This window comes from Triticum dicoccoides, chromosome 5A (assembly GCF_002162155.2).
Source record: "Triticum dicoccoides isolate Atlit2015 ecotype Zavitan chromosome 5A, WEW_v2.0, whole genome shotgun sequence".
NCBI lineage: Eukaryota > Viridiplantae > Streptophyta > Magnoliopsida > Poales > Poaceae > Triticum > Triticum dicoccoides.
Window position 1 is genome coordinate 476,196,909 of NC_041388.1, and position 72,089 is coordinate 476,268,997.

Below are 72,089 nucleotides of genomic sequence, written 5' to 3' on the forward strand. Positions count from 1 at the left end.
TAATAAGGATCAGGTAGGAAGAAGTTATGAAGCCAATCAAATCATACAGTTACATTGTGAAGACAAAAGATATAGCAAGCATGTAATGGCTTCACAATGAGTAACAATAAGTAAAAGGAAGTGAAGATGAAACCAGTGACTCGTTGAAGACAATGATGTGTTGGACCAGTTCCAGTTGCTGTGACAACTGTACGTCTGGTTGGAGCGGCTAGGTATTTAAACCTTAGGACACACAGTCCCGGACACCCAGTCCTGAACACGCAGCTCAGGACACCAAGTCCTCACTGTATTCTCCTTGAGCTAAGGTCACACAGTCCTCGCCCAATCACTCTGGTAAGTCTTCAAGGTAGACTCCCAAACCTTCACAGACTTTGTTCACTGGCAATCCACAATGTCTCTTGGATGCTCTGAACGCGACGCCTAACCGTCTAGAGGATGCACAGTCCTCAAGTGTAATAAGTCTTCAGATCACACAGACAAGAAGACTTAAGTGATGCCCAATTTACTCTGGCTCTGGGTGGTTAGGGCTTTCTCCTCGCTAGGAATTTTCTCTCAAAGGCTTTGAGGTGGGTTGCTCTCAAACGACAAAAGCCGTGCACTGAAATCTGAGCAGCCAACCATTTATGGTTGTAGGGGGTGGGCTATTTATAGCCACTTGGCAACCCGACCTGATTTGTCCGAAATGACCCTGGGTCACTAAGGAACTGACACGTGTCTCAACGGTCAGATTTCAAACTCTCATGGCAACTTTACTTGGGCTACAAGCAAAGCTGACTTGTCCGGCTCTGGACAAGATTCGCTCTCATTGTCTTCACTCGAAGACATGGGTTTTTGGTTTAGGCATCACTTCAGTCATTCTGATTGGTTCTCCTGGACCCCACTTAACGGTATGGTGGTTCCTATGACTCAACACAAAAGAAAAAGAACTACAAAAGATCTAAGTCTTCGAGCTCCATTGGCTTCATAACGTGTCTTCTTTTGTCATAGTCTTCAATGTGAATATCTTCATATACCACCTTTGACTTCAATGTCTTCATACATTTTTAGGGGTCATCTCTGGTAGTAAAACCGAATCAATGAGGGACTTCTACCTGTGTTATCCTGCAATTCTCACAAACACATTAGTCCCTCAACTAGGTTTGTCATCAATACTCCAAAACCAACTAGGGGTGGCACTAGATGCACTTACACCACTCGAGACATAATCGGGAATGGACCAATAAATCTGGGGGCCAGCTTTCCACGAGTCTGAAGTCTCCTGACTCCTTTCATAGGAGTGACTCGGAGGTATACGTGTTCTCCGGGTTCAAAACTGACCTGCCGCTGCTTTGCATCATAATAACTCTTCTGTCGAGATTTGGCCAATTGCAGTCTGTCTCTGATTTCCTTAACTTGTTTCTCATCTTCCATCATGAGATATGTTCCGAAGATACGGCTATCTCCAGTTTGAGACCAATTTAAAGGAGTGCGGCACTTACGGCCATACAGAGCTTCATATGGGGACATCTTTAGACTGGTCTGGAAACTATTGTTATAAGAAAACTTGGCATAAGGCAAGCAATCTTCCCTTTTAGCTCCCTTGGCTAGCACACAGGTCCACAACATATCTTCGAGTATTTGATTAACCCGCTCTGGTTGTCCATGTGTCTGAGGATGATAGGCAGTACTATATTTCAGCGCTGTCCCTAAGGCTTGATGGAGACGGGACCAAAAAGCGGAGGTAAACAAGGAACCTCGGTCGGAAGTGATAGTTCGGGGTACTCCATGCAGACTGACTATTCGAGATACATACAGCTGTGCGAGTTGATTTGCTCTGTATCTAGTGCTGATTGGGATGAAGTGAGCAACCTTTGTTAGGGTGTCTACTATAACCCAGATTGCATCTTTGCCTCGCTGAGTCTTAGGCAATCCTGTAATGAAATCCATACAAACGTCAACCCATTTCCATTGTGAAACTGGCAGCGGTTGGAGGAGTCCGGCTGGCTTCTGATGCTCTACCTTCACCTTGTTGCATATGTCGGAACGGGCCACAAAATAGGCAATGTCTTTCGTCATCCCATCCCACCAGAATATTTTTCTAAGGTCCTCGTACATTTTCGTACCTCCCGGGTGAATGGAATATGAGGATTCATGTGCTTCTGACAGGATTTTCTTCTTCAAGTACGGTTGATTGGGTACAAAAATTCGTCCATTGAATCGGAGGGCCGAATTTGTCCTTTGAGAAATTAGGGGCCTGCTTTGCCATCTGGCCCTTGGCACGTCTTTGTAGCTTGGCGTCAGCTGGCTGGGCCTTGTGGATCTCCACCTCAAGTGTGGGGGTAACTTCCAAAATATTAGCGAGGCCAGCATCCACGATGACCAAGTTGAGCTGAGCAATCTCCTCTTGAAGTTCGGGAGGCAATGATTTCAATATGGCATTTAAGCTGACGGGCTTTCGACTGAGCGCATCGGCAAGGACGTTGGCCTTGCCTCGATGGTAATTTATTCCAAGGTAATAAACCTTGAGCAACTCTAGCCATCTTCGCTGACGGAGATTTAAATCTGGCTGAGTGAAGATGTACTTGAGACTTTTGTGGTCGGTAAAAATTTGGCACCTTTTTCCAATGAGGTAGTGTCTCCAAATTTTTAATGCATGAACCACCGCAGCCAATTACGAATCACGAGTAGGATAATTTCCCTCATGGGGTCATAGCTGTCACGATGCATATGCTACTACCTTGCTGTCTTGCATAAGCACGCAACCAATACCTTGCCTGGAGGCATTGCAGTACACATCAAAGCTGCGATAAATGTCTGGAAGAGTCAATATAGGTGCGGTTGTCAGACGTATCTTCGGCTCATTAAAACTCTTCTCACAATCCTCCGTCCACTTAAACTTCTTATCCTTTTTGAGAAGCTCCGTCGTGGGTTTAGCAATTTTGGAAAACCCTTCAATAAAATGACGATAATATCCAGCTAAACTGAGGAAACTCCGGATCTGCGTCACAGTCATGGGTGGTACCCAATCGAGCACATCCTTTACTTTGCTCGGGTCCACGGCTATACCTTCGACGGATAGTACATGTCCGACAAACCCAACTTTCTTGAGCCAAAATTCGCATTTACTGAACTTGGCGTATAGCTGATGGTCGCGGAGCCATTGTAGCACTGCTCGGAAGTGATCCTTGTGCTCTTCTTCACCCTTGGAGTAAATGAGGATGTCATCGATGAAGACTACCACGAATTTTTCAAGGAAGTCCATGAATACTTTGTTCATCACATGCATGAAGAAAGCAGGGACATTGGTGAGACCAAAGGACATCACGGTATATTCGTAAAGACCGTACCGAGTAGTGAATGCGGTCTTAGGAATATCCTCCTTTTTAATCTTGAGCTGATGATATCCGATCCATAAATCGATTTTAGAGAATACTTTAGCCCCACTGAGCTGATCAAACAGATCATCAATCCTTGGCAGCGGATATTTATTCTTGATAGTTACCTTATTCAGCTGGCGATAATCTACGCACATACGGAGACTACCATCCTTTTTGTCCACGAAAATAGCAGGTGATCCCCATGGTGAAGAGCTGGGACGAATATAACCTTTCTGGAGTAATTCGTCAAGCTGTTTCTTTAGCTCCACTAATTTTGATGAGGGCATCCGGTAATACTTCTTGTATAGCGGTGCCGTTCCGGGCACAAGATCTATTGCAAATTCCAGCTCTCGATCTGGTGGCATGCCTGGCAGTTCTTCCGGAAATACATCAGGGTACTCACTGACCACAGGAATAAATTCCAATTCAGCCACAACGGTGCAAACTAATTCTGGCTTGGGTATATTCTTGCGAGCATAGAATTTGGTAAGCTGCCCATTTAGACTGGTCAAAGTGACTTCTCGGGTTGCGCAGTTTATGCAAACTTGATATTGGGTCAACCAATTCATACCCAATATAATATCCAACTTTCCAAACTCAATGATTATCAGAGATGTTGGGAAGTAGACTCCGTTGATATTGATCTCCAGATCATGGCAGACCAGATTGCTCTTGATTATAGATCCCGGGGTTTGTACCAGCATATTTTTTCCCAAAATCGTGCAAGGAAAAATTGTTTTGGGCAGCAAAACCCCGAGAAATAAAAGAATGGGAAGCCCCAGAGTCAAATAAAATTACGGCAGGTATGTCATTAACAGAAAACATACCAATGACGACTTCTGGATTCTCTTGGGCTTCATCGGCGGAGATATGATGCACGTGCCCAGTGAAGTTTTGCTGGGTTGGCCATGACTCCATAAAGTTGACTTGTGGTCTGCTTAGGGCATTTGTCTTGTTGTTCTTGGGGCACTGTCTGGCATAATGTCCATTCTGCCTGCAATTGAAGCAAGAATTATTGCGCTGACGCTCCTCATGTGTTGGGTTGGTCACAATATTCTTAACTTGAGTGGTGGTCTTGTTAACATTCTGCTGCCAATTTGGCATGTATTCCACCTGAGTCTGTTGCCAGGTACAAGCCTTTTGCACTGGTTTCCCATCCTTCTTTGGCTCAAACTTACGCTTGTTGTCGTTGTTAACAGGCCTATTATCTTCTATAAGCTTGTGCTCCCGTTCAGCAATGAAGGCCTTGTTCACCAGAATTTGGAAATCTAGGAAATCAAGCATACTGAGAGTACACCGGAGTTGTGGATTTAGACCTCCAAGAAATCTGTCAATCTTCCTTTCTTCGGTGGCCACGTCATAAAGAGAGTAATGGGCCAGATGATTGATTTTTTGCAGATATTCGGCCACAGACTGATTTCCTTGGGCGAGCGCGAGAAATTCACGCTGCTTAGTCTTCATAACTCTAGTAGGGATATGATATTTTCGGAACTGATCCTTAAACTTTTCCCAGGTGATTTCCTCATCAACCGGCCACATGGCCTTTGTATTTTCCCACCATATGGCAGCTGCGCCCTCAAGATAATGAGTGCAAAGGGAACTTTATCATTTCCTTCAGAACGAGCAATCTCAAGCTTTTTCTCCACTGTGCGCAACCAATCGTCTGCATCCAATGGGTCAACAATCTGACTGAAGCTGGGTGGATTGGTCCTCTGAAAATCTGACAGCTTTGAGTGATGACCATTCTGATTTCCATTCTGTCCAACCATAGCTTGCACACTTCTCAATATTTCAATCAGATCATTGTTCCTTTTTTTCTTCAAACATACGCAGAATTTGCTCGGTGGAGGGAGGATTAGGCGGTGGAGCTGGTGGCGGAACATACGGCTCGGGAGAATGTCCTGCCTGTCGTGCGGAATGACGAACAGGAGTTCCCTCACGAACATTGCTACTACTTCCTCCACGCGTCATCCTATTGTGGATTTTTCCCAAGACACCGCAATCGAGATGAGAAACACCCAAGAATAAAATTGGGGAAAAGCCAGCGAAAAATCCCGGAAGAAAACAGAAGAGTGAAGAAAATACGGTGAATAAAGTCTCAACATAATTATACATAGACTCATACATGAAAGATAAACAACATGACTGGTTCAGCCACTCTCATACATGCAACGAAACATCATGACTCGTACGACTACATCCATACATCATCCACACAACTGCGAATACTCAAAGATACTACTGCTCTGCTGGTGCTGCGGCGTCCTCCCCTAAAGCGGTCTTAGATCCTGAACTGATGTGGTTAACAGAAACCTCCGGGTTAAAGGTAACATGACGGTGCCGCCTCGAGGGCTCTCCCTCAGGGGAAGGGGTAGGATGAAGCATCGGTGCTACAGGAGTAGTGAGAAGTGAGATCCACTCGGCAGGAGTATTGAGAGGGTTCACGGCCAAGACGCCCATGCTACTCAGAGGAGTAACCAATCAAATAGGGGAGCAAGAGCTGACTGGAACATAAGGGGTAAATCCCAGGGAAGATGGGGTAGTGGCGGATCTAGAGGTAACTAAAGTAGCGGCTAAAGCAGTACAGGCACGAGTCAGCTCTCGAGCCAGCTCGTGGATCATGAGATTGCTAGCGGTGGCATAACAAGCAAGGTGGCTAGCAATACTATCAGACTCTAGATCAATGAGAGGGAAACGGACACGACCGTTGTCGTGCAGAGATGGGTAGTAATAGAAACCTGGGTGGTTCTGCATTCGGACCTCGTTGTAGCGGAGCTCGACAAGGACCTCGAATGCAGCAAACTGGACAGCTTGAGAAGCGGTGGAGGCGTAACCGCTCCGAGAAGTATGAGTGTAAGAGCTAGAATCGGAACTAGTGCGCATAGTGACCACTGCGTGATACTCATACACTGAATCAGCTAGATGCTCCCGGTACACACGATAGACTGGGTCGTCTCGGAGAGGGTACAGCCGACACCACATGTTGCGAAGGAGGTGTGGTGACGTGTACGGCATCAGCTGCAAGTGGCACGGATACGGCACCGGAGCAATCTACACCCACAACCATTAGCAGGTTAGCAAAAAATATATAAACTGAATGCATGCAACTCAACAATCAGCACAAATTACTACCGGCACTCAACTTAAACTCGTATCTAACGTCCAGTTAACACATCGCAGTCTAGCGTGGCCTATAGTCAGCGCGACTCTGATACCAAGCGTTGTGGCACCCCGAGTTAGAGCGACCAGTTTACCATGCATTGCCAGCCCAGAGACCATGTCTTCTGGCAACACACAACATCTTGGTATAGAAAACAACCGCTTTATTGATGCTAGCGGAACAGAGTTTATATTACAACAGTGTTCGAGGCCAAGCGGCACACCCGGTGCGGGTGAACAATATGTACATTATTTAGTGAACATAAAGGGGCCTCGATCAGGACAACTACGTGGCAGTGGAATAACGTCGTGGCGGAAGCTCCTTATCACAGGGATACCGATGTGGACACGATCTAGGCTCGAACATCGCTCCTCTCCAACGGTACTTTCCTGAAATCTGGCATGACACGCCAGGTCAGTACATTGAATGTACTTGCAAGCGCACAACAGGCACAATCATAATGGCAAACAAAATCATGATATTTAACCAATTATTAATAATGCAACACTAAAAGTCAAACATGCTGTGATCATGCTCGAACATCCCTCGGGACAACTTACCTACCGTGATCATCCTCGGATCACAAACAAACCACCAACATGGTCTTTAACAAGAATAACGCGTGATCCTTACGGCGATCACAACCACGACCAATATCTGGTCCCTAATGCCTGGATGGCCTTTCTGCCATACTCAACAATGCAAAGTTCATAGCTTAGTGTGCAATTTTTATTAAATGTTGACTCATGGTGGGACCTACTACGAGGTGTCCGTGACCATGGACTCGCCTATCGATAGATTATACACTCTGCAGAGGTAGCACACTGTACCCACACCACGGAACCCATGGCCTCGCACTCGCATTCGGGTGGACCAACGACATTCTGATAAAACCCTTCCATTGACATGCACTCTCCCGGCCACTCCGACCCAATCCCCAATGGGCTAATCCTGCGTGGCCCCGTGTCTACCAAAGACACACCGGCCACCGTCGTGGCCAAAACAATCCCACTCGGGGACCCGGTACCATAATCTCAACAATGGGCACACAAGGTTATGTGTGCTTACTGAGCCAGGGTAAGCACGACGTAACCTTCCCTAGTTGGAGGCACTGACCAGAGGCAATGTCAATGGACCGAATCAAGGCCTTCCCAAAAAGGCAAATGTGGTTGCACTGGGAAAGAAACTCGATTCAGCGGCACCATGACCCAGTCAACGGTATATCCAAGTTGAGTTATATTCAGGTTCAACTTAAAATGAAAATGACCGGTGTCATAGCATGCCATGAAATGCAAAACTACACATGCATCACTTAATAATAAAAATGACCGATGTCATCCATATACACACCAAGCATAAACATCAACAACTCATATTACTTTGTTGCTCAATATAACGCACATATTAACCAAAATATTTTGCAACAAGTTTTATTAATTTCTCACGCAAGAACGTAACTCCGATAAGTTTCTCATATGAATAACAAAAGATTTCACTACAACCAAATCTTAATTTCTTTACCAACTAAGTGAGGTTCAAACATTCAGTAAGGCAAGTAAAATGACTAAACAAGTACTTAACAGAATAATTTCTAGAAAATGTTTATCAATTTAATTTATGCAAGAACATAACTTTAAATAATTACTAACATGCATAGCAAAAATTATTTCTACCATCACCATGAATAAATCCTAGTTTTGCTTCACCAACTAAGCTAGTTTCCACATTTTGTTAATCAAGCATATTAACTAGCAAACACTTAAGAGAATATAAATAACACAATAATTTTAAATGCATGGATAAATCATTTCATTCAAGTAAGAAAATCATAAATATTGAAAGGACATCATGAAAATGTTGCTATGGCTTGCTTTAGTGCAGATGACGTTCACAAGCCTTCTGGTGATCCTCAAGACAAGCCTCACCCTCTAAAAATAAATTTAAACACAAAAAGCAAATATCAAGAGCACTTTTGAAAATCACCAGAAATTCTAAACAGCTCAAGAAAATCTCATCTTTGGTGAGCTGCTAGATTTCTTTTCAAAGAACAAAATGCAAAAATAATTAACTCTTTTGGACTTATGGTTGAAAAGTTATAACTATTTGAAGCTCTCTGGAATTTAAGTGATTTTGAATTTAAATAAACAGCTGAGGGGGGGGGGTGACGTCGAAAGCGTAAAACCTCAGGGAGCCACCACTCGTACTGCTTTGCGCGCGTATAGAGTGGCTGACTAGCGGGCCCCGCTAGCCAGGTGGGGGAAGGGGGAGAAGGAAATAGAGAAGGCCACGGCTTCGCCGGAGCTGTCACCGGCGACGAGGGCTTCTGGGCCAAAACGAGAGGGAGGGATTTAGAGGGGGGACGGTGGCACACCTGCCCGTACCCGTAGCGTGGCTAGGGGTGGTCGGACAGCGTCGGAATCAAGCTCGCAAGCGGAGGCAGCACACGGTGGTTGCCGGAGTTGAGGAAGACGACGAACGGAGGCCACTCCAGGGGCTCCAAGCAGGTGAGACGGCCTCACCGGAGAGAGGCGGAAGCCCTGGAGGGGTTGCCCTGGCCTAGGAGGGGCTAGAGCTACCGCGGCGATTCCAAAGATTATTTTTGGGATGGATCAGAAAAGAAATGATGATTTAGGAGGGAAGTGAAGCACTTGGGTGAAAGCCAAGGATGCCCAAGTGTTTAAGTCCATATGAAAAGATTCAAAAACTCCAAGTTTTAGAAAGATTTCGAATGAAGATCAAGCAAATAAGAGAGGGCAAAAACCAGGCTATCACACGCATGTCAGTGGTTAATTAAACTAACTAAATTTAGTTAACCCTAACCTAGGTTAATTAGCAGGGCTGGGCCCCACCTGTCATTTACCCAGGGGGGGGGGGGGCAAACTGGGGTCAACCCGGGTCAAACTCGCCGGAGTTGACCCGGTGCTCGTCGCCGGCAAGGCCAGGGACGGCGGAGAGGTGCGGTTTCCTCCTCCGGTGACCAAATGGACGGCGGAGGGCATCTACATGATGTGGGGAGTGAGCCGTGTTGATTGGTGGTGGCGGTGGAGCTCGAGGTCGCTGGAAACAATGCCGTCGACGACCTTGGCGGATGCTGGAGCTCGGGTGAGCTCGGGCCCGTTGCTAGGGGGCACGGCGAGGTGCGTGGAGTGGTGCTACGGGCTCCTGGGGATGCGGTGAGTGACGTGGCGTGCTTGGTTTTGAGCCAACGTGGATGTGGCCACGACGGTGACAAGCTGAGGCGGCAGTGGGTGTGGGCAAGCTTCATGCGATTGCTACGGTGCTCGAGAGTGAGAACGGGAAGGGGGAGGAGGTAGCTGGGCTCACGGCGGTCAAGACAGTACAGGCGGCGAGGTTGGGGAGGAACCGGAGTGGTCAAGGTGTCGAGTGGGATCTCTGGCGACGATCGGTGAAGACGAGGCTCTTGCGGTGGCTCCAGGGCAGGCGAGCGCTTGGGGCTCGGTCTGCCTGGACAGGGTAGGGCGACGAGAAGGCGACGGTGGGCGCGTCTACATCGGCAGTGCGGCCGCAGCTGCGTCGGCCATTGTGGGAGAGGGTGAGGGAGAGGTGCAGGGGGGCGAATGGGGTGTCGGTGAGGTCGGGGCAGCACCGAGGAGGCATTTCGAGGAATCGCTGCGCTCTCCAGGCGATGCAAACGAGCAGGGAGCTGCGTGGCGAGCTCGGCGGCGTCGCGGTGTCCCTCCTCTGCCTACTGGCAGAGGTAGGTGATGACTGGCACGGGCGAGATGGGATGGGCCAGACAGGTAAGTGGCCTCTGGCCTTTTCTCTCTCTCTCTATCTCTTTTCTATTTATTCTAGTTTTCTATTTTCTGCAATGTTTTTGGCTTTATTAAAAATACTAAAACGTTTCCAAAAATCCTGAAAATAATTGTTGGCTCTGTTAGGTTTATTCCTAACAGCCCTCAGTTAAGTTTAGAATTAATTGAGCAATTAAAATAATATATAGCATTTAAATGCCCAATTGCAAATAGCATATGATTTAATTCAGTGACCTTAGGTGTCCTAGAAAAATGTGAACAAATTTAGGTAGAGTTTCCAAACCAAGACAAAATTGATGGACAATTTTGAAGGGCATTTCAGGTTCATTGAGAAAATTATTTTGTAATCCTAGTTGGTTTAGGTGGTGCTAGGGGTAGGGGGTTAGTTCATCCCCATTTCAGGTTTCTGGGAAAATTTAGACATGATGCATCACTCTAATGCAACACTGACTAGGGTTGTGACAACTCACCCCCACTCAAAAGAATCTCGTCCCAAGATTTAGGTTCCGTCGGGAAGAAAGTGGGGTACTGAAGTCAAAGACGATCCTCCCTTTCCCAAGTGGCTTCTTTCTCGGAATGGTGTGACCATTGACCCTTGAGAAACTTGATGTTATGGCGTCGAGTGGTACGCTCGGCTTGATCAAGGATACGAATAGGATATTCCTGGTATGTGAGATTATCTTGGAGATCAAGCATTTCATGGTCCACTCCACGGATAGGATCCGAGAAGCAACGCCTGAGTTGAGAAACGTGGAAGACATCATGAACTTTGGAAAGATGCGGAGGTAGTCCCAATTGGTAGGTAACTTCTCCTCGTTTGGCAAGAATGCCGAAGGGACCAACGTAACGAGGAGCCAATTTGCCTTTGGTACCAAATCGATGGGTTCCCTTCAGTGGAGTAACCCGAAGGTAAGCCTTCTCGTCGACTTCAAAACTCGTGGCCTTATGTTTTCAATCATATTGGCTCTTTTGATGGGATTGGGCTGTTTTCAACTTTTCACGAACAATGCGAACTGCTCTTCTGCTTCCTAGATCATATCCGGGCCAAAGAATTGTCTTTCCCCGGTTTCTGACCAGTTAAGAGGCGTTCAACACCTTCGTCCATAGAGAACTTCAAAAGGAGCTTTGCCCAAGCTAGATTGATAGGTATTGTTATAAGCAAATTCGGCAAATGGAATTTCTCCCAATCCATTCCGAATGAGATAACAGAAGCTCGGAGCATATCTTCTAGAATTTGATTGATGCGCTCTACTTGACCACTTGATTGTGGGTGGAAGGGGGTGCTAAAGGAGAGACGAGTCCCCATAGCATTTTGGAAACTTTCCCGAAATCGAGAGGTGAAGAGATTTCCACGGTCTGAGTTAATCTCCAATGGAACACCATGAAGAGACACTATCCGGGAGATGTACAAGTCAGCTAGCTAGCGGTTATACTCTCACGAATAGGTAGGAAATGGGCTACTTTGGAAAGACGATCGATGACAACGAAAATAGCATTATTCCCTTTCTTGGTCGTGGGAGACCCGGTGATGAAGTCCATACCGATTTTATCCCATTTCCATTCAGGAATAGCTAAAGGTTGAAGGGTGCCAGTAGGCCGTTGATGCTCTGCTTTAACACGACGACAGACGTCACAATTTGCAATATATTGAGCGATTCCTCTCTTCATCCTAGTCAACCAAAATCTCTGGCGTAGGTCTTGATACATTTTAGTACTACCGGGATGAATGGTGAGAGGGGATTCATGAGATTCCTTAAGGATCAGCCGCCTCGGGTTTCGCGCCTTGGGAACCACTAAGATGGTTCCAAAGAACACAACACCTTGATCATCAATGGAGAAACAATTCGCGACTCCTTTCTTGATGTTTCTCTTGATACGAGAAATTCCCGAGTCAACCTTCTGTGCTTTGATGATCTGATCTGTAAGGGTAGGTTTCGCCACCAATGTAGATAGGAATCCTTGAGGAACAATGTGAAGGATAAGCTTCCGAAATTCCTCGTGGGGAAGTGGTTGACTTTGTTGTAACATCGGGTTCTTACAATAGGATTTATGACTTAGTGCATCAGCCATAACATTGGCTTTTCCCAAGGTGTAAGTTATCCCTAAGTCGTAATCTGATATCAACTCGACCCAATGTCTTTGCCCGAGATTCAAATCCGGTTGGGTGAAGATGTATTTCAGACTTTGGTGATCAGTGTAAATCTCGCAACGATTACCGAGAAGGTAATGTCGCCATGTTTTGAGTGCATGGACTATAGCTGCAAGCTCTAGATAATGTGTGGGATAGTTATCCTCATGTGGACGCAACTGTCAAGAAGCGTAGGCAATCATATGATGATCTTGCGTAGGTATGCAACCTAGTCCTTGTCGCGAGGCGTCGCAATAGATAACAAAGTCCTTAGAAAAATCTGGCGGTACGAGTATGGGAGCAGATGTCAGGCGTCTTTTCAGTTCATGAAAGCTGAACTCGCACTATGGGGTCCACTTGAACTTTTTATCTTTCTTGAGGAGTTCGGTTAGAGGTTTAGCAACCTTGGAGAAATTCTCGACGAAGCGGCGACGGTAGCTCGCTAAGCCAAGGAAACTCCGAACTTGCTTGATCGTTTCAGGTGGAGTCCAATCAAGGACAACTTTAACTCGCTCGGGATTGACAGCAATACCCTTACCAGACATTACATGGCCTAGATAGGTCACTTCTGGCAACCAGAATTCACACTTGGAGAATTTGGCATAAAGGCGATGCTCTCGAAGTTTCGTCAATACCGGCCTTAGATGCTCGGCATGATCTTCCTTGTTCTTGGAGTAGATGAGTATATCATCCAAATATACAACTACGAATTTATCCAAGTACTCCATGAAGATCGAATTCATCAAACGAGAGAAGGTGGCTGGAGCATTGGTTAAACTGAAGGACATGACGGTGTACTCGTATTGGCCATAATGAGTAACAAAGGCCGTTTTGGGAATGTCCCCGTTCTTGATTTTGATTTGATGGTAGCCCAACCTCAAATCTATTTTGGAGAAGACTGAGGATCCAGCGAGACGATCATGCAGGTCGTTGACCCTGGGGAGCGAATACTTCTTCTTTATGGTAACCAAGTTGACGGGTCGATAATCTACAACCATCCGATCCGTACCATCCTTCTTCTTGACGAAGAGGATGGAGCAACCCATGGACAAGAACTAGGACGGATGAAACCCTTTTTCAAGGACTCATCGAGTTGTTTCTTAAGCTTAGCTAGTTCTAGGGGTGCCATCTTAGAGGGTCTTCTAGAGATTGGAACGGTTCCTGGTACAAGGTCTATCACGAACTTGACATCCCTGTCAGGTGGAACACTTGGCAATTCTTTTGGAAAGACATTTGGGAAGTCACGGACTACCGGAATATCTTCAAGGTCTGGAAGAGGGTTGGCATTTAGGGAGTAGAGCTGACGCTTGGCCACTCAGGTTAAGACATTGATTGTCTTACCTGATGGTGAGTAAGTTGAACAGTTCTAGTGGCACAATCAATCTTAGCATAATGGGCTGACATACAGTCCATACCTAAGATGATATTTATGTCCGAGGACTTGAGAGCTATTAAGGATGCAAGGAAGACAAGTCTATCGACAAGAATTTCATTCCCATGGCTTACTTTAGAAGTTTGCCATTTGGGACCCGGAGTTTGAATTACCATGGAAGTGGGCATGTCACAAAATGTGGTGTTATGCAATTGAGCATAGCTCTCAGATATGAATGAATGAGATGCTCCAGTATCGAAAAGAACAGATGTCGGATGGCACTTAACAAGGAGCGTACCAAGGACGACGTTTGGATCATCATGAGCCTCCTCTGCTGAGACATAGTTAACATGGCCACGTGAAGTGGTGACTGGTTTGGCATAAAGCACCTTTCCCGCTGGCTTACCATGGCCAACGGACTTTCCAGGCTGGCTGGGGTTGTTGTTCTGAGGACACTCTCAAATGTAGTGACCCGACTCTCCACACTTGAACCATGTCACCGTGTTGGTGCACGGAGTAGCATTGGTGACTGGTCCACAATAAGCCTTAGGCGGTGCATACTGATGGGTTGGGTGAGGTGCCTCATAGGATGGCCTCGGAGTGAACCTGGGTGGCAGAGCTGTGTTGGGAATCCACACCCGGCGCTTCTGAGAACCAAAGCCGGATGAAGAACCAAAATCACAGGAATGCTTATGTGTAGCTTCATAGTCAGTCTGACCGGTTTCAGCACTGATGGCTTTGTCGACAAGCTTCTGGAAGGAGGTGCACTCGTGCAAACGGAGGTCATGGTGAAGCTCGAGGCTAAGTCCCTTCCGGAACCTCGCCTACTTCTTGGCGTCAGTGGACACTTCCTCAAGTGCATAGCGTGCCAAGTTTCCAAACTCACGGCTGTAGGCATCCACGGTCAGTCTGCCTTGGGTGAAGTTGCAGAATTCCTCTCTCTTATGATCCATAAGACCCACCGGAATGTGGTGTTCATGGAAAGCCGCGTTGAATTCTGCCCAAGTGGTAACCTGGTCGGCTGGGCGCATAGCCTCATAGTTTTCCCACCAAAAGCTAGCAGGGCCCTCAAGGCGATAAGCAGCGTAAGTGACTTTGTCAGCTTTGGCTATGCGTGAAGAACGTAGCTTATGGGTAATGCTACGAAGCCAATCATCCGCATCGAGAGGCTTGACAGAATGATGGAAAGTTGGTGGGGTCAGCTTGTTGAAATCATTGAGAGACACGAAGTCGTTCCTCTGGTGACGTGTAGTATTCTACTCGATGCATTCTAACAACCGGTTGGTCTCGCGTTTATTCCTTTCTGCCTCCAACATGACTTCAGCCAAGGAAGGTGGATGGGGCAGATTCCCATCCCTAGCTCCACTGGCTTCACCCTGCTCCTGAATAGCAGGGGTGCTTCGGGTGTTCACAATCCTAGGAAAACAAAACAACGGTTTAGACAAGGATGGCAAAACTCTGGCACAGGAATGCAGAATGTAATGGATGACACGGAATGCAGAGATGTTCATTTGTACAACATGGTAATACAGAAACTGCCATATATACACCATCGGTCATACACACCATACATAGTTTAGTACAAGCCCAAGCTGAAGTACAACTACGGTGAAGGAACAATACATCTCATCAGAGGCATTCCAAGCTCCTATACATTATTCATCTACGCCCCCAGAATTCGGTACACACTAAGTTATATTCCACCAGACGCGCAGGACTGTGGAAATTCAACTGTTACAATACTAGTGAAGCTACTACCAACTCAGACGTCTCCGTAGTAATCTTCATAGAGATTGCCACCATGTCCTGAGAGTTGAACATGATCATCTGCAAACAGTCGGTCCTGTGGAGCTTGTGGTCCATAAGGACTCGGATGTGGCCTGGGTCCAATGAACGGTGGCAGACGGGATCCACGGGGAGGGGTGATGTCTCCTACATCATGCCAGTCCATACGATCCGGCAGACCAGACCGTACGGGGTACAAATCCGTCATGTCCATATACCCAGCCTGCACGGCAGGTGCAAACCGTGTCAGGGTGGCCCAGTGGTCAGCTCGAGTGTTGAAGAGCTCCAATCGCAAGGCACGATTCTCATGGTCCTTGTCCTCAAGCATCTCTGTGGTGGTGCGGAGTAGCGAATCCTCATGGGAGGAGTCAATGTAGAGAGTCTGGTAGTAACCTTCTGCCCCAGGGAGTGATGTTGGCATATAGCGGAACTCAGTGTTCCGAAGCAAGGCAAGTCTAGCTCACATGATAGTCATCATCGAGTAAGCAGCATCCTGCATGGACATCTTGGTGGTAACCCCAAGTCCATATGAACAATGGAGGGGTTCAGTAGCTCCAGGATAGGAAGGGTATATCCCGACTATGCAAAGGTATTGGCTCTGATTGAAATCTCGATATTGCTCCTCAACGGTATACTCATGATACCATCGATATCCAGTCTCGATCATCATGCGGACTAGCATGGCCCTGTGACCAGGTACGTCAAGGCACTGAGTCAAACGAACTACTTGATTCTGGGTGCGGGTCGCCATCTGAAAGCACAAAAAAATGCAAAGGCATTAAAATTTTCTAGGAGAAATCGGACAGCACAACGGCTGTAAATGCTCAGAAAAAGATTCGAGACATTCACAACAGTTGGCAAAGCCACTCAACAACATCATATCAAGGTTCTGGTTCAACTGATAACATACTAAAAGTAGTAGAAACTGAACTGAGGCCTGGAACCAACAATCCTAAGATTCTATGGATTAGTAACACGTGAACCTGATAGAAAGATGAGATCCTAGTCCTTAATCCCCGTGGAAAGAATGGACTGACTCAGATTAGAATGTCATGAGGTAAAGGAGTAAAAGAGCCTTACGTTCCCTCCCACAATCAATTCCCCTACATGTAAGTGCATCTAGTGCCCCTTAGTGATTTTGGTGTATTGAAGACTTATTGGTTAAGGGACTAATGCGCTTGTGAGTATACACAGGTCTATAAGTCTATGAGGAGTTTGATATTTATAGAGAAAGTCGACCCCTAAAAATGAAGTTCTTCGACTGAAGATTTTGGATTTCTGAAGACTTTCTGAAGACTTTGAAAGTGAAGAAATTGGTGTGACCTTGAAGACTTGGTATTCATTCGAGGAACATGAAGTGTGAAGACTTTTGTTTTCGTAGTTTCACTTTCCCTTTCTTGAGTCATAGGAAACATCATACTATTAAAGGGGGTCGAGGAAATACTAAGGAAAAATTTCCATGTGAAGCTCAACTCAAAATCCTACACCTACCAATCCCTTCGAGTGAAACCATTGGAAATCTCATATAGTTCAGTCATATTCTTTAGTGACAGAGACGAAGTTCTTCTGGTCTCTGAGGAATTTGTTCTGACTGAGGAGTTAGGAATTCGCCAGTGCGGATTGCCTACACAGTGAGGAACATGATAACCCTGAGGATTTTGCTACTCAAAATTCCGACCATTGTTGTGCTATGCGCCAGCTGTCCCAAAATATCTATCCACCTAACAGTCATATCATTGAAGGGCATTTGTGTCTTATCATGTCAGGCTGCTCCCTAGGCTATAAATAGCCTCCCCCTACAACCGCTAGCTGGTTGGCTACTACAAGAGAAACTAACACTTGTCATTTGAGAGAAACCCATCCTCCGAGGACTTTGAGTGAAAATCATCAAGTGAGGAAAAACCAAAACCCAAACACCTACAAACCCCAAGTGATTGAGCATCACTTAAGAGATTGATCCTGCGTGGATCCGACGCTTGTCACCTTTGAAGACTGTGCTTCTTCCAGACGGTTAGGCGACATGGTCTAGAGCATCCAAGAGGAATTGTGGATCGCCAGGTGACCAAGTTTGTGAAGGTTCGGGAGTCACCTGAAGACTTACCACGAGTGATTGGACGAGGTCTGTGTGACCTTAGTTCAAGGAGAATATGGTGAGGACTGGGTGTCCTGAGCTGCGTGTTCAGGTTGGTGTCCGCGACTGTGTGTCCTCGAGTTTAAATACTCAGCCGCTCCAACCAGACGTACATCTGAGACAGAAGTTGGAACTGGTCTACCAAATCATTGTCTTCACCAACCTTACTGGTTCTATTTCCTCAACTCTTTCATTTCCTCATAACTGTATTGTGTGCTTGTTCATATCTGTGTTTGAATACTTTAACTGAAGACTTTCTCAATTTCCTCAGTTCAATTTTTTCAGTCTGTTTGTCTTCATCATGTGTTATCCTATGCTTACCCTACCTTTACTCTGTGCCTATCTTCATTTCATCATGATGACCATGCTTGTATTCTGTTATGTTTACTTTTGAGTACTTATTCCGCTTCTAGTAGTTCTTCGCTAAGGAATTTCCTCACCGGCAAATTCCTCAGTGAAGAATTTCATAAAAATCTCCTATTCACCCCCCCTCTAGTCGATATAACGCACTTTCAATTGGTATCAGAGCAAGGTACTCCCTTGTTATGTGTGATTTTGGTTTAACCGCCTGGAGTTTTAGTTATGTCGACCGCAGGTATGAAGAAAGTGACATGCCCCACCTTTGACGGTCACGAGTATCCCAAGTGGAAGGCCATGATGAAGAAGTGCCTCATGGCGATGAACAGCGAGCCTTGGACCATCACTGAAATTGGTCTGACCGATCTGTGCAAGATGGCGGAAGCTGATGACATTCGCAAGTACACTCTTCTCAACCTCACGGCGAAGGATGTCATCTGCTCCTGTCTGTCTCAAAATCAATTCAGGAATATCATGCATCTCGATCATGCGAAGCTCATCTGGGACCGTCTCTCTAAGGTCTATGAAGGTCATCGAACCTGTCATGATCCTTGGTTTGAGGACTTCAAGGAATCTCTCAAAGCGATGACATTCGAACCAGAATCATCATCTTCTGCATCATGCCTTATGGCAAAAGATGCTGAGGTAACTGAATGCTATGTATCCGAGTCTAGTGATGATGAATCTGGTGATGAATTTGGACCCAGCTATGTCAAACTTGCTTCCCTTGCCACTAAACAACAAAGTGCTTTGGAAAAAGTTTACTCCATGCTAAATAAGAGCGATGATAATGGAGAAATGGATCAGTCAAAAGCTTTGGCTGAAAGTCTTCAAAGACTTCATACTAAGTATGACACCCTTCAAGATCAACATAACACTCTTTTATCTGATCATGAGAAGCTTTCTTATGAATTTCTTCAAAGAAAGCAAGATCTTGAAAAGTTAAGAGTGAGTTATGAAGATCTTCAGAAGGAGCGCGATTCATTACTTGCTCAACAAATCAGCGCTTCTCAGGAAGAATTTGTTCCTCCATGCTTGAAGTGCATTGAACGTGAATCTACTAATTCTTCACCTGAATGTTCAAATGCTGCTAATGTATCAAATTCTTCACATGCATCTGCTATCTCTAATTCCTCATCTGAGGACATTGCTAGTATCACTGATGATGCATGGCTGAAGGAATTGTACATGACAGGCATGTACAAAAGCCTAAAAGGGCATCAGACTCTTTGTGATGTGCTTAAAAAGCAGATCCTCAACACGAACCCTAGGAAAGAGGGTATCACTTTTGAGAGGAAAATGCTGATGGTACATATTGGAAGCCTGAGCAGTACCCCAAAACTACATGGGTTGCTGCAAAGGGACCTCCAGTTGATCCATCTAACTTATCTGGATTTGCATGTGAATCTCCTCATTCTGATGATGAGTCATTTGACTCCAACTATAAACTGTTCAAAAATCAGAATGGTGAAGTATTTGCTAGATATGTTGGCACTAACTGCAGGAACGGTCCTCCTATGAAGAAAATATGGGTTCCCAAAAGATGCCTTGAAAATCTTCAGGTGAATGTCATCATGACGCCACTGTGAAGAATAGGAACCCCAGATCAAATTCCTCATATGGATCAAATTCTTCATATGGATCCAAGTCCTCATACGGACCAAACTCACATGGATCATATTCCTCAAAAGGATCAAAGTCCTCATATGAACATCATAGTGCTAACCCGTCTGTTTCGCAGGGAAGATCTAAGGATTACGGATATGTGCATTATTCTTCAAATCATTATGTCCATAAGTCCTCGAAAAATTTCTCTGCTTACTCTTATGCTTACTCTAACCCCTCTGATGTGAAACGAAATGGACTGGCTTCTATGCTATCCTTCTCGTATGGAGCTCGCAGAATGATGAACTCTTTGCCACCCCTTCAGATGTGGGTGGTGAAGAAAAGGAACTAATCTCTTTTGCAGGGTCAGGTCTCCAGATGTACGTAATCGTCTGAAGAATTTGTTGGAGACCTGAGTGTGCCTGATAGGACGCAGGCTAATCATGAAGAAATAAATTGTCATTTCTCACGTCCTCATATTGCTTTATCTATTCTTTTGCTTGATGAAATTGATCTGATGAATTGATGTCATGTTCTTCACTGATGAAGTATATGAGTTTGTAAGCTGCACTAATTCATCTGCAGGATGATCAACCCAAAGCCACTTAGTGGGTCCTCGATAGTGGATGTACAAATCACATGACTGGTGACAAGAATCTATTAATGGATGCTCCATTATCTCTGTCGCATCTGAAGCATATCATCTTTGCTGATAAAGGCAAAAGTCAGGTATTGGGTCTAGGTAAGGTTGCGATCACAAAGGATCGACACATGGACAAAGTCATGCTTGTTGAGTCCTTAGGATACAACCTTATGTCTGTCTCAATGCTTTGTGATCTTGATATGGTTGTTGTCTTTGGCAAGTACCATTGTGTTGTGGTTATGGAAGCTGACAATTCCATAGTCTTCGAAGGCTTTAGGAGAGGAGACCTATATATTGTTGATTTCTCTATAGGACCACAACCAGCCATGTGTCTACTTGCAAAAGCTTCAGAAGGCTGGCTCTGGCATCGACGACTTGGTCATGCAGGCATGAGGAATTTGCACACGCTTGCGAAGAAGAAGCATGTCATTGGCATTGATAATGTCAAATTCCTCAAGGATCACCTATGCGGAGCCTGTGAAGCTGGGAAGATGACAAAGGCCAAGCATCCAGCGAAGACTATCATGACCACTACTCTTCCATTTGAACTGCTTCACATGGATCTTTTCGGTCCTAATCATTATTCTGCTGTTTTAAATGATGCATCTCAATATGGCTTTGTTATTGTTGATGATTACTCTCGATACACATGGGTACACATTGTTACTTACAAACATGAAGTGCAGGAAGTCTTCAAATGATTTTCCTCGAGGGCTTCAACCAACTTTGGTGTGAAGATCAAGCACATCAGAAGTGACAATGGCACTGAGTTCAAGAATTCTGGTCTCGATGACTATCTTGATGAACTTGGTATTACTCATGAGTTATCTGCTCCTTACACTCCTCAGCAGAATGGCGTCATGGAGCGCAAGAACAGGACTCTTGCTGAGATGGCTTGCACTATGCTTGATGAATACAAAACGCCTCGTCGTTTCTGGACTGAGGCAATTAATACTGCATGCCACATCATCAACAGAGTATATCTTCATAAATTCTTCAAGAAGACTGCCTATGAACTCCTCACTGATAAGAAACCCAATGTAAGTTATTTCAAAGTCTTCGGTGCTAAATGTTGGATTAGAGATCCTCATCACAACTCAAAATTTGCACCGAAAGCACATGAAGGTTTTATGCTTGGTTACGGAAAGGACTCGCACACCTACAGAGTCTTCAACAATGTTCTTCACAAGGTTGTCGAAACTGTAGATGTGCGGTTCGATGAAACTAATACCTACTGTAGATGTGTGGCTCGATGAACCAGCACCTGAGGAAACTATAAAGTTCAGGGCTACTGAGGATGTCATTCCTACTAAAGAATCAGCTGAAGAATTCATTCCAGAACATGATGAACGTCGAGCTAATGCACCTGGAGAAAATACTAAAGAAAATGGTGCTGAAGAGAATGCTGATCAAACTCTTCAATGACAACCAGCTCATCCTCTCATTGCAAAAGAAGTGCAAGTTGAAAAGATCATCAATGACATCAAAGCGCCAGGTCCTCTCACACGCTCAAAAGCTTCACATTTATCTAACTTTTGTGGGCACTATGCTTTTGTCTCTATAACAAAGCCCACTAAGGAAGATGAAGCATTTCTGGAGCCTGAGTGGATTCAGGCCATGCAAGAAGAACTACATCAGTTCGAGCTCAACAATGTCTGGGAACTGGTCAAACGTCTAGATCCTCGCAAGCACAATATCATTGGCACAAAGTGGATCTATTGCAACAAGCAAGATGAAAATGGCCTTGTGGTGAGGAATAAGGCATGGCTCATAGCTCGAGGCTACGCACAGGTTGAAGGAATTGATTTCGATGAAACTTTTGCACCGGTTGCTAGACTTGAGGCTATTCACATATTACTTGTGAGGGGGTCCTGGATTAGGGGGGTCTCCAGACAGGCAGACTATATCCATTGGCCGGACTGTTAGACTATGAAGATACAAGATTGAAGACTACGTCTCGTGTCCGGATGGGACTCTACTTGGCGTGGAAGGCAAGCTAGGCAATACGGATATGTCTCCTCCTTTGTAACCGACCTTGTGTAACCCTAACCTCTCCGGTGTCTATATAAACCAGAGGGTTTTAGTCTGTAGGACAACATACAATGATACCATAGGCTAGCTTCTAGGGTTTAGCCTCTCTGATCTCGTGGTAGATCTACTCTTGTACTACCCATATCATCAATATTAATCAAGCAGGACGTAGGGTTTTACCTCCATCAAGAGGGCCCGAACCTGGGTAAAACATCGTGTCCCCTGCCTCCTGTTACCATCCGCCTTAGACGCATAGTTCGGGACCCCCTACCCGAGATCCGCCGATTTTGACACCGACAATGGTGCTTTCATTAAGGGTTCCTCTGTGTCGTCGCCGTTAGGCTTGATGGCTCCTACTATCATCGATGGCGATGCAGTCCAGGGTGAGACTTTTCTCCCCAAACAGATCTTCTTGTTCGGCAGCTTTGCCCTGCGGGCCAATTCGCTTGGCAATCTAGAGCAGATTGAAAGTTACGCCCCTGGCCATCAGGTCAGGTTTGGAAGCTTAAACTACACCGCCGATATCCGCGGAGACTTGATCTTTGACGGATTCGTGCCAATGCCTTATGCGTCACGCGGTCACGATGAGTGCGATTTAGCTCCACCATCAGACAGTGTTCTGGAGATCTCACCGGTAGCCGCTCCGACCCACAATTCGGAGTCAGTTCCGCCGACCATGGACGGGGGGATGGACCCCGCCACAGAGGCGTTACCCTCAGCGGCGATCGAGCCGAACATCGAACTTACCTTGCACGAGAGCCGTGTTGTCAAACTGCCGAATTCTTCTCCGGCCACGGACTCCGAACTGCCTGCGCACGTTCCTATCGAATCTGATTGGGCGCCGATCATGGAGTTTACCTCCGCGGATACCTTTCAGCACTTGCCCTTCGGCGACATACTGAACTCATTAAGGTCTCTCTCCTTGTCACGAGAGCCCTGGCCGAACTATGTCCGGCAGGATTGGGATGCGGATGACGAAGAAATTCGCCGCCCACCCACCACTCACTTAGTAGCCACTGTCGATGACTTAAACGACATGCTCGACTCTGACTCCGAATACATCGACGGTATGGACGACGATGCAGGAGACGAACAAGAACCACTGCCCACAGGGCACTGGACGCCCACTTCACCACATGACGTATACATGGTGGACACACCAAAAGAAAACGACGACGAGGAACGGAAGGACGCAACGAAGGATTGTCCCCTCCAGAAGCAGTCAAAGCGGCGGCGTAAGTGCCGCCCCAAATCCTGCCTTGGCAGAAACAACGACCATGCAGACCCAGCGTTAGAGCAGGGTGAACCATTGCCGGACAACGACAACACGGAGAATCAAACCAAACAACCCGATTCTGTCAAAGATAATAGTCCAGACGACATTACACCGGACAGACACCCGGAGCAACAGAATGCCCATCAAAGGCTCGTTGCCACCGCGAGGAGTCTTAAAAAGCAAAATCAAAGGTTCAAGGTTGCACAACATACACTCCAAATCAGATGGAGTAAAGTACTCAATACAACAGTGAAGTACGGCGGTAATCGCCCCACCAAGAGCTACCCGAAGCGGAAGTTGCTACCTGAATTCGATGAGGAGGCCTTCAATCCCCCACAACCAAAAATTAAAACAGCCATCTGGTCGGATAGACGACCTCATGGCCAACATAGAGCGGCAAACAACACCACACATAAGCCAATACACGATCCACGCGAGGGCTAGCATCAAAAGGACGGCGAACCCAGATCCATCTATGGACCACGCAAGCGTGCTCCAGCATGCGATGCAACACCACAAACATCCGAACAACGCGGTACACCCAGATACAGGGGTGCCGCACACCCCCTATGTTTCACCAATGAGGTGTTGGACCATGAATTTCCAGAGGGATTCAAACCCGTAAATATAGAGGCATGTGAAGGAACAACAGACCCTGGGGTCTGGATTGAGGACTATATCCTCCATATCCATATGGCTCGAGGAGATGATCTCCACGCCATTAAGTATTTACCCCTCAAACTCAAAGGGCTAGCTCGGCACTGGCTTAAAAGCCTCACCGAAAGCTCCATTGGAAGCTGGGAAGAGCTCGAAGACGCTTTTCGGGCAAATTTCCAAGGGACTTATGTCCGACCTCCGGACGCGAAAGATTTGAGTCATATAACTCAACAGCCTGGAGAGTTAGCCCAAAAGCTTTGGAACATGTTTCTTACTAAAAAGAACCAAATAGTCGACTGTCCGGATGCCGAAGCCTTGGCAGCTTTTAAGCATAGCGTCCGCGACGAATGGCTTTCCAAACACCTCGGCCAAGAAAAGCCGAGAACAATGGCAGCATTAAGAAGCCTCATGACCCGCTTTTGCGCGGGTGAGGACAACTGGCTAGCCAGATGCAGCACCAGCGACCCCAGTACATCTGAAGTTCGAGATGGAAACGGGAAATCACGGCGCAACAACAATAACAAACGCCGGAATAAAGAAGACAGCATGAAGAGCATGGCAGTAAACGCCGGATTCAAAAGCTCTTGGCCAAATCAGCAAAAGCTCCCCTCTAAAGGCGCCAGAGACGAACTATCCAGCCTAAACAAAATTCTGGACCAAGTATGTCAGATCCATAGCACCCCTGGTAAACCTGCTAATCATACCCATAGAGAATGTTGGGTCTTCAAGCAGTCTGGCAAGCTCAACGCCGTACACAAAGGGGAGGATACACAAAGCGAAGATGAGGATGAGCCTCTCAAGAAAGACACTCGGGAACAAAAGAAGGTTCTAGCAGAGGTAAAAATAGTCAACGTGTTACACGTGATCAAGGGGAGAAACAAAGCGGCACTCCCTGATAAATATGCCCAAGGTCCTATCACCGTGAAGTCCTGCCGCTGGTCGTCTCAACCAATCACTTTCGACCATCGTGACTACTCAACAAGTATCCGACGGGCAGGATGGACTACCCTGGTATTAGACCCAATAATTGACGGATACCACCTCACACGAGTCCTGTGGACGGTGGCAGCACTCTAAACCTGATATACCAGGATACACTCCGCGAAATGGGGATAGACCCAACGAAAATTTGCCATAGCAACACTACCTTTAAAGGAGTAACGACAGGCCCAAGGGCTCACTGCTACTAAAGGTTATATTCGACTTCCCCGAAAACTTCTATAGCGAACATTTAACCTTCCACATTGCTCCGTTCCAAAGTGGCTATCAAGCACTACTAGGACGCGAAGCTTTCGCTCACTTTAATGCAATACCGCATTACGCTTCCCTCACGCTCAAGATGTCCGGTCCACGTGGCATCATTACAGTGAATGGAAATTTTGAGCGATCTTTGCACGCCGAAGAGAATGCGACTGCCCTGGCATCCGCACACTAAAAACGGCCTCACCACCAAAAGCATTTGATAGGTCGTCAAGACCACGAACACGGTTAGACGAGTCCGGCGCAGCTATATGCAATTCATACCAGATGGACGGCCACACCCCTATTACAAATTCAAGGGGCTCAACGCGCGCAGACAAGTGGCAATTTTTACTCATCTTTAATTACACATGGTTTCTTTAAAAACTACCTTTTTGCAGGACAACTTTTCACCTAAGTTCCTCTCTTTTACAGATGATCATCGTGCTACACCCGTCCAGGATACGGCACAACGGAGACACAGGCGCAGACGTGCAGCAGGGACACACTCCAAGGATTCTTTTTAGATTAAGACCCTGCGTAAACCTTTTTTACTGTCTCTTGTTGATACACATCCCTCGAATTCTTAGTACAATTGAGAAGGATGCTGACGTCTTGGCATGTGGCCACATCAGAATAACGCACGTACCTGGACACAAGGGGCTTCTTACAAAGGGCACTATTTAGGCCCGGTTTATACCATAAAAGACCGAATACCTTAGGGAGTGTTCGGCGTCGCGAGTTTGGCCTTATATGCATCAGCTCCGAATCATGTCTTTGGTAAAATGTTGGGTTTGCCCGTCTCCTGTGTTTTGGTGCCTTACGTTCCGCTTTATCGGCTAAGGAAGCACCAGGAGAACTACCGCGATTGTGCCCTGGTTCATCCGGACGAGCACCTTAGTAGAGAAAGCCGAAAACTGACTGTCATTATATAGCGCGAGACTGGTCAACCACTCGATGACCTATCGGAATGTTAGAATTCCTGCGCTTTAACGAAGGGCCGTTTCCCGGCCAAGCATATACGCACCCTGAGTTCGGGAGAGTGCGGAGCCACCAGGGGCTATATAGTAGCCCCACCGTCAAACTCCTATGGCTAAGTGAAAGTGTTAAAGCATCATAGTCCGGTTGCCTTGTTCGCTGCGCTATCACCTCCTTATCAGGACTAAGACGTTGGGTTAAGTGTGAACACGCGTCTTTTGCAAGCACCTCCGCATTATATGCGTGGGGGTTGAAGCCGACGACTGCAATCTTTCAGGTTATATACATATATACATAAACAGCCACACAGGAGGCATCATATTACTTTCAGGCAAAAGTACAAACACAGCCTTAATACATTTCATAAAAACATTGTGTTTACAATAGGAATACATGTCACTCAAACATAATATTCTTCGAGCACTGGGCCTCTATCAAACGAGCACCCTCAAGAACTTATTCAAAAAAGTGCTCGGTAGCCACTCGGCCTATGGCCGAACCCTGCACCGCAACGGTGGTAGCATCCATCTCCGCCCAGTATGCTTTGACACGGGCAAAGGCCATCTGCGAGCCTTCTATGCACGCCGACCTCTTCATCGCATTGATGTGCGGCACCGCACCAAGGAACTGCTGCACTAAGCTGAAATAGCTGTTCGGGTTCGGCTTCTCCGGCCACAGGTGATCTACGACGGACCTCATGGCAAGTCCGGACAATCTATTAAGTTCGGCCCATTCGGCTAGCTGGTCAGTCAAGGGAAGCAGATGCTCTGGAACGTTAAATTGCGACCAGAACAGCTTGTCCACTTCACGATCTGTCTGATCTCGGAAGTATTCGACCGCATCGACAGCGCTTGCCGCCAAGTCCATATATGCGTCGGCCAAACTCCATAGCCGATCCAAAGGGGCATACCGCGGATCTTCGAACTTCCTCTCCAGTAGAAAGGGCTTCCCAACCGCAATATCCCTGGCTTCACGCCGCTCCTCCTTCTTCGCCCACATAGCAGAGCGAGTATCTTTGGTCGCCACCATGGCCTTTTCAAGGTCCGCTGCCTTCACTCGGTTCTCTTCTTCAAGGAACTGACAACAGTAGGCAGTGTCTTTTAATTTTACGGCCATCTTGGCCATCTCCTCTTTGCTCTCGCGATGTGCGGCCTTCTCGGCTCTTAACTCTCCGGCCGCCTTCACAGCAGCCGCATTACTAACTCTTGCTTGTTCCTTGGCTCGGGCAAGTTCCGTCCGAAGGGTCTCCACGGTGGCAGCCCCGTCTATAGTCACAACATATTAAAGATACCGGCATCATGCTGCTCTTATTATGTGACATTCACCAGAAAACATTACTTACCCTGTGACTCGTCAAGCCGCCTGTTAACAAGCTCGATGTCGGCGTCTGCCGCATCCAGTTGTCGCTTTAGTTCGGCAAACTCATTAGTCCGGCTAGCCACCGGAGCCTCCACCACCTGCACATAAAGGCAGTGTGGTTACTACTTGGGACTATGATCCTCTGTTCGCCGCCATTCTCAACAACAACCAGAGTCTCTGGGGCTACTATCTACACAGGGCACACCTAACATGTGCGGTACTATCAAAACATATATCATCTCACGTACCTCAAAGCCCGTCAGTAGACTCGTAAAGGCTTCATGTAATCCACTTTCGGGGGATGAAATTCTTTACATCACCTTACCCATCAGCGTACGGTGTTCTTCTGAGATGGCCGCTCGCTCCAATAGCTCCCTCGGCACGTCCGACCACATACCAGATGGTGCCAGACTCTTTTGTTTGCTCTCTTCAAGAGCCGGACGCTGCGGACTTCGGGTGACTATGTGATTATCTTTTGGCCTCACCGGATCTGGAGAGGCCCACCATGACGACACTTCGAGGTCTCCCGCTTCTTGAGCGGGGGAGTCCGGGGGAGGCGTTTCACTCTCCATCATTTCTGGAAGAAGATCCCCCGAAGACGAGCTCAGCTGAGAAGGGCTAAGATCCAAACTGCAAGACATATGCTTCGGTTATTTTTCTCAGAGGAAAGGTAGTATACCTTCACTATTAAAGTATTTTTGATTACTTACGCTCGTTGGAGGGCTGGTCCCCGCTTGGACTCTGTTGGAGACTTCTTCTCCCGTTTGGAGGCCTCGGTTTCCGGATCCTCAAAGGCAGTCCTCTTCCTCTCCCGTAGCGAGAGAAGGTCAGAATCTTCTCTTTGGTTATCCTCCCTCATGGAGGCGCTCGTTCCCTCGGTTGGAATTGGCAGCGATGGGGGCCCGCTTTCGCCCATATTATTCCCCCCCCCCCCGTATCTTCCTTCGAGGGCTCCAGGCAAGGTGCGAGCTCGAGCATCTTACCCAGTACCGGATTCTCCAACACCTTAGGGAGGGGGGCCGAACACCGAATCATCTTTGCCTTTGTTAGCCAGTCCTGGTCAAAGTGCGACTTCTCAGAAATAACGTCAGGGTAAATAAAAGATGGTGTGTTCGGCTTGAGGATTACTTACTTGTTCGGCGGTTTGGTTGCTACTCAGGCCCACGTCCTCGGTAGTGTCCGAACACTCTGTTAGAGGTCCGAAGAATGACTTGTACATCTCCACGTGCGTCAGGCCGAGGAAACTTTCGATAGCGCACGGTCCTTCTGGGTTGAACTCCCACAAGCGAAGGGGCCGGCGTTTGCAAGGCTGGACTCGATGAACCAGCATGACTTGCATTACCATAACCAAATTAAAATCTCCCTCGAAGAGATCTTGAATGCAGCTTTGCAGTATAGGCACTTCCTTGGCCGGACCCCAGCTCAGCCCTCTGCTAATCCATGACATCAGTTGTGGTGGGGGGCCCGAGCGGAAAGCGGGGGGAGCCACCCACTTGGCGCTTCTGGGAGCTGTGATGTAAAACCACTCCCGTTGCCATAATCCGGACACCTCTAGAAAGTAACCCTTTGGCCACAGAGCTCCTGCAATCTTGCTTATTAAAGTGCCTCCGAACGCTGCGTACTGTCCCTCGATTGTCTTCGGCCTGACATCAAAGGTCTTGAGCCACAAGCCGAAGTGAGGGGTAATGCGGAGGAAAGCCTCACACATGACAATAAATGCCGAGATGTGGAGAAAGGAGTCCGGGGCTAGATCGTGGAAATCTAGCCCATAGTAAAACATCAAGCCCCTTACGAAGGGATCCAGAGCGAGGCCTAGACCTCGGAGGAAGTGGGAGATGAACACAACGTCCTCATTGGGTTCAGGAGTAGGGATGACCTGCCATTGGGCAGGCAGCCAATGCGAAACCTCAGCAATCAGGTATCTGGCCTCCCTCAACTCCTTGATATCCTCTTCCGTAACGGAGGAGGGCATCCATCAGCCTAGAAGGCTGGATCCGGACATGATTGAAGATCTAGAGCACCTGACCTGGGCTTTGGGTGTTAGAAGTCGAGGCGGGGGAAGGATTCGATTGAGCACGGGAGGGAAAAAGTGAAAACCTTGGCCCTTTATAAAGAGGGTGAATACCAAGCGTCCTCTCCGTGGCCGTTTGGGGCTTGCCTATAATCTAGGAGTCCTAGACACGGTTGGGTTACCCATGCCCTTATTGATGAGAATCCCGTGATAAGGGGGCAAGATCTTTGCTTTGACGAGACATGTCAAAAAACTTCCTTGCGTTATGTGCGGGGCTAGTTAAAAGAAACGGTTCGAATAATCACCGGGCCGTGACGTAATGTCGTGTTGTCAAAACAAGTCAGCAAATTGGGTTTGTGGAAATATTATTCTCTCTACGGTGGTATGTGGAAACTTATTTTGCAGGTTCGGACACTATCCTTGTATTCAAATTCTTCCGTGGTGTATTCCGAGGGGGAACCCGCCTTGCAATGCCGAAGACAACACTGCGCGCCGGACTCATCGTCATTGAAAGCCTGGTTCAGGGGCTACTAAGGGAGTCCTGGATTAGGGGGGTCTCCGGACAACCGGACTATATCCATTGGCCGGACTGTTAGACTATGAAGATAGAAGATTGAAGACTTCATCTTGTGTCCGGATGGGACTCTACTTGGCGTGGAAGGCAAGCTAGGCAATACGGATATGTGTATCTCCTCCTTTGTAACTGACCTTGTGTAACCCTAACCTCTCCGGTGTCTATATAAATCGGAGGGTTTTAGCCCGTAGGACAACATACAATCATACCATAGGCTAGCTTCTAGGGTTTAGCCTCTCTGATCTCGTGGTAGATCTACTCTTGTACTACCAATATCATCAATATTAATCAAGCAGGACGTAGTGTTTTACCTCCATCAAGAGGGCCCGAACCTGGGTAAAACATCGTGTCCCCTGCCTCCTGTTACAATCCACCTTAGACGCACAGTTCGGGCCCCCTACCCGAGATCCGCCGGTTTTGACACCGACAACTTCCTTATGGTAACCATCATGATATCACTCTATATCAAATGGATGTGAAAAGTGCATTCCTCAATGGTAAGCTTGAGGAAGAAGTATATGTTACTCAACCCCCAGGTTTTGAAGATCCAAAGAATCCTGACAAAGTCTTCAGACTCAACACGGCCCTCTATGGCCTCAAGCAGGCCCCACGGGCGTGTTATGATACCTTGAAGGAATTCCTCATGAAGAAAGGCTTCAAACCTGGTTCACTCGACCCTACCCTTTTCACTAAATCTGATGATGGTGAATTGTTTGTGTGCCAAATATATGTTGATGATATTATCTTTGGCTGTACTGACCAACGTTATAGTGATGAATTTGCCTATATGATGAGTGAAGAATATCAAATGTCTATAATGGGAGAGTTGAAATTCTTCTTAGGTCTTCAAATTCGTCAACAATTTAATGGCATATTCATATCTCAGGAGAAATACCTCAAGGATGTACTGAGGAAATTCAGCATGCAAGATTGCAAAGGCGTCAAAATTCCTATGCCCACAAATGGCCATCTGTGCACTGATGAAAATGGTATTGACTTCAATCATAAGGTATACTGCTCCATGATTGGCTCTTTATTGTACCTATGTGCATCTAGGCCAGACATAATGCTTAGTGATTGCATGTGTGCCCGATTTCAAGCTACACCGAAGGAATCACACCATAAGGCTGTGAAGCATATTCTTCGATATCTAGCTCACACACCAACACTTGGATTATGGTACACCAAGGGCTCGGATTTTGATCTCATTGGATATTCTGACTCTGACTATGCTGGTGATCGTGTGGACCGCAAGTCAACATCTGGTACATGTCAGTTCCTCGGACGATCTTTGGTCTGTTGGTCCTCGAAAAAACAGAACTGCGTATCACTATCTACTACTGAAGAATGTGCCTCTCTTCTGTGACTACGGCGTCAACATGAAGAATGTGCCTCTCTTCTATGACAATGAGAGTGCCATCAAGATTGCTCACAACCTAGTTCAGCACTCGAAGACAAAGCGCATTCAGATTCGTCATCATTTTCTTCATGATCATGTGTTGAAGGGCGACATTTCTATTGAGCATGTGAAGACAGAAGAACAGCTATCCGATATCTTCACAAAGCCCTTGGATGAGAAGAGATTTAGCAAGTTGCGGTGTGAGCTAAATATCCTAGAATCTTCGAATGTTCTTTGAAAAGAACACTCATCCTAACACTTATGCAAAATTGATGACTTAGATGTGCAACACATGAAGTCAATGAAGAATAACACTCTTAGTGTGAAGAAATTAACGAAGAATTTGATTCTTAGAACCCTACGATAATTGTACGCGGTGTCTGAAATCATCATTCTTATATGGTGGGTCACGCCACCACCAAAAGTTGAAATTCCTCAATTGTTCGTATTCTTCAACTTTGCATTGTCTTCACTGTTTTCGTCGTTTTTCTTCATTGGCTATATATATATATATATATATATATATATATATATATATATATATATATATATATATATATATATATATATATACGAGTTTATGTCCTCTACAGCATTCACTTATTGCTAATTCTTCAAGTTGGTTTTCTGCTAAGTGAATGTGATCGGACCCTTCCCCTCTATGCTATACTCAACCCAATCTATTCACAAATTCTTCATGTGCGTTCTATTTGAAACTCGTTCAAAATCTTCACTGTGTGCTTGTCAGCTGAAGAAATTATGAACGGAACTTTAAAACCTATCTTATCTAAATTTTCGGCTTTGCCGCTCAAACCGTTCCGCATCCCATGATATACTTATCCACTCACCCACGATCTAACACGATCTCTACTTCTCACTACGTGGGTGACACATGTCATGCGAATGAGAAGGGTCAGGGGCACGTTCGTCCAATTTCTTCGAGCGAACAGTTTTTCACCGTGGCTATAAATACCCCTCTTCCCCTTCCTCACTTCTTTTACTCCGCTCGACCTCTCTCCAGCTCGAGCTTCTCAAACCCTAGCACCGCCGCTACTTCATCATTGCCGGTGAGGAAGAGCTTCACTGCCTCGACCTCATCGCCGACGTACTCGCGCCGACTGCGGAAATCTTCACTCCGGTGCCGTCGTAGCCGTCTTCCTCCACCGAGTTACGGCGTGGAAGATCTACAAAGACGAACTTCTCCTCTCCACTTCACTGTTCGTCGTGTTCTTCATTCAAGGTAATTAAAAGTTTCTTTTACTGCCCTCATTGATTCGAATGATTATCTACAAAATCTTCAAAGGTGTTTTTCTTCATATCCTCACTCACTAAAATTCATCACAAGTCATATGTTCTTGTTTTGTTTCCCTAAGCATCATTTTTCTTCAAGATTCCTCAATTGTGTGGATCTTCGATCTATACAACTCTGGAACCTAAGACAAATAACGCTTAGTGAAATTCTTCAAGACTCATCTGGTCAAATTCCTCAAACTTGTTCTTTTTACAAAACCTTCTGAGAACGCGTATGACCTCTCCAAATTCCTCGCACCTATACTCTGTTCATAGGTACTCATGTCAGCTGCTGAATCACTAGGTTCTCATCAACTTAACTCATTTGCAGCGTTCCTCGAAGAAAAGTTGCATACTTCTTCAAAGAATTCGATTGTTCAAATTCCTCAACTTGAGAAAATGGTTGATGGTAAAAGGCCACATAAAGGAGGAAAGAAGCCTGATGTCATGACTGCCTTTGAAATCCCTGAGGATATATACAAAGATTACTGCACTCCTAATGAGGCCAAGTTTGGAAAAGAGGACAAAAATCAGCACAAGGTGCGCATACAGAAGATAGAAAGGAGATGGGCAAGAGAATGGAGGGAGTACAAGTATGTGACTCCAAAGTACATGAAGAAATTCGCACTCAGTCCTCCAAGCCCAAGAGCTCCATTGGCACCTAGCCAAATAGCAGATCCCACCAGCCTCAAGCGCGGCGAGGACTATCCTGATGAATGGGCCAAGCGCCAAGCCAAGTTGGCTAAGCAAGCCAGAGAAGCAGTGAGGAAATTCAATGAAGACTCTGCTGTTGCTGCTGCCTCTGCTGAGGCCTCTGCTGTCAAGCCAAAGAAGGCTATGTCAAAGAAGCCTGCACGCAAGCCAAGTGCTTCACCAACAGTGCCCTCAAGGCCAAGTTCCTCAGCAATGCCCTCACGGCCAGAATCCTCAAAGCCCTCATGACCAATTCCTCATGTTCCTCCTGTTCCTCCAAAGTCCTTAGCTCCTCCGCCAAAGTCTTCGGCCACTCTGACTAAATCCTCAGCACCTGTGCATCTCGCCTCGTGCCAAAGGACAGCAGGCATATCTAGTGCCTCAGGAGCCTCTGCTAGTTCCTCTGCTGCTCCAAGTTCCTCAGCTGGCCCCTCACTGCTGAAGATAAAGTCAACTGCTGAACGCGGTCCTCGCCCTATTCCTCAGAAGAAGCAAGTCGCCTTCCAAGTGCCGTCTGATGAAGACGAAGCTGATGATGATGAACTTGCAAAAATCATCAGAGATAGGCAAGTCAGGGCCGCTAGAGCCAAGGGAACAGATGTGCCACTGCTTTTGGATCCCAAGTTAATCCTCAAGTACATTGATGTTTGGCACAAGGACCCCAACACTCCCATGCCTGATTTCAAGCTGACTCCTGGCCAAAGTCACATGCTGACCCACTTCATTCAAGAAGAAAAGTGGAAATTTGAGAAGGCTAGGCAGATCAAGAAAGCGCAATACAAGAAAGAGCGCTATCTGAAGAAAAACATTGTCTCTATGACAACTGAAGAACTTGTCGTTGTTCAAACTGAGATCAGGAATGAATTTGACGCATACCGTGCTGACTTGCTTGGAGCCAAAGTGCGCTTTGTGAAACTTGCAGATAACTTCACCTCAAATGTTGCAGCCCCAACGCAACAAGAAATTCCTCAGGCTGCAGCATCTGCTCAGCCTACTGAAGAAAATGCCAGCACCGCTGATGAAAATCAGGCTGCTGAAGAAAACGTGAGTTCTAGGGCTGATGACTGCATTCAAGCCACTGAAGAAATTGCCAGGGCACCCACTAGTGGTGCGCCTGAAGAAAATGAAGAAAATCAACCAGATTCCTCTGCTCCTCCTGCGCCTACACCAACTCCAATCCTTCCATCTGCATCAGATGTGAAGAAGACCAAGGTTGTGGAGCGTGCAGCAGTGAAGAAAAGGAAAGCATTAGCTGCTTCAGATTCTTCAGCTCTGAAGAAGATGAAGCCTATGACAAGTTCATTTGCTAATCCCATTGATGATGTTCCCATCTCAACCAGGCCATCAAAGGACCTTGTTCCTTTTGGTGAAGAATATGAGATCCCTAGCAGATCTGATGAAGAAAATCATTCTGCTGCTTCGTCAGAGCAGATTGATGAAGAAATTGAAGTGGATACAATCCCTTCAACACCTGTCATCTCCTCTCCCATGCCTCAGTTCATAGCTGAAGAGGCTGGCGTTGAAGAAATGGAAGATGAAGATGTGGATATTGTGTGTACTACACCAGTGATGAATGATGATTTTTGGGAAAGTCAGCACCCCAATTCTCCACTCTTCACCCCTCTATAGAAAATTCCTCAGGCCCCCGCACAAACTGTTCAATGGGCTCTGAAGAAACTCACCCCACTGCATCTGTACATGAGGAAATTCCAGCCACTAGCGCTGAAGAAACTGCTGCTGTTGAACATTTGAAGACACAGACTACCACTGAAGAGGAACCAGAAATTCCTCAGCCTGAAGAACCTGAGATTGAGATTCCTGAGGTCATGATGGAACTCACTGACACTCCTCTGCCCAAGCCAAAGGATCCATTCTCACACAAGAAAAAGTTCAAGGCTGATGATTTCTTCGGCGAGCATGTATTCTTCGAAGACTACAACCCCTATAACTCTGCTCGCATTAGGAAGAGGCGTTTCTAGACTGCTAGTCAAGCAAATTTCTATTCCTCAGTGCTATTCAACAAAGAGAAAATCTTCTACCATCAGCACATTCCTCACGTGGATATGAAATCTCTGTCGTGCTTCGGACCAGTCCTTAGTGTTCTTCACGACGTTGGACTATTAAACTTTTGCTCTGACATCTGCGATTGGAATGAAGAACTAATTCTTCAATTTTATGCAACGCTGCACATCACAGGAGATTCTGAAGATGTGAATTCATGGGTGCTGGACTAGATGTCTGAAAACACTCACTATACTGCACCATCTTCTGAATTGCTTCGTGCCTTACCACTCAGTCCTCCCCTTGAAGAAGCTCCTTGCATATACAGTGAACCTGAGCTTACAAATCACTACATGCAGGTGCTGATGAAACCTTTGAAGCCAGGTCAAGCACCAAGAACTAAATTCCTCATGAAGGAATTGCTTTATGTGCCCAGAACTGTCTATCGTATTCTTACGAGGACAATGAGTCCTATCAAAGGCCACGACTCATCTGATGAGGAAATTGTTGGCATCATGAAGAATCTGGTATTCAACATCGTTCATGGCATTCCTGTCAATTATCACGATTTCTTCATGAGGACTCTAGCAAATGTTGCACTGTCTCTGTTTGAGCTGAAGCCTTATGCACCTTGGATTATGAGATTCCTCGGGACAAGGTCTTCACTCAACTACAAAGCTGATTTTCAGAATCATCTAAGCTACTTGCCCCCGATTGAAGTAGTCAAGTAGACCTATTCCTCAGTTGATGGAAAGGGCAAGGCACCAGCTGTTATAGATGAAGGCATTCGTCCATTGGATGGTCACTTTCGCAAAGCTGCCTCTTATTCCACCAATGATGACTCTGCCACACATGACTCTGCCAATGCACCCAAGTCCACTCCTCAAGCCACTGCTCCGCACGTGATGACTGACCATGAACTTCTGCTTAGTCTTCAGCAGAAGGTGGATCGAAATCATAAATGGGTTAGCGTCAGTTTGGTTCATTTCTTCACAACATGACTGCTACACACAATGTAGTGAAGAAAAACCATTACTACCTCCATGAAGTCTTCGGTCGCACCTTGGCTATTCTTTCACATCTGTATGGTGAAGACGATCTGAAGAAAATGGGTCTCAAGGAAGATTTTGACTAGTCTGCACCTCCACCGAAGAAATTCAAGAAGGTCAAGGTTCCTTCTCTGGTGGCTAGCTCATTTTCTTCATCGCGCGACACTGATGAAAATGAAGACTTGGACGACACTGCGGCAGGCCCTACTACAACAAACGACCCCAACAACGCTGGCGCTCCTTCATCAACTTGATATTCTTCAGGGGCGTTAGTCCTCATATTCGATCCTTTTGGTCATTTGATGACAAAGGGGGAGAATTTTGAGTTAGTCTTCAAGCGGGTCTTTCTATATGGGCATTTTTTTCAAGTTTCAACTCTCGTTCTTTTGAGACTTTATTGCATCGAGTTGGAAACTTAAACCCGATGGTGCTCTGATACTCTTGATACATTTTTCTGCATGCTTATTCCTCATTAATATTATTGCACGCATGATGAATTACATCAGTCACCATATTTCATCATGCATTTCAAATTCTTCACTGTTATATGTCGAATGCGTGTATGAATTACAAGATATAGGGGGAGATCTCCATGATTCAACTCTTCAAGTGTGCATTGCTTCAAAAGCAAATTCCTCACTATGCACATCTTCAGGGGGAGTTCTTCTATATCTTGAAATCAAATTCCTCAATATCAGTATTTATACTTCATATGTTATCCCCATTGAAAACTTAACCTATATTGTCATCAATCACCGAAAAGGGGGAGATTGTAAATGCATCTAGTGCCCCTTAGTGATTTTGGTGTATTGAAGACTTATAGGTTAAGGGACTAATAGGCTTGTGAGTATACACAGGTTTATAAGTCTATGAGGAGTTTGATATTTACAGAGAAAGTCGACCCCTAAAAATGAAGTTCTTCGACGGAAGATTTTGGATTTCTGAAGACTTTTTGAAGACTTTGAAAGTGAAGAAATTGGTGTGACCTTGAAGACTTGGTATTCATTCGAGGAACATGAAGCGTGAAGGCTTTTATTTTCGTAGTTTCATTGTCCCTTTCTTGAGTCATAGGAAACACCGTACTGTTAAAGGGGGTCAAGGAAATACTAAGGAAAAATTTCCATGTGATGCTCAAGTCAAAATCCTACACCTACCAATCCCTTCGAGTGAAGCCATAGGAAATCTCATATAGTTCAGTCATATTCTTCAATGACAGAGACGAAGTTCTTCTGTTCTCTAAGGAATTTATTCTAACTGAGGAGTTAGGAATTTGCCAGTGTGGATTGCCTACACAGTGAGGAACATGATAGCCCTGAAGAATTTGCTACTCAAAATTCCGAGTGTTGCTGTGCTATGCGCTAGCTGTCCCAAAATATCTATCCACCAAACGGTCATATCATTGAAGGGCATTTATGTCTTATCATGTCGGGCTGCTACCTAGGTTATAAATAGCCGCCCCCTACAACCACTAGCTGGTTGGCTGCTCCAAGAGAAACTGACACTTGTCATTTGAGAGCAATCCATCCTCCGAGGACTTTGAGTGAAAATCATCAAGTGAGGCAAAACCCAAACACCTACAAACCCCAAGTGATTGAGCATCACTGAAGAGATTGATCCTGCATGGATCTGATGCTTGTTACCTTTGAACACTGTGCTTCTTCCAGACGGTTAGGCGTCATGGTCTAGAGCATCCAAGAGGAATTGTGGATCGCGGAGTGACCAAGTTTGTGAAGGTTCGGAAGTCACCTGAAGACTTACCACGAGTGATTGGACGAGGTCTGTGTGACCTCAGTTCAAGCAGAATACAGTGAGGACTGGGTGTCCTGAGCTGCGTGATCAGGACTGGGTGTCCGGGACTTGGTGTCCTCGAGTTTAAATACTCAGCCGCTCCAACCAGACGTACAACTGAGACAGCAGTTGGAACTAGTCTACCAAATCATTGTCTTCACCAAGCTTACTAGTTCTATTTCCTCAACTCTTTCATTTCCTCATAACTGTGTTGTGTGCTTGTTCATATCTGTGTTTGAAGACGTTGACTTAAGACTTTCTCAATTTCCTCAGTTTAATTTCTTCAGTCTGTTTGTCTTCATCCTGTGTTATCCTGTGCTTACGCTACCTGTACTCTATGCCTGTCTTCATTTCATCATGATGACCATGCCTGTATTCTGTTATGTTTACTTTTGAGTACTTATTCCACTGCTAGTAGTTCTTCGCTAAGGAATTTCCTCACCGACAAATTCCTCAGTGAAGAATTTCATAAAAATCGCCTATTCACCCCCTCTAGTCTATATAACGCACTTTCACTACATATAACTAAAGCATTTCTAGACTCGACATCGACCAGTTTGGCTTAATGAACCTACAGGCAGTCCGGCTCTGATGCCAACGCTGTTAGGACCCCGATTCTAAGTCACACCGATCTAGCCTGTAACACCTCATATCACTTTGCGGCCTCACGAATGGTATTCCCACGGGTGTCGCCTTACCATGGCCCGGGACCGTTTGCGCCTTTTGGCTCACGTATATGATAGTGTCGCTAGCATCCATATGACAGAGAACCCGGGCCGACATGACTAGTCATGAACCCAAAGTGGCACTAACTTACGGGGACAGGCATACATGAATCAACATCGAGCATGTCGGTCAACAACGTATGAATTCAAGCTGTAGCAACTAGGCTAACAGGACTCCGGGAACCCGGGCTGTAGCAGACTAGCAGGACTTCGGATGTCTCCGCTTGACATTTCCCCGAAGGGATAGACACAGGAACGAAGTGAATCACATGACGGCCGGTCTAAGTGTTCCGGAGCAGTAGTGCTGGGCTAGCAGGACTCTGGTAAACTGGGCTGTAGCGGACTACCAAGGCTCAGTGGAAGCACCAAGCTACATTTCCCCATAAGAGAGGCTACCAAGGATAAACAACTAGATTGTCGGATCCCACACATACCAAGCATTTCAAACATACACACAATATGCTCAATATGTGTAAATACAACATGGCAGCACAACAAAACTCTACAACTCAAAGTACTTTATTTAGAAGGCTCCAAAGAGCCATACATAATATGTTTATACAGGTAGGGGTCACATGACCCAACACTCAAGTCATACAAACATACAAGCACATGCGGAAGCAAACTTGTCTAATTACATACAACTAGAAAGCAAGAAGGCTTGATGAAGCCTATCTTTCTACAAGGCCCTTCACGGATCAGGATCACCACCTAGGTGGCAAGTCACTCATCAATGTCGAGATCTACATAGAACCCATTAGAGGGGGCGATGTTCTCTTCTGCAATATTAATTAACCAAACCTGAGTACAAAGGTACTCAGCAAGACTTACATGAGATCCTACATACATGCAACATTCTCAAGAAGGATAGTGGGGTTATTGTAGCAAGCCAGCTTTGACTCTTGGCTAAGCTATCCTACGAGAAAGCAACTTGTAAATGTTTTGCACACACGAGTACACTACTCACCACAAAAATACACTACTGTGGATCCTCCTCCGTCATCCTACGAAAGGGCCATCCAAGGCACTCACACTTGTCATGAGGCTTTTAGGAGTATCCATTTACTTTTCTATGAACTGTATAGGCAACCAAGTAGTCCTTTATCGCGGACGCGGCTATTCGAATAGATGATGTTAATCCTGCAGGGGTGTACTTCTTCACACACGTTCTCACCACTTACCGCCGTTTACACGACATGTACTCGGCAACCTTCAAGCGGAAGCCCAACGAGGGTGTCGGCCACGGCCTACATAAACACTCAAGTCTCTAGTCGAGGTTTATCGCCTATTCAGGTTCCATCCGCAGGTATTCCGACTGAGGTTTCTACATACGGCCCCGAACGATGTGTACAGGGTTCCCGAGACACCAAACGGGTGACTCAATACACTGTGCCACGGTGTATCTACCGCATCATAGGCCACCCCTAGGGTCAGCATTACGCACGACCTCCAACACATATCCTATAAATACCAGAAACTAGTTGCTACTCCTGGACTGAGGACTAGGGTGGTTAAGAAGCCGAGAGGGTCCATTTGTTTCGGGCCCAGTGCATGGTAGTAACTGGTTCTTAAATCACACATACAGATCTCGGTGCTTAAGGACGGTTCCAATGAAACATCCACCATGTACTCCTACATGGCCTCCCATCGATACCGTTACCAAATCACGTTCAACACATCACTCACATTACCGACTTATTCATTTCACTCTAGCCCATCACCCAGATGAACCAGACCTGACACGACTCTAAGCATAGCAGGCATAGCAAGGTAGGAAACACAGACATGGCTCAATAAACTCCTACACATGGTAGTGGGTTTCATCTAGTTACTGTGGCGATGACAGGTCATGCAGAGGAAATGGGTACAACTACCGCAACACACAGCAGTTTGAAACATTGTTGTCTTAAATGCAGTAAATGAGAGCAGGAGTGAGACCATGGGATTGTATCGATATGATCAATGGGGTTGCTTGCCTGGAAGATCGGCAGACTGGTACTGTTCTTTGCTTGGGTACTCACGGTAATCCTCCAGGACAGAACCTACCGTAGAGAGCACCGGTAACACAATCAATAGAAAACAATATGCAACAATATGATGCATGCATGTGACATGGCAAAATGAGTGTGTTGGACTAATGCATCTACAACCAGATGGGTTTGAGCCATTTTGAACCAAAGATTCAAAGTTCAAACTCATTTGTGATCTTAAATAGTGCTTTATCATGTTCTGCACTAAACATCAAGTTAACTTGTTTAAACATGCATGAAACTAGTACATATGCATAGATTGGATTGTTCTGATCATTTTTCATATATAACACTTTGCATTTGAAGCTACAGATTATTTTCTCTGATTTTTAGAAGTTAGCACTATTTTCTGGAATTTCCTGAATAAGAATAAATCCAAAAAAAGCATTACTACGTCAGCATTCCGTCACTGTGACATCACCAGTCAACGGGGCCGGTCCAGGTTAAACTGACTAGTGGGTCCTGCGTGTTAGTGGTTAATTAAACTAACTAAATTTATTTAACCCTAACTTAGGTTAATTAGCACGGCGGGCCCCCACCTGCCATTTACCCAGGGGGGTCAAACTGGGGTCAACCCGGGTCAAACTCGCCGGAGTTGAACCGGGGCTCGTCGCCGGCAAGGCCAGGGACGGCGGACAGGTGCGGGTTTCCTCCTCCGGCGACCAAATGGATGGCGGAGGGCATCTACGTGAGCGAGGAGTGAGCCACGTTGATGGGTGGTGGCATTGGAGCTCTGGGTCACCGGAAACGACGCCGGCGATGACCTTGGCGGACGCCGGAGCTCGGGTGAGCTCGGGCTTGTCGTTAGGGGGCATGGCGAGGTGCGTGGATTGGCGCTATAGGATCCTGGGGATGCGGTGAGTGCGGTGGCGTGCTCGGTTTCGAGCCAACATGGCTGTGGCCACGACGGCGATAAGTAGAGGCGGCGGCGGATGCAGACAAGCTTGATGCGATCGCTACGGTGCTCGAGAGCAAGAACGGGAAGGGGGAGGAGGTAGCTGGGCTCATGGTGGTCACAGCAGTGCAGACGACGAGGTCGGGGAGGAACCGGAGTGGTCAGGGCGTCGAGGGGGAACTTCGGGGATGATCAGCGAAGACGAGGCTGTTGCGGTGGCTCCAGGGCAGGTGAGCGCTCGGGGCTCGGCCTGCTCGACGGAGAGGAGGACGGCGAAGCTGCTGGATATGGTGGGGCGACGAGGAGGCGACGGTGGGCGCATCTACGTCGCCGGTGCGGCTGCAGCTGCGTTGGCCATGGTGGGAGAGGGCGAGGAAGAGGTGCAGGGGGGCGAATGGGGTGTTGGTGAAGTCGGGGCGGCACTGAGAAGGCGTTTCGAGGTGTCACCGTGCTATCCAGGCGTTGCAGACAAACAGGGAGCTGCGTGCCGAGCTCGGCGGCGTCGCGGTTTCCCTCCTCTGCCTACTGGCAGAGGTAGATGATGACTGGCACGGGCTAGATGGGCCGGGCCAGACAGGTAAGTGGCCTCTGGCCTTCTCTCTCTCTCTCTCTCTCTCTCTCTCTCTCTCTCTCTCTCTCTCTCTCTCTCTCTTTTCTACTTATTCCAGTTTTCTATTTTCTGCAATGTTTATAGCTTTATTAAAAATACTAAAATGTTTCCAAAAATCCTGAAAATAATTGTTGGCTCTGTTAGGTTTATTCCTAACAGCCCTCACTTAAGTTTAGAATTAATTGAGCACTTAAAATAATATATGGTATTTAAATGCATAATTGCAAATAGCATCTGATTTAATTCAGTGACCTTAGGTGTCCTAGAAAAATGTGAACCAATTTTGGCAGAGGTTCCAAACCAAGATAAAATTGATGGACATTTTTGATGGGAATTTCGGGTTCATTGAGAAAATTACTTAGTAATCCTCGTTGGTTTAGGTGGTGCTGGGGGGTTAGTTCATCCCCATTTCAGGTTTCTGGGAAAAATTTAGACATGATGCATCACTCTAATGCAACACTGACTAGGGTTGTGACAATATCATTGGAAGCTCCTTTCACATACGAATTTGACCGTGTGCTTTTTGTAAGTTGCATGTCATGTATTATTTGTCACAACCCTAGAGTTTGCTTGTAACTAGTGGCTTTGCATCCATGCATCATGTCTAGTTAAATTTGAAACTTGAAATGGGGATGTTGAAACCCTAGCACCAAATGAATTCAACTAGGTTCAAATAAAAATATTTCAATGAACCCAAAATGCCCTTCAGAAAAGTTCATCATTTTTGAATTGGCTAAAAACCTCTGCCAAAAATGGTGCACATATTTCTAGGACATCCTGGATTTTTGAATTAATCCATATTATATTTGAAATGGAGCAAATAAAATCTATAAATAATTTTATAGCTCGAAATGTTTTGAAAATAATTGTGGGTCTCCGGAATAACTCAGTTAGCATCCACAATAATTTTCAACATTTATAAAAATGGTTTAGTGCCTAAACTAAATCAGAACATAGAAAACAAAATAGAAAACTAAAACGAAAAACAGAAATAGAACAGAGAGAGAAACCCACCTGACTTACCTAGCAGCCCACTGGCAGGCCCAACACTGTGCTGGCCCAGTGGCAGTCATCCCCTTCCTCTGGACAGAAGGATGTTGGGCGCGTGACTGACGCGTGCGCAGCCACCGCACGCCACCTCCTGCTTGTCGCCGACCGCCTGGAGCTGGCTAGGGATGCCACACACGTCGCCAAGCCCCACCTTCTCACTCTCGTCCCCATTCCCCGCCTCTCTATCGCTCCGCTTCTCAGAGCCGAACACGTCCGTCGCCACCGCTCACTGCCACCATGCTCACAGCCCGTCCCTCGACCAACTGCCATGACCATCGGATCCGCCTCATCGCCTGCATCATCCCAGACAAGCCACGCATCCTCGAGCGCCCTACAATGTCACCACCATCGCCGTCTTCATCCTCGGCCGCCGCAGTTCGTCTCCGTTGATCCGCTTCGACACAAGCGCCCCCGAGCCCACTGACCTTCCCAATAGACTCGCGGTGAGCCCCCGTTCGAAACGCCCCTTGCCGCATCCCCTAGCTAGCTTAGCCACCAGAGCCGAGAGCTCTCCAACTCCAGCAATGTTGCTATCGCGACACTAGCTGCTTCCGCTCGCATTCAAGTGTGTCATCGCACTCATCGTGCTCCCAGGAGCCGAGAACGGCCACCATCTCTTCCTCCCGTACACCACAACACCGTCCCGGCCAACTCCATGCGGGCGCCGCCGTGGATGTGCTCATCACCGTCAGCTCCGGTGACTACGCGACCAACCAGTGGCACCGTTGGACGCGGCGCATCCCCAGGGTCCCGTAGAATCCACCGCGCGACGAATGGTCGTCGGAACAGAGATTCCGGCATGCCCCCGCCGTCGATTGAGCTCACCAGCGGCCTAATACCGGCCAGCTGACATGTCAAATTAGGCTAAAATTAATTAGGTCACTACCTACCCTCGCTAGTCACTGACATATGGGCCCCATGCCCTAACTAACTTCAGTTAAGTTTAGTTAAACCAGTTTAATCCCTGTGTCATTGACGTGCGGGGCCCACTGTCAGGTTTGACTTGGACCAGCCCCTTTGACCTACTAATGTCATGCTTACACAATGCTGATGCAGTTAATCATTTTCTAGATTAAAAATAATCCAGGAAATTCTAGAAATTAGCTCAAACTACAAAAAATCATATAAAATCAACCGTAACTCTAAATGAAATAATTTATATATGAAAAATGATCAGAAAAATCCAATCTATCCAACGGCACTAATTTCATGCATGATTGAACAATTTAAAGCTACTATATATGGCAACTTGAACAGATGTCATTTGAAATGTCACATGTGGAGTTTGAATTTGAACCTTTGGTTCAAACCAACTTCATTTAAATTGTTGCTAGTTTCATTAGCTCAAATCACAGCATGTTGCCATAACATGATCATGCATCATATAGTTGCATTGCATTGATTGTATTTCCTCTCTGTTGCCAGTATTTGTCCCCCCTCAGTAGGAGTGGTTGCGACGATGAGATCGATGACACGATGAAGAGCTATTGCTATCTTCAGAAGTGCCAGGCAAGCAGAACCCCCCTTGATCATTCTGATACAATCCTGCTCTCTTGCTCCTGCTCTCTTTTACTGCATTAGGACAACAACGATTCATCTGTTACATGTTGCGGTACTTGAACCCCTTTCCTCTGCATGACCTATCATCGCCACAGTAAATAGATGAAACCCACTAGCATGAGTAGGAGTTGTTTGAGCCCTGATGTGCCTACTCATTCATGCTTGTTGTCATGCCTGCTACTGCATAGAGTTCAGTCGGGCCTGATTCATCGGGGATGAATTGGAGGTGTGTGAACATGTCCTTGTAAGTGCATCTTGTGCCACCCCTAGTTGGTTTTGGAGTATTGACAACAAACCTAGTTGAGGGACTAATGTGTTTGTGAGAATTGCAGGATAACACAGGCAGAAGTCCCTCATTGATTCGGTTTTCCTACCAGAGATGACCCCTAAAAATGTATGAAGACATTGAAGTCAAAGGTGGTATGTGAAGACATTCACATTGAAGATATGACAAGGGAATACATCGCATTAAGACTATGGAGCGCGAAGACTTAGATCTTTCGTAGTTCTTTTTCTTCTTTGTTGAGTCATAGGAACCACCGTACTGTTAAGTGGGGTCCAAGAGAACCAGTCAGAATGACTGATGTGATGCTTAACCAAAATCCTATGTCTTCGAGTGAAGACTATGAGAGCGAATCTTGTCCAGAGTTGGACAACTCAGCTTTGCTTATAGCCCAAGTAAAGTTGTCGTGTGAGTTTGAAATCTGACCGTTGGAACACGTGTCAGTTCCTTAGTGACCCAGGGTCATTTCGGACAAATCAGGTCGGGCTGCCTAGTGGCTATAAATAGCCCACCCCCTACAACCATAAACGGTTGGCTGCTCAGAGTTAAAGTATGGTTGTTGTCGTTTGAGAGCAACCCACCTCAAAGCCTTTGAGAGAGAATTCCTTGCGAGGATAAAGCCCTAACCACCCAGAGCCAAAGAGTGTCAGGCATCACTTAAGTCATCTTGTCTGTGTGATCTGAAGACTTATTACACTTGAGGACTGTGAATCCTCCAGCCGGTTAGGCGTCACGTTCTGAGCATCCAAGAGTCATTGTGGATCACCGGTGAACGAAGTCTGTGAAGGTTTGGAAGTCTACCTTGAAGACTTACCAGATTGATTGGGCGAGGTTTGCGTGACCTTAGCTCAAGGGGAATACGGTGAGGACTAAGGGTTCTGAGCTGCGTGTTCAGGACTGGGTGTCCGAGACTATGTGTCCTCAGGTTTAAATACCTAGCCGCCCTAACCAGATGTATAGTTGTCACAGCAACTGGAACTGGTCCAACAAATCATTGTCTTCAACGAGTCACTAGTTTCATCCTTCCCTTCCTTTACTTACTATTGGTCCTTGTGAAGTCATTGCATGATTGTATTATCTTTTGTCTTCACTGAGTGACTGCTTGTTCTGATTGGCTTCACAATATCTTCCTACCTGATCCTTACTGCCTAGCTGCTATTAGTCATTGTGCTTTCACTTCTTTGGTTACTTGACTAAGGTTTCCTAGTGTAGTCTACCTTCCGCTGCGTGGTAATAGGTTTACTTCTATCATTTGTCTTCGAAAATTCCATGATTTGAAGACTTTCATAAAAATCGCCTATTCACCCCCCTCTAGTCGATCACTAGCACTTTCAATTGGTATCAGAGCAAGGTACTCCCTTGTTCTTTGTGATTCGGTTTAACCACCTGGAGTTTAGCTATGTAGACTGCAGGGATAATTAAAGTCTCCGCTGCGTGCCTCGTCTTTGATGTAACTGAATACCCCTACTGGAAGAATAAGATGCGCATGCATCTTGAAGCCATTGATGTCGACCTATGGTATGTCGTCAAGAACGACATTCCCAAGGCTGGAGAAGGTGTCACTGCTGCTGATGTCAAGAAGTTCGTTCAACTGGACTCTACTACCAAGAATATCATCTGTGGTCATCTGACCAAAGGACAGTATGGCCGTGTGAGTGCGTTGGAGACTTCCAAGCTAGTTTGGGACTGGCTCTCCAAGGTCAACAAAGGCGTCTCCACCCAGAGATATCAGAGAATCAGTGTCCTTCGCAACCTCTTGAACCGCTTCAAGAGAAATGACAATGAGAATGTCCAGCTCACGTTTGATCGACTCACTGACATCACAAATGAGCTTCAAGCCCTCGGCGCCACTGAGATCACCAAGCATGAAGTCGTCAAGACACTCCTGAGATCACTCGACAGTTCGTTTGACACTCTAGCCCTGATGATTCAAAAACGCCCTGATTTCAAGACACTCTATCCATCTGACATACTTGAGAGGCTCAACACACACGAGTTTCAGCTTTCTGAGAAAAGAGACATCTACGGTCCCAGCTATGGGAGAACTCGTGCCTTGAAGGCAAAAGCTTTCTCCTCATCTGAAGAAGAATCTGACAACAGTTCTGATGATCCTGAAGACATTGGAAAGGAGCTTGCTATGCTTGTGAAGAAGTTCCAAAAATTCACCAAGAAGAAAGGGTTCAGAAAGTCTTCACGATCAAGCTCAAGGAATGATGAAGCTTCTACTCATGACTACAAGAAGAGAACATGTCACAAGTGCAAGAAACCTGGCCACTACATCTCTGAGTGTCCACAGTGGGACAATGAGAACAACAAGAAGAAGACAAGCAAAGAGTATGATTCTGACGACAAGAAGAAGAAGAAATACTCAAAGTCTTCTTCCAAGTCTTCCTCAAAGTCTTCATCACACAAGAAGAGCTCATCTGGCAAGGCACGTGCCTTTGTTGCCAAGGAAATGGATTCTGAGGAGGAGTCTACTTCTGAGGAGGCGGAGGTGGAGTCTGAGGAGGAGTCCGATTCTGGCATTGCGAGTCTGGCTATAGCATACGTTGCCAAGTCCATCTTCAACACTGAAGACAATGACTTCATCACCGACACTGATGCGAATGACAAGGACTACTCCACTCCTTCATACTGCTTCATGGCACGCGGTGCCAAGGTAAACACACGCACTACTCACTATCAAACATCTAATGACGATGACTCTGATTGTGATTCCAAACCTAGCTACAGAACACTTGCTAAAATTGCAACTGAACAACAGAAAGCTATGGAACACATTCAAAAACTACTAGACAAAAGCGATGATCTGTTAGACGCTGAAATGACTCGATCTCAGTCCTTGATTGAAGACATAAAAATCTTCACGTTAAGTATGAGGAACTTGAAAGTCGTCATGAAACGCTCTCAACAACTCATTAAAGGCTTTCCTATGATTATCTTCAAAGGAAGCAAGACCTTGAGAAATTGAGAGCAGGTCATGAAGATCTTCAAAAGGAAAACGAGTAACTTCACGCCAAATAGATTAGTTCAGCTCAGGAAGAATTGGAACCACCAACTCTTAAATGCATTGAGCGTGATAATGCTACTTCTGTTGCTGAATGTTCTACTGCTGCTACTGTTGCAATATCTTCACCTGTTGATGTGGTAACTAACCCCTCTGCTGAGGATACCACTGCTATTGCTGATGAGAATGCTAGGTTGAAGACACTGCTTGAAATAGGGATGTACAAAAGTCTCAAAGGGCATCAGACACTATGTGATGTCCTTAAAAGGCATATTCTGAACCGAAACCCTAGGAAAGAGGGTGTTGGGTTCGAAAGGAAAATGAATGTGGATGGGTCTTACTGGAAACCTGAGCAGTACCCCAAAACCACATGGGTTGCTGCAAAGGAACCTTCAGTGGATCCATCCACCCTATCTGGCTTCACTTGTGCTAATCCCATTGTTATTGATGAATCCTTTGATGCAAACTAAAAACTGTTTAAAAATCAGAATGGTGAAGTGTTTGCCAGGTATATTGGTACTAACTGCAGGAATGGACCGCCTATGAAGAAGATCTGGGTGCCAAAAAGGTGTTTGGAGAATCTTCCTGTGAATGTCATCATGACACCACAGGTGAAGAAGACAAACCCCAGACCACAGGCTTCATATGGTCCAAAGGCTTCATACAGACAGAGGACTCACCGGAGTCGCACTAACGCAAATGTTTTGCAGGGAAGCCATACTCAGGCCTATGAATATGAGCGCGGTTCATCAAACCGCCATGTTCATAAGACCAAGAACTATTCTGCTTATTCTTATGATAATTATTGTCGACCTGCAAGACTCTTTGCTAGGGCTCCAAAGCCAAAGTTCTCAAATGCTGCACTTAGACTCATTGCTTCAAAGCCACCCTTGAAGATGTGGGTGGCTAAGAAAGCTTAACTCTCTTTTGCAAGGAAAGGTCTCCAGCAGAAAACCAAAATCGTCTGATGCTATTGCTGGGGACCTTAAACATCTTGTAGGGCACAAGATCAAATGCCCAAATGGTCTTATTATGTACTTTGTTCCTGAATCGCTTGCTACTCGCCCTATCAGTCCAAATCTCGATCTAAGCTTTCATAACCCACTGGTTCGTCAAATGTTTTTGCTTCACAATTCTCTTCGTGAAGCCTATCCCCCTAACTGCACTGTAGGGTACGACACCAGCAGCTTCATAATGGATTATTGATAGTGGGTGTACCAATCACATGACTAGCAAGAGAAGCCTTCTTATGGACTCAACCTTACGTCCATCCGACAAGAGTCACATCACATTTGCTGACACTGGTAAAAGTAAGGTATTGGGTCTAGGTAGAGTTGCAATCTCGAAGGATCAACACATGGATAAAGTCATGCTTGTTGAATCCCTTGGTTTCAACTTAATGTCTGTCTCAATGCTTTGCAATTTAAACATGATTGTGATGTTTGGAAAATATCGTTGCCTTGTTCTAATGGAATCTGACAAGTCTCTAGTGTTTGAAGGGTACCGGAAAGATGATTTGTATGTGGTAGATTTCTCAGCAGGACCACAGCTTGCCGTATGTCTTCTAGCAAAAGCTTCAGAATGCTGGCTCTGGCATCGGAGGCTAGGGCATGCTGGCATGAGGAACCTGCACACCCTTGCAAAGAAGAAGCATGCCATAGGCATCGAGGACATCAAGTTCAAGAAAGATCACTTATGCGGTGCCTGTGAAGCAGGAAAGATGACAAGGGCCAAGCATCCCTCGAAGACAATCATGACAACGACTCGACCCTTCGAACTGCTCCACATGGATCTTTTCGGTCCCACTCATTACTCAACTCTTACTACTACTGCTTGTCTCTATGGCTTTGTCATTGTTGATGATTATTCTAGATATACTTGGGTGCATATAATCCTCTACAAGACTGAAGTGCAGGATGTCTTCAGACGCTTCGCCAATCGAGCAATGAACAACTATGGCGCCAAGATAAAACACATCAGAAGTGACAATGGCACTGAATTCAAGAACACTGACCTGGATACATATCTTGATACTTTGGGCATCACACATGAATTCTCAGCTCCATACACGCCACAGCAGAATGGTGTCGTCGAATGCAAGAACAGAACACTTATTGAGATGGCCCGAACGATGCTTGATGAATACAAGACTCCAAGAAAGTTTTGGCCTGAAGCCATTAATACTGCATGCCATACAATCAACCGTGTTTATCTTCACAAGCTTCTAAACAAGACATCTTATGATCTCCTTACTAGCAAGAAGCCAAATGTCAGTTACTTCAGAGTATTTGGCGCCAGGTGCTAGATCAAGGATCCACATCACACTTCAAAATTTGCACCAAAAGCACATGAGGGTTTTATGCTTGGATATGGAAAGGATTCGCACTCCTACAGAGTCTTAAATCTCTTTCATTATAAAGTGGTTGAAACAGTGTATGTGCGGTTCGATGAGGCTAACGGCTCACAAAGAGAGCTCCTGCCAAATGTGCTAGATGAAGTTCCATCCAGTGAATCAATCAAACTTATGGGAACTGGAGAAATCATACCTTCTGAAGCTCAACCTGAAGAGGAACTTATCATCTCCGCACCTGATCAACCTGAAGACAATGCTCAGCCTGAAGACAATCCCTCTAACAATGACAATGACCAGCAAGAGCAAAATCTTCGTCCTGTACATCCTCGTGTTGCAAATGAAGTGCAGATTGAGAGAATAATTGATAGCATCAATGCACCAGGTCCACTCACTCGTTCAAGGGAAACACAACTAGCAAATTTCTATGGGCACTTCGCATTCGTCTCAATAACAGAACCGAAGAAAGTTGAAGAAGCCTTCATGGAACCTGAATGGATTCAAGCTATGCAAGAAGAGCTTCAACAATTTGAGCTGAATAATGTATGGGAACTGGTTAAGCGTCCTGATCCTCGGAAGCACAATATAATAGGCACCAAATGGATATATTGCAACAAGCAAGATGAGCATGGTCAAGTTGTCAGAAACAAAGCTCATCTTGTTGCTCAAGGATACACTCAAGTTGAAGGGATTGACTTTGATGAAACATTTGCTCCTGTGGCTAGACTTGGAGCTATCCGCATACTGCTGGCCTATGCAAATCATCATAATATTCTCTTGTATCAACTGGATGTGAAGAGTGCCTTTCTCAATGGCAAGATTGAAGAAGAGGTGTATGTTGCACAACCGCCTGGTTTTGAAGATTCAAAACATCCTGACATGGTCTACAAGCTCAACAAGGCACTGTATGGCCTCAAACAAGCCCCTCGGGCTTGGTATGACACACTCAAATACTTCCTGAAGAGCAATGGCTTCACACCTCGTTCCCTTGACCCCACTCTCTTCACGAAGATATATGATGGTGAACTGTTTGTGTGCCAAATATATGTGGATGACATTATCTTCGGCTGCACCAATCCGATATATGATGCAAGAGCAATATCAGATGCCCATGATGGGTTAGCTGAAGTTCTTCCTTGGTCTTCAAATACGTCAGCAACGCAACGACATCTTTATATCTCAAGAGAAGTACCTCAAAGATTGCCTGAAGAAGTTTGGTATGCAAGACTGCAAGGGCTTCACGATGCCAACGCCAGCCAAACATCATCTGGGTCCCGACGACAATGGTAAAGAGTTCGACCAAAAGGTATATCGCTCCATGATTGGCTCTTTACTTTATCTACGTGCATCTAGGATAGATATTATGCTTAGTGTTTGCATGTGTGCTCGATTCCAAGCGGCACCAAAGGAATCGCATCACTTAGCTGTGAAGCAAATTCTTCGATATTTGGCTTACACCCCAACTCTAGGATTATGGTATCCAAAGGGCTCAGAGGTTGATCTGGTTGGATTCTCGGATGCGGATTATGCTGGTGACAAGGTGGATCGCAAGTCTACATCAGGCACATGTCATTTTCTGGGACGATCACTTGTATGTTGGTCTTCAAAGAAGCAGAACTGTGTATCTCTCTCCACTGCTGAATCTGAATACATTGCTGCTGGATCTTGCTGCGCTCAGCTTCTGTGGATGAAGAAAACACTCAAAGACTATGGCATTCATCTGAAGCAAGTGCCACTCTACTACGACAACGAAAGCGCCATCAAGATTGCCAACAACCCAGTTCAGCACTCAAAGACAAAGCACATTGAGATTCGTCATCACTTTCTCAGAGATCATGTTGTGAAGGAAGATATTAATATCATACACGTCAACACTGAAGAGCAATTGGTAGATATATTCACCAAGCCCTTGGATGAGAAGAGATTTTGCAAGTTACGGTGTGAGCTAAATATCTTGGAATCCTCAAATGTCCTGTGATCAGGCACACATCCTAACACTTATGCATATTGATGACTTAGATGTGCAACACACGAAGTAAAGTATATCTTCAATCAATGAAGACATACATTCTAAGTGTGAATACATTAATGAGGAATTTGACTTCGGAGCTCCCCGATAATTGTGCGTCGTGTGTGGGTCTAATATTTCCTATATGGTGGGTAACGCCACCACCAAATGTTCTGTTTGAAATGTTTCACTCATGGCGTTACATTTGCTATGTCTTCACATTTGGTTTGGCTTCAATCTCAACATGTCTTCATGATTATCTTCACTATGTTGATTATATATATATATACTAGTGTTCTGTCCTCTACAGCATTCACTTATAGCTATGTCTTCTTGTTGAATCTTTTGAACTAAGTGAATGTGATCGGACCCTAACCTCTCTATGCTTTATATCTCAAACTCTATCTCTCCAAATCATATGCATTCTCTTGAAACTGTGAAATGTCTTCGCTGCGTCCTTGTCAGCAAAAGATACAGAGACAAACATTAAGTCCGCTTTCAATGCTAATTCCTTCACCTGAAACCCGGAGAAGTGGGAACGACCACCCGACAATCCAGGCCTGCGTGGGACGTGGAACAACCTCCGATATGCTGCATGATGGCCATGTGTTCCTCAGATATGAATCGCCAGGGGCATCTGTGTAATAACACTGAGCCGTCCCTGTCCCTATAAATACACGCCTCACCTTAGTCATTATACTTTCTTCCACTCTCGCACGAACCCAAGCGCCACCGCTAGCCCTCGACAATGCCGGCGACGAAGCGCTTAACTGCCGCAACCTCTCCGACGCCGTCTTCATGCCGACCGCAGACATCGTCTTCTCCGCCCTCGCCGTAGGTGTCCTCCGTCGCCAAGTTAGGGCACGGACGATCAAACTGCTCGGCCTCCTCTTCCACTCCGTCTAGCAGTTCTTCGTGTGGTAAATAAAACTTCCTTTTTACGGCCCCTTTGATCCTATAGATTCGTCACTTTCTACCACAAGCAGTTTCTGTTCACACAAGTTGGATCTATTTCATACTGCATCTCATAATATGCCTAGTATATTCACTTATGCTTCACAAAGTACTTAGATTCCTCACTTGTACTGATCCATGGATTCGTACAAATCTGGAACCAACTCCTTATCTATGAGTGAATGTCTTCGCACGATGAGGTCAATGTCTTCTAAACTGATTTATCTTCAAAATCTTCTGAGAATGCATATGACCTCTTCCCCTTCCCTCGCACCTTAATGCTGTCACAGGTACATGTCCGTGGGAGAATCCCTTGGATCTCATAGTCTGCATTCATTTGCAGAATTCTTATAGCATCATATAAATTCTCCCGAAGACAGTTCATGTTTGTCCAGCAAGCAAAAGCCTTTGAAGCCTTTGAACGTATTGAAGCCATTCAGTTTAAAGTTCATGGCTGCAGAGAAATCAGCAAGGAAGGGTGGCAGAAAGCATCGAGGAGAAACATCAAGAGATCTGCCCGATGACCTCTCAGAGCTGTACAAGATAGACCCTGAAGAGGATTACAATCAGCGCAAGACACGAATCCAATGGATTCAACGATATTGGGCAGAACAGTGGTTCAAGTACAGGTTTGTGACAAAGGAATATGCTGAGAAGAATGCCATCAAGCGACCATGGGGAGACATCCTATACAAAAATCTTCAACCTAGGTCCAGAGATGAAGCCATTGAACATGGCTTCTATCCCTGCATGGTCTGTGGACCACAGCCTGCGGATGCTGACCCATCGTCACTGCTATGGTGTCGTGACGACAATCTGTTCAAGTGCAACTTCCAGTTTGCCCAGAATTAGGCGAAGCAGAACAAGAAGTCATTGGGATTAGACTTCAACCCTGGTCCCTCTGCTCCCTGTACCGATGGCACCCACGAAGCTGAACCCAATCTTGTTGGGCCCTTCTACAACCTGGAAGGTCTCATCACTCATATCGTGGTTCAAGGGACAGCTGTGGATGAGCCTGCAGATGACGCTGAATCTAATGAAGCGCCTGCAGCGCCGAAGCCAAAGAAACTGAAGCAGCCTAAAGCTTCAAAGCCTGCCTCAGCACCAAAAATCTCACGGGCGAAGCCACTGGCTACTGCACCTCCTGAAGACAGTGTGCAGTCTGAAGATCTGTCACGCATCTCCAAGCCCCCGAAAGTCAAGATGCCTCTGCCACACACCAGCCAAGAACTAACTGCTGCTGCTATTTTGCGCAACGATGCCATTGATCTGTCCAGTGATGAAGATCATGCAGATGACGCTCTTGAGCAACTGATCAAGAGCAAAGAAGAAGCAGAAATCTTCAACAATTTGCCTCTCTTTGACGCGGCAATCATCCCCGACATCATCGATGAGTGGTTTGACACGCCCAACCTCAGCTTTGAAGACCTGCAACTTCCCATTGGCCCCAGTGTCGCCTTCCATGGCGCCATTGCTTCAGAACTAGCTCTAGCTCAGCGCATCGTCGAACTGAAGCAAAAGATTGATTTTGAGAAAACTCAGTTCAAAAAGCATATGGCCAAGCTCAGCGTGTAAGAGGTCAAGAACTTCAAGATCATGCTGCACGAGCTCAAAGAAGCCTTTCTCAAGAAGCATGAAGAAGCTCAAGGTTCTCGTGAGCGCATGAAGAACCTGGCTGACAAGTGTGTACAAGCCTACAATGAGGCTGAGAAGCGCAAGGCCCTTGGGCGTCTTGGCATCGACCCTAGGATGGCTGCAAAGCAGAAGAAGAAGCCAGCTGTGGCTGCACCCGACGCACCAAGGCAGGAAGCACATCCCATTGTCTTCCCAACCAGCATGACTGGCTCGAAGCCAAAGGCCAGGTCAACCGCTTCAGAACTGAAGAATACGAGGACTGCTGAGGCTGAAGCCAGAAAGAGGAAACATTCTGAAGCCTCTGATGCTGCTCCCTCCAAGAAGAAGCGGAAGACCAAGAAGGAACAGGCTGCTCCCACAGAGCCCCTGGTTGTTGAACCTATCTCAATGGTTCGCCCTGCATCTACACACCAAGAGCGCCAACTGATTGTCCATGATCCTGCTTCCACAGAGGCTCATATAGCTGAAGACATTCCAGCAGTCGATCACACCGCTGCTGAAGACATTGGTTACCATGACAATGTTGAAGATGATGTAGTTCTTCATCAGATCGAGCACCAACAGGTATCATCACATGTGCTGACGCACAGCGAACTCATCAGCATTGGTCGTCCTCTGACGCCAACTGCTCAGGATGCATCATGGGCTGATCACCCACAACAACAAGAAGAAGATGACCTTGAGGCCCAGCCAACTCCAACTCCAAAGGCGTCGCCAGCGCTACGCAGGCTTCGCAAAGGACCAAGGCCTCCAGTCTCCGAGTCTGAAGCTAAAGCTGCTGAAGACATTCCGGCTGCATTAGCCGATGACACCCAAGAAGAAGAACATGTCCCCACTCCCCCAACTACTGAAGAAGTTGTTCTCAAGGAGAACATGTCTGTGCCCGACCCTCCAGCTCATCAAGTGGAGGTAGAAAATCTTGAGGCTGCCACCACCAACACGAATGAAGCCACTGACGCTGTCATGGCTGAAGCAAATGTGGAGCCTTCACCAACCCATGAACCAGATGTTAGCGAAGCCAATGATGCTACTGCTCCTGTTCCTGCGCCTGCTGCTGGTCCTCAGTTTGACTATCATATTGAGCATAGGCCTCAGGTACAACAGCCAATGCCAAGGTTGCCCAGGTTTCCAGGTCCTGCATCAGCACTTGGATCCTTCCATGTCAACGGCTTCGAAGAAGACAACACCTTCTTCAATAGCTCCAAGAACCCCTACTCAAGGGAACGAATATCTTCAGATCGATTCTGGAGCTATCCGCAGCGAAGCTATTACTCATGCATTCTGTACAATCAAGGTCGCATCTTCCCACATATGCGTCTTGACACCGAAGCAATAGCTGGTCTGCCCTGCTTGGAAGAAGCTCTGGATTGCTTCAAAGAGGTTGAATTGTTACCTTTTGTCACCAACCAAGAGCACTGGAACGAAGAGTTGCTGCTCCAATTTTATGCCACTCTTCACATATGAGGTTACAACAGAGATCCGAAGACTTGGGTCCTTGAGTGGATGACAGGAAATGTTCATGACGAAGCCAAAGCCTTTGACATCATTGAGCTCACTGGTCTGCCCACTCCTGGAGATCTCTATGAACCTGGCTGTCAGCTTCATAGTGAAGCCATGGAGAGCATCTTTCAGAAGCCTGAACCAAACATGAGTTAGATGCTCAGTATGATGAAGCCTTTGCCTCCAGATGCTGCCTATCCTAAGGAGTTCCTTATTGAAGACTGAGGGAGTCCTAGATTAGGGGGTGTTCGGATAGCCGAACTATACCTTCAGCTGGACTCCTGGACTATGAAGATACAAGATTGAAGACTTCGTCCCATGTCCGGAAGGGACTTTCCTTGGCGTGGAAGGCAAGCTTGGCGATACGGATATACAGATCTCCTACCATTGTAACCGACTCTATGTAACCCTAACCCTATCGGTGTTTATATAAACCGGAGGGTTTTAGTCCATAGGCCAACATACACATCAACAATCATACCATAGGCTAGCTTATAGGGTCTAGCCTCTCTGATCTCGTGGTAGATCAACTCTTGTAATACCCATACCATCAATATTAATCAAGCAGGACGTAGGGTTTTACCTCCATCGAGAGGGCCCGAACCTGGGTAAAACTTCGTGTCCCCTGCCTCCTGTTACCATCCGGCCTAAACGCACAGTTCGGGACCCCCTACTCGAGATCCGCCGGTTTTGACACCGACATTGGTGCTTTCACTGAGAGTTCCTCTGTGACGTCGCTGTCAGGCCCGATGGCTCCTACGATCTTCAACAGCGATGCAGTCCATGGTGAGACCTTCCTCCCCGGACAGATCTTCGTCTTCGGCGGCTTCGCCCTGCGGGCCAATTCACTTGGCCATCTGGAGCAGATCGAAAGCTACGCCCCTAGCCGTCAGGTCAGATTCGGAAGTTTTAACTACACGGCTGACATCCGCGGGGACTTGATCTTTGACGGATTCGAGCCACTGCCGAGCATGCCGCACTGTCTCGACAAGAATGATCTAGCTCTGCCGCCGAACAGTGCCCTGGAGGCCGCACCCGCATCGGCTCCGGTCCCTAATTTGGAGCCAACTGCGCCGGTCGAGGATGGGCGGTTGGACACCGTCGCGGGGGCTGCGATCCCAATGGCGATTGAGCCGAACACCAGCCCTGTACTCTACGAGACTCGTGACTCCAAGGAGCCGGACTCGTCCCCGGATTCTGAACCCTCCGCGCCCCTGCCAGTCGAATCCGATTGGGCGTCGATCATGGAGTTCACTGCCGCGGACATCTTTCAGCACTCGCCTTTTGGCGATATTCTGAAATCACTGAAGTCTCTCTCTTTATCAAGAGAGCCCTGGCCGGACTATGGTCAGCAAGATTGGGATGCGGACGATGAAGAAATTCAAAGCCCACCCACCACCCACTTTGTGGCCACTGTCGACGATTTAACCGACATACTCGACTTCAACTCCGAAGACATCGACGGTATGGACGCCGATGAAGGAGACCATGAAGAACCAGCGCCGATTGGGCCCTGGAACGCCACCTCGTCACATGACGTATACATGGTGGACGCACCAAAAGATGACGACGAGGAGCGGAAGGACGCACCGAAGGCTTGTTCCCTCGAAAAGCAGTCAAAGCGGTGACGCAAGCGCCGCCCCAAATCCCGCCTCAATAGAAATAGCGATCACACAGACCCTGTGTTGGAGCAGGGCGAACCGCTGTCGGACAACGACAGTCCGGATAATCAAACCGAACAAACAAATCCTATCAAGGATAATGGTCCGGACGACATAACGCCAGACAGACACCCGGAGCAGCAGACTGCCCGTAAAAGGCTTGTTGCCACCGCGAGGAGCCTGAAAAAACAGAAGCAAAGGCTCAAGGCCGCGCAAGACCCACTCCAATTCAGATGGAGTAAAATACTCAGCACTGCAGCAAGGTACGGCGAAATCGCCCCTCCAAGAGCTACCCAAAGCGAAAGCTGCTACCTGAATTCGATGAGGAGGCCCTAGAACCCCCACAACCAAATATCAAAGCAGCCACCTGGTCGGGTAGACGACCCCTCTACCAACAGAGAGTGGCACACAACGCCGCTCACAATGCAATACGCGACCCCTGCGAGGGCTCGCACCCAAAGGACGACGCAACAAGATCCATCTATGGACCACGCAAGCGCGCCCCAGCATACAGTGCAACACAACAAACATCCGAACAACGCGGTACACCTAGCTACAGGGGTGCCGCACACCCCCTATGTTTCACCGATGAGGTGCTGGACCATGAATTTTCAGAGGGATTCAAGCCCGTAAACATAGAGGCATACGACGGAACAACAGACCCTGGGGTCTGGATGGAGGACTACATCCTTCACATCCATATGGCTCGAGGAGATGGTCTCCACGCCATCAAATACCTACCCCTCAAGCTCAAAGGGCCAGCTTGTCACTTGCTCAAAGGCCTCCCCGAAAGCTCCATTGGAAGTGGGGAAGAGCTCGAAGACGCCTTTCGGGCAAATTTTCAAGGGACTTATGTCCGACCTCTGGATGTGGACGATTTGAGTCATATAACTCAACAGCCCGGAGAGTCAGCCTGAAAGCTTTGGAACAGGTTTCTTACTAAAAAGAACCAGATTGTCGACTGTCCGGACGCCGAAGCCTTGGCAGCTTTCAAGCATAGCGTTCGTGACGAATGGCTCGCCAGACACCTCGGCCAAAATAAGCCGAGAACGATGGCCGCATTAACAAACCTCATGACCTGCTTTTGCGCGGGCGAGGACAGCTGGCTAGCCAGATGCAGCACCAGCGACCCTAGTACATCTGAAGTTAGAGATGGAAACGGGAAATCACGGCGCAACAGCAATAACAAGCGCCGGATTAAAGAAGACAGCATGAAGGGCACGGCAGTAAATGCCGGATTCAAAGGCTCTCGGCCAGGTCAAAAGCCGCCCCCTAAAGGCACCAGGGATGAACTGTCCAGCCTCAACAAAATTCTGGACCAAGTATGTCAGATCTATAGTATCCCTGGTAAACCCGCTAATCATACCCACAGAGAATGTTGGGTCTTCAAGCAGTCCAGCAAGCTCAACGCCATACACAAGGGGGAGGATACACCAAGTGAAGACGAGGACGAGCCTCCCAAACAAGACGCGGCGGAGCAAAAGAAATTTCCACTAGAAGTCAAAACAGTAAACGTGTTACATGTGATCAAGGAAAAAAACAACGCGGCACTCTCAGGAACATATACCCAAGTGCCTGTCACCGCGAAGTCCTGCCACTGGTTGTCTCAAACGATCATTTTCGACCATCGCGATTACTCAGCAAGTATCCGACACGCAGGGTGGGCTGCCCTCGTATTAGACCCAGTAATTGCCGGATATCACTTCACACGAGTCTTGATGGACGGCGGCAGTAGCCGAAACCTAATATATCAGGATACAATCCGCGGGATGGGGTTAGACCCAACACAAATTCGCCATAGAAATACTACCTTTAAAGGAGTAACGCCAGGCCTAGGGGCTCATTGTACGGGCTCCCTCTCATTACAAGTTACATTCGGCTCCCCCGATAACTTCCGTCGCGAGCATTTAACTTTCCACATCGCTCCGTTTCAAAGTGGCTATCAAGCACTGCTCGGACGCGAAGCTTTTGCTCGCTTTAATGCAATACCACACTACGCCTACGTCACACTCAAGATGCCCGGTCCACGTGGCATCATTATAGTGCACGGAGATATCAAGCGCTCTCTGCGCGCCGAAGAGAGTGAGGCTGCCTTGGCAGCTGAACATTAAAGGCGTCCGGACCAGCGATTGAGTCCGGCGCCACTATTTACACCGAATAAGTGACCACACCCCTATTTGTCAATACAAGGGGCTCAACGCGCGCAGACAAGTGGCAATTTCTTATCATCTTCAAGTATACATGGTTTTTTAAAAACCTCCTTTTTGGATGCCAACTTTCTCACTTAACTTCCTCTCTTTTACAGACGATCATCGTGCTACACCCTTCCAGGATACGGCACAACAGAGACACAGGCGCAGACGTGCAGTAGGGACCCGCTCAAAGGATTCTTTTTAGATTAAGACCCTGCGTAAACCTTTTTTAGTGTCTCTTGTTGATACATATCCACTGTTGTGAAGGATGCTGACGTCTTGGCATGTGGCCACGCCAGAACAATGCACGTACCTGGACACAAGGGGCTTCTTAAAAAGGCCATTATTTAGGCCCGGTTTATACCACAAAGACCGAATACCTTAGGGAGTGTTCGGCGTCGCGAGTTTGGCCCTATATGCATCAGCTCCGAATCATTGTCTTTGGTCAAATGTTGGGTTTGCCCAGCTCCTGTGTTTTGGTGCCTTACGTTCCGCTTTACTTTCTAAGGTAGCACCAGGAGAACTACTGCGATAGTGCCCTGGTTCATCCGGACGAGCACCTCAGTAGAGAAAGCCGAAAACTGACTGTCAAGATATAGCGTGAGACTGGTCAACCACTCGATGACCTATGGGAATGTTAGAATTCCTCCGCCTAAACGAAGGGCCGTTCTCCGGCCAGGCATGTATGCACCCCGAGATCGGGAGAGTGCGGAGCCACCAGGGGCTATCTAGTAGCCCCACTGTCAAACTCCTATGGCTAAGTGAAAGTGTTAAAGCATTATAGTCCGGTTACCTCGCTCGCTCCGCTATCACCTCCTTAATAGGACCAAGACGTTGGGTTAAGTGTGAACGCGTGTTTTTGCTAGCACCTCCGCATTGTATGCATGGGGGTTGAAGCCGACGACTGCAATCTTTCAGGTTATACACACGTATTCAAAAACGGCCGCCCAGGAGGCATCATATTACTTTCAGGCAAAAGTATAAAAATAGCCTTATCAAACTCTATAAAAGCATTTCGCTTACAATGAGATTACATATCACTCAAACATAATATTTTTTGAGCACTGGGTCTCTACCAAAGGGGCACCCTCAAGAACTTCTTCAAAGTCGTGCTCAGCAGCCTTTCGACCTATGGCCGAATCCCGCGCTGCAACATTGGTAGCATCCATCTCCGCCCAGTATGCCTTGACACGGGCAAAGGCCATTAGTGCGCCCTTTATGCACGCCGACCTCTTCATCGCATCAATGCGCGACACCACATGGAGTAACCGCTGCACCAAGCTGAAATAGCTGTTCGGTTTTGACCCTTCCGGCCATAACTGATCCACCACAGACCTCATGAAGAGTCCGGACAACCTATTTAGTTCGGCCCATTCGGCTAATTGGTCAGTCAATGAAAGTGGACGCTCGGGAGTATGGAATTGTCTCCAAAACAGCTGGTCTACTCCATGGTCCGTCTGACCCTGGAAGTACTTGGCCGCATCGGCAGCGCTCGCCGCCAAATCCATATACACATCCTCCGACCTCCACAGCCGATCCAGGGGGGCATACCGTGGATGTCCGAACTTCCTCCGCAACATAAAGGATTTCCCAGCTACAATATAGCAGAGCGGAGGTCCTTTCTCGTCACAGCAGCCTTCTCAAGGTCCGATGTCTTTGCCTGGTTTTCCTTTTCAAGAACCCGACAACGGTCGGTGGCGGCTTTTAATTCTATGGCCATCTTGGCCATCTTGTCTCGGCTCTCGCCATGTGCGGCCTTCTCGGCTTGCAACTCTTCGGCCGCCTTTAAAGCAGCCGCATTACCCAACCTTGCTTGTTCCTGGGCTCGGGCAAGTTCTACCTGCAAGGCTTCAACAGTGGCAGCCCCATCTGCAGTCACAACATATTTAAGATACTGGCATCATGCTACTCTTCCTATGTGACGTTCACCAGATAATGACACTTACCCTGTGCCTCGTCAAGCCTTTTGTTAACAAGATCGATGTCGGCGTCTGCCGCATCTAACTGCCGTTCTAAATGGGCAAAGTTGCTAGTCCGGTTAGCCACCGGAGCTTCCATCACCTGCACATAGAGGCAGTATGGTTATTACCTGGGAATATGATCCTCCGTTCGTCGTCGTTTCTGACGACAACCAGAGTCTCAGGGGCTACTATCTACACAGGGCACACCTAGCATGTGCAGGACTATCATACATTCTTTTACGTACCTCAAAACCTGTCAGTAGACTCATAAAAGCTTCATGCAATCCGCTTTCGGTGGACGATATTCTCTCTATCACCGTATCCATCAGCACACGGTGTTCATCTGAGATGGCCGCTCACCCCACCAACTCCCTCAGCACATCCGATTGCACACTAGACGGTGCTGGACTCTTTTGTCTGCTCTCTTCGGGAGCCGGACACTCGGAGCTTCGGGGGTCAATGGGATTATCTTCTAGCCTCACCGGACTCAAAGAGGCCCTCCGCGACGACACTTCAGGGTTGCCCGCTTCCGGAGCGGACGAGTCCGGAGGAGGCGTTTCGCTCTCCATCATCTCTGGAAGAAGATCCCCCAAAGATGAGCTCATTTGAGAGGGGCTAAGGCCCGAACTGCGAAAATATATGCAGTGGTTATCTTCTCAGAAGAAAAAGATGGCATATCTGTACTATTAAAGTATTTCGGGTCACTTACGACTCGCGGGGCAATTGATCCCCTCGCGGACTTTGTGCGGCAACGGTGCCCCTCGAGGTAGGACCCTCTTTGGGAGACTTCTTCTCCCGTTTGGAAGTTTTGACTTCCGAATCCCCGGGCGCAGTCCTTTTCCTCTTCTGGTAGTGTTCCTTCATGGAGACGCTCGCTCCCTCGGCTAGAATGGGCAGCGTTGAGGGCCCGCGTCTGCCCGCATTACCCTCCGTAGTATTTTCCTTTAAGGGCTCCGGGCGGGGTGCGGTCTGGAGCATCTTCTCCAATACCGGATTTTCCAACCCCTCAGGGAGGGAGGCGAACACCGAATCAACTTTGCCTTTGCTAGCCAGTCCTGATCAGAAGGCAAACTCTCAAAAATAACTTCGTAACAAATGAGAGAAAGTATGTTCGGCCGGCAGATTCCTTACCTGTTCGGCGGTGAGGGTACTGCTCAGGCCCACGTCCTTGGTGATTTCCGGACACTCCACCTCAGGTCCGAAGAATGACTTGTACATCTCCTCGTGCGTCAAACGGAGGAAATTTTGAATAGCACGCGGTCCCTCGGGATTGAACTCCCACAAGCGAAGGGGCCGGCGTTTGCAAGGCTGGACTTGGCGAACTAGCATAACTTGTGCTATCGCAACCAAACTGAAATCTCCATCAAAGAGATCTTGAATGCGGCTTTGCAGTATAGGCACGTCCTTGGCCGGACCCCAACTCAATCCTCTGCTAATCCATGACATCAGTTGTGGTGGAGGGCCCGGGCAGAACACAGGGGCGGCCGCCCACTTGGCACTTCTAGGAGCCGTGATGTAGAACCGCTCCTGTTGCCACAACTTAGACACCTCTGGAATGGAACCCTTGGGCCATGTGGCTCCCGTCATCTCGCATATTGAGGCACCTCCACACTCCACATGTTGCCCCTCGATCGTCTTCGGTTTTACTTCAAAGGTCTTGAGCCATAGGCCAAAGTGAGGGGTAAACCGGAGGAAGGCCTCGCACACGACGATAAATGTCATGATATGAAGAAAGGAGTCCGGAGCTAGATCATGGAAATCTAGCCCGTAGTAAAACATCAAGCCCCTGACAAAAGGATCCAATGCAAGGCCTAGACCTTGGAGGAAGTGGGAGACGAACACGACGCTCTCATTGGGTTCGGGGGAGGGGACGACCTGCCCCCGGGGAGGCAGCCGATGCAGAATCTCGGCGGTCAGATATCTGGCCTCCCTCTACTTTTTGATGTCTTCTTCCATTATGGAGGAAGGCACCCATCGGCCATGAAGCTAGATCCGGACATGACTGAAGGTTCGGAGCACCTGACCTGAACTTCGGGCGCTTGAGCTTGAGGGGGGAAGGATTCGATTGAGCACGGGAGGGAAAAATAAAAGCCTGGTCCCTTTATAAAGAGGGTGAATATCAAGCGTCCTCTCCATGTCCGTTTGGACTTGCCTATAATTTAGGAATCCTAGAAGTGGTTGGGTTACCCACACCTGTATTGATGAGAATCCCGAAATAAGGGGACATGATCTTTGCTTTAACAAGACGTGCCATGGAAACCGCCTCGCATGACCCGCTGAGGTGGGGTAATAAAATGACTTGGATAAAGGCTTGGCCGTGGTGTGACACATTACAGAATATGTCAGCAGATTAGATTTGTGTAAATATTATTCTCTCTATGGAAAAATGTGGAAACTTATTTTGCAGAGCCGGACACTATCTTTGTGTTCAAAATCTTCTATGAAGTACTTGGAGGAGGAACCCGCCTTGCAATGCTGAAGACAATCTGCGTGCCAGACTCATCGTCATTGAAGCCTGGTTCAGGGGCTACTGAGGGAATCCTGGATTAGGGGGTGTTCGGATAGCCGAACTATACCTTCAGTCGGACTCCTGGACTATGAAGATACAAGATTGAAGACTTCGTCCCGTGTCCGGAAGGGACTTTCCTTGGCGTGGAAGGCAAGCTTGGCGATACGGATATACAGATCTCCTACCATTGTACCCGACTCTATGTAACCCTAACCCTATCCGGTGTCTATATAAACCGGAGGGTTTTAGTCCGTAGGCCAACATACACATCAACAATCATACCATAGGCTAGCTTCTAGGGTCTAGCCTCTCTGATCTCGTGGTAGATCAACTCTTGTAATACCCATACCATCAATATTAATCAAGCAGGACGTAGGGTTTTACCTCCATTGAGAGGGCCCGAACCTGGGTAAAACTTCGTGTCCCCAGCCTCCTGTTACCATCCGGCCTAGATGCACAGTTCGGGACCCCTTACCCAAGATCCGCCGGTTTTGACACCGACAAAGACCTTGAGTATCTGCCATGGACTATCTATCACATTATCAGGCGAACTCTCTGGCCCATCAGAGGACATTCTCCATATGCAAAGCTGGAAGGTGCAATGAAGACTTTGGTCTTCTATATTCTTCACGGAAAATGCTTCAACGCACAAGACTTCTTCATCCGTCAACTTGCTGCTTCGGGAACTGATCTTTTTGGCTTGAAGTTCTACGCTCCATGGATAATGCGGCTGATCAAACTCCACTCAGGTATCTCATATCAGCCCTCTGCTCGCAATCATCGGATCTTTATGCCTGACGTGGATATGTCCGTTGAAGCCCTCTATCCAGAGCCTGCCAAGGAGCCTCTTAGTCTTCAGAATGCGGAGCATCAAAGTTTCTCTCACAACATTGAAGGAGTTGAAGCAGTCACTCGTGTTTATCCTCTGGCTGGCACTACACGTGCACCTCATCGTGCCCTCACCGAAGCCACTGAAAGCACTATTGCCCAACGGCCCAAGAAGCGATCTCGTGTTCTCAATGACCGAGAGCTTCTGGTTGCTCTTCGTTAGAAACAGGATAGGCATCATGACTGGCTGAAGCGCCAAATGCACAGCCTCTTGGTGGATGTCAACCGCATTCGCAACCTTGCCACCAAGAATGCCTTTGTTGCCCATGAAACTTGTCGGCGTACATGGAAAGGGTTGACGCTTATGTGCTCTGAGAATGATCTTCAAGAGGATGGCTTCTCTGAACGTTTCAAGTTTGACTCCACACCTCCCCGAAGGGCTGTGCTGCGACGAACTCCCTCACTTGAAGACTCTGAGTTCTGTTCCTCTGTGGAAACTGTGAATGCCAGAGTGATCGAGGACGAAGACGATGCTACTTCACCGCCCCCTCCTTCAGCACGCGCCATCACTGCCCCGAGCTCGTCTGCACTGCCTAACAACACCGACGACCCTGCTACTTCACCTACTCCTCATGGGAATGAGTAGATGCTCTATGTCTTCAAACCTTTTTGGTCCTTACTAACAAAAGGGGGAGAAGCATATGAGTTTGATAGTCTTCAAGCGGGTCCATATGGGCGATTACTTTATGTTTTGCCTAGTGTTTACAACTCTCATTTTGATACATTTGGTTCTTTGAGTTGTAACACTTAAACTCGATGGTCGTCTGCTACTTATTTGCTATTTTGTGATGCGATGATAAATTCCGCATGTGCGATGATAAATTCCGCACTTAGATCATTTTGCAAACGTCCATTTTCCATTATGCATGTCATTATCTTCACATACTTTTCATGCATGATGAATTGTCATCATAAGTTGAAGAGGATCTCCACAAGTACAACCTGCCATGTACATTTTCATTCCAAAAGCAAATTACTTATATGCACATCTTCAGGGGGATCCCTTGCAACTTATGAAGACAAATCCTTATCCTTTACAATTTCACATATTATATTCCCTGTTGAAAACTTCAACTAGTTTGTCATCAATCACCAAAAAGGGGGAGATTTTAAGTGCATCTAGTGCCACCCCTAGATGGTTTTGGAGTATTGACGACAAACCTAGTTGAGGGACTAATGTGTTTGTGAGAATTGCAGGATAACACAGGCAGAAGTCCCTCATTGATTCGGTTTTCCTACCAGAGATGACCCCTAAAAATGTATGTAGACATTGAAGTCAAAGGTGGTATGTGAAGACATTCACATTGAAGACTATGACAAGAGAATACATCGCATGAAGACTATGGAGCGCGAAGACTTAGATCTTTCGTAGTTCTTTTTCTTCTTTGTTGAGTCATAGGAACCACTTTACTGTTAAGTGGGGTCCAAGAGAACCAGTCAGAATGACTGAAGTGATGCTTAACCAAAATCATATGTCTTCAAGTGAAGACTATGAGAGCGAATCTTGTCCAGAGTTGGACAAGTCAGCTTTGCTTGTAGCCCAAGTAAAGTTGCCGTGTGAGTTTGAAATCTGACCATTGGAACACGTGTCAGTTCCTTAGTGACCCAGGGTCATTTCGGACAAATCAGGTCGGGTTGCCTAGTGGCTATAAATAGCCCACCCCCTACAACCATAAACGGTTGGCTGCTCAGAGTTAAAGTACGGCTGTTGTCGTTTGAGAGCAACCGACCTCGAAGCCTTTGAGAGAGAATTCCTTGCGAGGATAAAGCCCTAACCACCCAGAGCCAAAGAGTGTCAGGCATCACTTAAGTCGTCTTATCTGTGTGATCTGAAGACTTATTACACTTGAGGACTGTGAATCCTCCAGCCGGTTAGGCGTCACGTTGTGAGTATCCAAGAGTCATTGTGGATCGCCGGTGAACGAGGTCTATGAAGGTCTGGAAGTCTACCTTGAAGACTTAGCAGAGTGATTGGGCGAGGTCTGCGTGACCTTAGCTAAAGGGGAATACGGTGAGGACTAAGGGTTCTGAGCTGCGTGTTCAGGACTGGGTGTCCAGGACTGTGTGTCCTCAGGTTTAAATACCTAGCCGCCCTAACCAGACGTACAGTTGTCACAGCAACTGGAACTGGTCCAACAAATCATTGTCTTCAACGAGTCACTGGTTTCATCCATCCCTTCCTTTACTTACTGTTGGTCCTTGTGAAGTCATTGCATGATTGTATTATCTTTTGTCTTCACTGAGTGACTGCTTGTTCTGATTGGCTTCACAATATCTTCCTACCTGATCCTTACTGCCTAGCTGCTATTATTCATTGTGCTTTCACTTCTTTGGTTACTTGACTAAGGTTGCCTAGTGTAGTCTACCTTCCGATGCATGGTAATAGGTTTACTTCTATCGTTTGTCTTCAAAACTTCCATGTTTTGAAGACTTTCATAAAAATCGCCTATTCATCCCCCCCCCTCTAGTCGATCACTAGCACTTTCAGTCCTACTGTTGAGACCTAAGTGTGTGACCATGATTTGGTAAATGTATCGATGAGACGCCATGTAGGAGTACATGGTGGGTTGTTTCATTGGAACCGTCCTTAGGAACTGAGATCTGTTTGTGTGATTTAAGATCAGCTACTACCACACATTGGGATCCTTAATTGACTCTCTCGACTTATTAACCGCCCCTGTCCTCTGTCCAGGAGTTGCAAGTAGTTTTGGGTGTTTGTAGTATGCTGAAGGCCGTGCGCAGCGCTAGCCCGAGAGGTGGGCTGTGATGCGATAAGCATGTGGCCCGGTCTACCGAGTCACCCGTTTGGTGACCCGGGAACCGTGCACACATCGTTCGAGGCCACAGTGGAAACCTCGGCCGGACTCCCTGCGGATGGAACCTGAATAGGCAGTAAACCTGGACTAGGGACTGCATGTGGTTAGTCAGGTCGTGGCTGACACCCTCGCTAGGCTGTATGTATATGGTGAATATGTGGACTCGTGTGTGCCACCTCAAAAGAGTTACCAGCAGTCGTAGTATAGGATAGCCACTGAGTCAAAGCTGGCTTGCTGCAGTCAAACCCCACAACCCCCTTGTTGATACTGATGCATATGTAGTTAGTTCTGACGTAAGTCTTGCTGGGTACATTTGTAATCATGTTTGCTTAATTTACGTTTTTGCAGAGAGACCCCAGTCTCACTAGTAGTTTCACGTGGACTTCGACGTTTATCTTGTTACCTCAGCTACAATCTTGTACCCTTGGGAGGGTCTTGTAGATAGTCAGGCTTCTTAGCCTTTTTCATTTGTAGTTGTCTGTACTCAAACATGTTATGCTTCCGTTGCTTGTATGCTCTGTATGTTGGATCATGTGACCCCTGTCTGTAATAAATGCTATGTGGCTCTTCTGGGCCTTTATCTATATGAGTTGTTGAGTTATGTTGTGATGCCATGTTGTACAGCACATACTTGCATGCTATGCATACGTGTAATGTGTATTGCTATGTGTGGGATCCAACAACCTAGTTGTTTACTCTTCGTAGCCTCTCTTATGGGGAAATGTCTCCTAGTGCTTCCCCTAAGCCATGGTAGTTCTCTACTGCTCCGGAACACTTAGGGTGGCTGGCATGTGTCCTTCTTTGTTCATGTGTCTGTCCCTTGGGGAAATGTCACGCGTTGTTCCTTTAAGTCCTTGTAGCTTGCTACGACTTGGGTTCAAACGTTGATGACCGACACGTTCATTACTGTGTTATGTATGCATATCCCTGTAAGTTAGTGCCACCTTGGGTTTACGACTAATCATGTCAGCCCGGGTTCTCTATGATATGGATTCTAGCGACACTATCATATACGTGAGCCAAAAGGCGCAAACGGTCCCGGGCTAGGTAAGGTGGCACCCGTGGGAATACCGTGCATGAGGCCGCAAAGCGATATGATGTGTTACATTCTAGATCGGTGTGACTTAGGATCGGGGTCCTGACATCTTTGGTATCAGAGCCTGACTACCTGTAGGATTAGCAAGCCAAACTGGTGGATGTTGAGTCTAGAAATGCTTTAGTTACATAAGGAAATTGATTGTGGAAGGGAATGCAAGGCTCTTTTTACTCCTTTACCTTATGCCCTTCTGATCTGAGTCAACCTCTTCCTTTCTTCGGGGATTAAGAACTAGGCTTCTCATTCTTCTATCAGGATCACGTGTTACTAATCCATAGACTTATAGGATTGTTGATTTCAAGCCTCAGTTCGGTTCTACTACTTTCGTATGCTGACTGTTGATCTCGGAACCTTGATATTGCGATGCTAAGTGGTTATGCCACCATTTTGGAGGATGTCTCAAATCTTTTTGAGCATTTACATTTGTTATGTTGTCCGAGTCATCCCAGGTCTCCAAATAATCTGATGCATTTGCAAATTCTTTCTCCCTGTTCCGATGTCTTCTTAGGCCAGGTTAACCACACTAAATCAGAGAGTTCAGGTACCCTATTGCCTCGACATATATGTTGCATCTATTATTATGACACTGGGGTGTTCTGGAGAACCACCCAGTAATCTAGCAATGCTTGATATTCTCCTTTTGATGATTCTGGCCATCATTCTCGAAATCATCTCGTGATGCCATTTAGTTAGTAGGCATTCTATTTATGGGTCCCTGGACCCAAGTTTCACCCAACTTACCGCATGCTGATAGTATTTGCTAGTCCCTTTAGGATATTAGAAACCTTGTGATAGTCTTTGAGGTCCATGGTATATCATTCTCCCAATACCATGAACCAATATGGCAGAAGCTCTTTGAACCAAAAGATCACAACCAAAGTGCTCTTGATGAGTTCCCCATTCCATCTTGTGACTCTGCCAGTCCTTCCTCTTCTGCATGGGTTATCTGGAAGAAATGTTGAACTTTGCTCAACATACTAATCCATGCATCGACAACTCAAAAAGTTATATGTTCCTTGAGTTGTCCCTCTCTAATGGTATTTCATCTTTCGTCTATCAGTTGATCATCAAGACTAGTTGTGCATTCGTGTTCATCGATGCCTTTTACTCTTGTGGTCCGTCAAGCCATTCTATTCCAGAATGACTAGGAGAAACAAATTCGAGTACCTCATCCTTTTCATGGATTGGATCTAAGCAGTTGTATTCTGCAGAGCAAATGCAAATCCAGCTTCTGGTTTGTTTTACCCTGAAGTATTACCCACTTTAGGTCAAGAATATCATAGGAATTGCACCATGTTTTATGAATTCTTGACGAAGTGATACTTCTCGCCATCATCATTCATTTCTTGGTCCCACGTTGTTGCAACCGCAATGCCGACAAGTGAACTATGATGTGTGAAATCAATACTCCTAGCAACCCCGTTGCTTGGTAGTTAATGGACAATACTCTCATTCTTAGCGTGCTGGTTATTGAGCCATCATCCTAAGAATGATCATGCTACCTAGTCCATTTTCTTGGTGCACCCTTCGATCAATGAGTTCGGATTGTATCAGTCTCTCACTTTTTGATCATATCATCTTCCCTGGAAAGCAAGATATCTGTCGAGCTTAATAACATATCGGTGGTTCGTGATTTTCCGAATATCTTCTCATAAGTATTACTAGGTTGTTCCCTGACCGCTATGTTGAGTTTGTGATCAT